Below are 60948 nucleotides of genomic sequence, written 5' to 3'. Positions count from 1 at the left end.
TTAAAAGCCCTGATACTCATTTCCATTTTAAGGAATTAAGCTTACTTCAGTCCATTAATATGATAATATCAGCCACCCCGACTGCTGTTCCAATGATTCTCATGCATGGAAAGTAATTGTCCATTTATTCAGAATCCTTTCCCTAAGTAATATATTCAAATTGATTGAATCCTGCTGTAGGCAGCCTGAAAACTAATATGTTGACGTTCCTCAGGGTTTTGACGCATTCACTGTCAATTATTTAATAAAGAAAACTAATCAAAGGGTGTCACAAAATGTAGCCATTTACCCAAACAATAGAGAGATATTTCACGCAGAGATGAAATACTGTGAATATTCCCTCAAGTCGTTACTAAAATCATAATTCAATCAAGCAGCCGGTTATTTCAGCTGCAGGAGGTTTTGAAGGAGGAGAGAGCTGAAAATGATGCTAAAAGACGACTCCGTGTTGAGAAAGAACAAACTCAACAAAGTTATGATTTTTGCCATAATTGAGCAGCCCTAATTTCATGTGTGGAAATGTTCCTTTGTTTTTGATGAGCTACCACAGCAATGATTTTATCAAATAAAACCGAAAATGCACAGGCAATTTAGTGATATCCCCGAGGTTGTGATCTTGACCGGCCTTCAAATAAAATCCAAGTCCATTTTGTCTGAGACCGAGACCAGACCGAGTAAAAATGCGGTTTATTCTGAGGCCGAGACCTTCAAAAAGCCTCGCCTAGAAGTAATAAAACCACCTTTCATGACACTTCATCTGAAAGATGCCAAAGCAGAGCATCATTAGCTGACGAGAGGAAATGAAGCTCATCTTAGATATCAGTTTCACTCCAAAATATGACATCCGCCATTAAAACTGATTTCTAATAATGAGAAAAGGAATCATAATTATCATGTAAAGTTAAAATTAGTGAGTCACCTTTCCTTTCAAAGTTCTCATGTTGAAGATAGACTCACCTCTGTTCCTTAACTCTTTTTTGACTGGACTGCAGAGGGCCAGCCCTACAAATGCAAAAGTTTGTTACTGAGTGATGAAGTTACCGGATTGGGTTTCCTCATTGGCCGTTCAAACCTTAACAAACATCGCGGCTCGTTTGGAAACTTTCTACTCTTATATCACGAAAATAGTTCACCGAAATGTGTTTCTGCAGTTGCTAAATCTGTCTTTATTTTGGTTTGACAAAAGTTAGTTTAAAAGTTTCTAGGGAGTTTCAAGAGGCGGCGAGTAAATAACCGGGAGGTGACTGGAGAAGGGTGTGTGTGTGTGGCAGTCACCACGGTGTGTCCATTGTGCCCTGCAGTCATGTACACTTTAGCGATTTTACAGAAACTACATGAAAACTAAAATCATACTTGATGATATATGCACAGTATTAGAAAATATTATTGAAAACTACTGACGCACTGCTCTGCAATTCTTTAATGCTATTCGATGTTATCTTTGATTTCTACAACTGATGATGATAATTTCATCAGCTGCGGAGCGCTCTGAGCAAAGCACAGCCGCTTCCCCAGACTTTGTTTCATCCAGAGACGAGTGACAAATGGGATAGTGTGTCTGTCAGACTGTCTGAAGGGTATATCAGCAGATCGATAGTGTCATGCATGGAATGAACTATAGCCTGTGGCAGGTAGGTTTTTCCGTCAAATATTATGACTTTACTCTCAATAAATTGAGACTTTACTCTGGTAGTTTTACAACTTTTCCTTCAAAATATTACAACTTTATCCTCGACTTCTCAGAGAACACATGCAGATCTGGGATTTGTTTTCAGTGTGGAGAAAGTTTTGAACATGAGCAGCAATCTTTCTGAAACACGTGCAATGAGCTATTAAAGTCTGTGGGGTTATAAATTAATTAAAATGTATTAATGTATGCTCCTATTGACTGTGAATATGGTGCCACAAGCACATTTAAAGAGGTTGCTTCCCCAAACAAAAGACACAGAAGAGGAGGGAAGAGTAAATCATGCCTACATGTGTGTTGACTCAGCAGAGATAACATTTAATGAGAAAAGTTGATCTACAGGAGAAAACATTTTTGAAACCAATACAGAATATCTGAGAGCCTAGCTGAATTATATTCCATTATATTTTTATATTTTGAATGGTCACCTGCTATCTGAATTGTGTTTTCTTTTACATAAATAAGGACATTTCCATCATTAATTTGTGCATAAAAAAATCACCATAATGCAGGAAATGAAGTGGTTGGTGCTCAAAATCCCCCACACATATTGTGTTAGCAACCTCCACTTGAAACACGTTACCATGGCTATGGCGCCACAAACCCCTGATTTGCATAAAGTGGCCTAGACCTCAACTTTATGCAAATGAGGAGTGGCCAATGTGACACGCTGTCTCTCGAATCGCACAGCCACATTACCAGAATGCTTTGCACGGCTGCTTACATGCAGTAGACAATGAATGGGAAGCGTGGAATGGACGAATCCTGTGGACACGTACCATTATTGGAATTAACATTATAGACATGACCATTAATTATTTGTGTAACAATTTAGCCACAAATTCACAGACATAAACTTGGTTTTAACCGTGTCTTGTTTGGATATGTAACCTGTTGGAATGAATCCCTTTAAAGCGACGCATGACACCTGATGTTTTTCGACGTCTGCCACCTATAGTGTGAAGTGACACCGGTGGTGAGGGAAAATAGAAGGGTGGGACTGCGCCGTGGCATCAGCGTTTCATCTGTACTGTACGAATAAGGGGCTAGTGAGACTTAACCCCAGGCGCTGTGGACCTTGGCTTGTCGCTACCCATGAGGCCGCAGTGGCTGGCTGCCACGGCGACCTCCTGAACTCTGGATGTCAGAGCCGGCAGCAATATTAGCCTCCAGACTGCACTGTGAGATGTCACATATCTGTCTCTGCACGAGTAGAGAAAAGGGGGGGGAACAAAAAAAGTGAGAGCACAGGGGAGAAACAGGAGTGAAGAGCAGAGAGTGATAGATGGCACACTGTGATGTCTCTGGAGGGTTGAGAGAAAGTGAGAAAAAGAGGGAGAGCAGGAGGAGAGGAAGGGAGTTTCAATGTCAGCAGCAGGATCAAAGGAGGGAAAGGGGAGGCAGACTTTGGCAATGAAGGCACCTGAAATCCATTCAAATTAAAACATACGCTGACACAAAAGTCGGCACATGAATACAAAGAGCGACTTTGTTTGAGCCTGGAGAAAGAAAATCTCTTTGTAGGGCACGTTGTATACATGTGAGTGTTTGTCTGGCTGCTTGCCTGCCTGCCCGTGTGGAAATCATCATACACAACTGTGTGTGAGAGCATGTGTGTGGACATTTACTTTTGTGTGTATGTCTGGAGGTAGGCGAGCGTCTGGGAGCTGGGGAGTTTTGGGAAAGGTCGAGAGGCACAGTGGCTTGGCATGGTGGCATATTTCATTTATAAGCTCACTGGGGCATAGCTGTGCTGCAGGGAAGATTAAGCTGTAACTCCTCAGTTTGTACAGAAAATGCAGGGCATGTACCATTAGTGAGGAAAAATAAACCCTCCTTAGACCTGCGAGTAAATTAGTGATGTTGCTGCGGTTGATTTCATCAGCACAATGCATTTTTTAGAGGTTTTAATTATTTGCTTATTTTATTCATTTATTTCCTGTTGGATTTGCGATGATCCAAATAGAAACACAGGCATGGCAAAAGGGCATTTATGTCGTGTTTAAACTTGTATTTTTTTATATTAACATTGCAGACAATGACTCAGCCTAATGGGAACTGCTCGCCGTTAGTGCCGAAACCACTGAGAATGAACCAACTCTGCAGCTTTTAGTTGCTTTTAGCTGTTTTCTGTTTGCCATAGAGACTCGTTTCCAGCAAACGCGCTCAGACAAGTGTACACTACCCTCCCATTACCAAACACCAGAGAGCCCCAGTAAACGACCACATCTAGCAAACTAGGTATTTGATTAAGAGCTGGTAGAAACCAGACCAACAGTAAAAGAGCAGCGTTGATGAACTTGCATAAGTCCATCCAGTCCAGTTTGAAATGCTTAGCGTTGTAACGTTCCCTTATTACAAACCGTGAACTCTACGCGACTCAAATAGTTAATAGTGCAGTTTAAATTAATGAAAACAACTAACCCGAAATCTCAAGTACCGCACTAATTTGCCCCCTGCTGTTTTCTGTTCAGATCACAGTAACTACGGTTGGTAAAGTCTTAAAGCTCCGTGTATCCACCGAAAGTCACCACAATGACAAAAACGCTAATGACGTTGATTGTTTTCCGCTCCAAGGCGCACAAAGTGGATAAACGCGAGACGTTCAGCAACGCAAAAGCGGCGCACAAAACGCTTCAATCTCATTGAAAACAATTACAAAAACTAAATGCACTCTGTCTGATCGGGACCTTAGATGACAAGAAACATCAATAAGAAGTTCCTGTTCCTCTATGTCTCCTGTGTGATATCTAAGCAATCGTTTGCAAACAGGTTAGCCATAACACTTGTGCCTGTGTATCACTTGTGAGTTCCTCCCTAGTGGTCAAACATTGCTTAATAAAGCTTTAAATAACAAACATATATTTTATTATATTAAGTGTATCAGTGTGGATGTATTTCTCTGTCCTGTGGCTCAGAATGCTCAGTCGAGGAAAATCATCTTTACAACCAGATTTTGAGTTTAAATATTGAGTGTGTGTGATCCAGCCTGCACAGTACAGACATTATTACTAGTATCTTATTTTGAAGTGATTATTGTTTGTTGATTTCGTGTTGAGATGAAGAAATAGGAGTCATTCGGCTCTTCAGAAACACTTGAGAATATAAACATTCGTACTGTGAGGTACGAAGGGGCAACAAAGTCTGCGGAGGTTACACGTTTTTTAATGTTGACAGAAAGCTGATGGTGTTAGTTTAAAGATCCAGGATTCAGCTGGGAAACATTGTCAAGGCAGTTAGCAAAATTATAGGTGAGCAGCAGCCCTCTGGGAGACATTTTTTAGCAGACGAGTCACACGAAAAGCTAAATCCATCACAGATCATCCTCTCTTCAAGGAATTTGACAGAGATTTCTGAAAATAAGGTGCAACGGGTTAAAGTTTTTATTTATTCTACATGCAATAAGAGCTCTCAATTCTAATGCACCATAAACTGTCTCTTGGTTCCTCGCACAGCTTAGCTTTTATCTGATCCCTATTCTTACCGCTGCTGTTTTTCTCACTTTTATCACATTAACCTAGTCTATACTGTTTGTATAGTACCTTAAAGTCTTCAATTGTCTTTTTAATGTTTTTATGCTGCCCTGCTGCAAAAATAATTTCTTCTTATGGGACAATGAAATGATCTGAACTAAGCCAAACAGAGTAAACATACACAATGTATTTTACTGCTTGTTAACCAGCCATGAGATGCACTAAATATCTCAACAGTAATTCACCAGAGTGTGTTCCATTGGTTCCCATACATCACCGGAAAAAAATCTCATCCCACTCAAGCTCAGCTGGGGCGACAGGAGAATAAGACGGTGCTGCTCCATAGTTTATCATTTAACATATTTCACGTTTCTTTCACCTTTAGCGCTGCTCAATACCGTCTGACGGCTGACCTTTTAGTGGGAGAATGAGAACGGCCTGTAACTGTAAGCACCCACTCACACACAAGCGAGGAGGAATAGCCGAGCGCACGCACTTCTTCTAAGGTCATAGCCCGAGGTGGTCAATGAGAGTGGGGAGCTTTTGTGTTTGCCAATACTTTCCAGCAAACAGTTTGACTCGGCTATATCCTAAAGATAAGCATGAGGAAGAACTTCTCCAATACATTGATGGAAATTAGGGCTGTCGATCGAGTCAAATATTTAATCGCGATTAATCGCATGATTGTCCATAGTTAATCGCAATTAATCACACATTTTTTATCTGTACCTTAACTGGAGATTTGCCAAGTATTTAATACTCTTATCAGGGTTAAATAACGCTCCAAACTTACACTACATTTTGGCAAGGAAAAACTGGCATGGCCATTTTCAAAGGGGTCCCTTGACCTCCGACCTCAAGATATGTGAATGAAAATGGGTTCTCTGGGTACCCACGAGTCTCCCCTTTACAGACATGCCCACTTTATGATAATCACATGCAGTTTGAGGCAAGTCATAGTCAAGTCAGCTCACTGACGGCTGTTGTTGCCTGTTGGGCTTGATTTTGCCATGTTATGATTTGAGCATATTTTTTATGCTAAATGCAGTACCTGTGAGGGTTTCTGGACAATATCTGTCATTGTTTTGTTTTCTTAATTGATTTCCAATAATAAATATATAAATACATTTGAATAAAGCAGCATATTTGCCCACTCCCATGTTGATAGGAGTATTAAATATTTGACAAATTTCCCTTTAAGGTACATTTTAAACAGATTAAAAAAGGTGCGATTAATTTGCAATGAATCATGATTAAATATATTAATCGATCGACAGCCCTAATATATTTACTACTGGGAATCAATTACCAACACAAAACAATAACAAATGTTGTCCAGAAACCCTCACAGGTACTGCATTTAGCATAAAAAATATGCTCAAATCATAACATGGCAAACTGCAGCCCAACAGGCAACAACAGCTGTCAGTGTCAGTGTGCTGACTTGACTATGACTTGCCCCAAACTGCATGTGATTATCATAAAGTGGGCATGTCTGTAAAGGGGAGACTCGTGGGTAACATAGAACCCATTTTCATTCACATATCTTGAGGTCAGAGGTCAAGGGACCCCTTTTAAAATGACCATGACAGTTTTTCCTTGCCAAAATTTAGTGCAAGTTTGGAGCATTATTTAGCCTCCTTCATGACAAGCTAATATGACATGGTTGTTACTAATGGATTCCTTAGGGTTTCTAGTTTCATCTCTTCATATCCTCCTGGAAAGATCGAATAGCGGCTGAGGGTCAATTAAAAACCGCGAGTTGCGTTAATTCGTTAATGATATTAGTGGCATTAAAACAAATTTGCGTTAGCGCGTTATTATTGCGTTAACTTTGACAGCCCTAAAATGCATACACGCAGCCTAATACACACAAATTGTTGGATCAGTTTTGATGTTAAAATGAAAATATGACACTTCCTAACCTCACCACAACCTCTGCTTTATACATTTATGCTAACCCGATTTAACGGGGCCTTTGACACACAACCATTGTTGCAGCACTTAAACATCCAGACACACAAGCAGGCAGGTAAACAAAGGGAGAAACATTCACATCAGCTGCACACACAAACACAGTCACACACACACACACTCACGACGAGCACAGAAAACACACTCAGAGCTGTGTGCACGCTGCTCCAAAATCCTGCAGAGAGGAACATTAAGTCATACAAACACCTTGAGTGTCAGCCTTGGCTGTGAAAGGGGGAAGATGGATGGTCTTTAGGCCCGGCTGCTCAGGCAGTGATGAATGACCAGATAATTTCCAGGCCACACACACATAAAGCGGCGCACACGAGGGCTCACACACACCAACACACATCTGTACGAACACTTGCAAAAATACACTAAAAAGCACATCTATTTAAACATTCAGAACAACACACACACAACTGCCTTTGTACCTTACATATCTGCACAGGACAGACGCACACAATACACACAATGCATACCGTCTCCTGCAGTCCATGTAGTCGGCTATAAGTTTCCATTCTCTGCCCACTGATGACTGACTGCTCACAGTAAAGAGATCCCACAAGAGTCCATTGCTGTTCCACTGACTCAAAATAGACAGATGGAGGCTGAGGATATTGGTTCGATATAATAATAAAAAAAAAGATGGACAATTACATAGAGGTGTTTTATGGTCTCTCAGGAGATGCTGGGATGAGGAAGGATGGAGGGAAAAAAGTAGTGCCCTAGACTGAGGAGGCATTTTCACTTTATTTTATTAGACTGCAGCAAAATTAGTATAAGGTTGAAACAACAAAAAGGGCCAGGATGATAATCATAGCCATCAATATTTTATGTTTTTTATTCTCTTTTTCTTTTTTTTTCATCAGTAAAGCACCACTGTACAGTACCATGTCTGACAATAGTACAATTACTGTGAACCAACAAGACCATCATTAACAGGGCAGCCAATTATGTCCTGCTGTGTAGGATTAAATAGGAATGGCACAAATGAGGAAGGCGGTGCTGTTCTTTCACAGTGATGGAGGAAGTATTCAGATCCTTTACTTAAGTATAGGTAACAATACCACACTACACTACACTATACAAATACTCCTTTACAAGTAAGATAAATCTTATACAGAATTATTTTCAGCTAAATATACTTAATGTATCAAAAGTGAAACAATCAATGTAGAAAAATGGCCCCTTTGAGTGTTGCAGTTAAGCAATAGCTCATGACAGGCCGTGGTATGTTGTGACCCGACGTGAAGCAGAGGCACGACAACCCCCTTAGCTGTCATATAATCACAACATATCACGGTCTGAAGAGTGCTATTACTTTTTAAAATGGTCATCAAGTATAGCTAAAAACGAAGTTATCCAATTTAAATAGTTTTTATTAATAAACAATAATGTTCTTTCTGCTTTGGAACGTACAACACAGGCTAATGTTATATTGATTTCACAATTTGGCTCTTTATTTACATTATTGTATTTTGCCATTTATTGTGCAACCTCTGAAAAAACTGTCTAGCGTCAGTACAGGATGACTTTGATATAACTGCTTGTACTGGGCTCACGTTTTTGTGTTAGGTGGAGGTTTGTTGCTTGGCGTGGCGAGGATGTTTCTCCACTCTTCGCCGATCCCAGAGTCTTGGTTGCCAATCCATTTACGACCATAATCTCTCTCGTGTCAAGACCTGCGTCAGATAGTTTCTAAATGGTGGTGCTGCGTAGACAGTGATAAGTGTATTTCAGCTGGCCAACCTTGTAGAACCTTCTCTTTACGTTGTTTAGCAGGTGGATTTTTTTCTGGAGATGGGCATTGCTCAATCCGCTACTCCATAGAAGTTAATGCTTCCATTTGTGTGTTGGGTTTTGGCTGCTAACTTTGTTGTTAATTTGTATCTATAACCTGTTCCCTTATGGCGGAAGTGATTCCCCGTGATTGCTAAGCAACCATTAGTCTAACATTTCTTTCTCAGACGTGGTATGTGGGTATTTGTATCACAGCGATGAACCAATGAGATTGCTCGATTTGAGCTACCTGTTTGATAATATAAATATATCATTTGATCATTATAATTGATGCATTAATGTGTAAGTAATATTAAATGATTGTAGTTGGTTGAGGTTATACATGTAGGCCTATGTATCGTGTTTTACATATACATTATGTATCTTGTATGTAAAATCATAATCTGAAAAGTAATTATAACTAAGAAATACATTTTGTGTAGTGCAGTACAATAGTATAGTACAATAGGGGCTGCACGGTGGTGCAGTGGTTGCCTCACAGCAAGAGGGTTGCAGGGTCGAATCCGGCTCGGGGTCCTTCTGTGTGGAGTTTGTATGTTAGCGTGGCTTTTCTCCGGGTCCTCCGGCTTCCTCCCACGCAGGTTAGGTTAGGTTAATTGTTGTGGGTAGGTGTAGGTGTGAATGTCAGCGTGAAAGGTTGTCCGTCTCTCGGTGTCAGCCCTGTTATAGTTTGGCGACCTGTCCAGGGTGTACCCCGCCTTCGCACAATGTCAGCTGGGATCGGCTCCAGCCCTCCCGCGACCCTGATTATGATAAGCGGTTACAGATAATGGATGGATGGAATAGTGCAATATTTACCTCTGGATTGTAGTGGAGTAAAGCAGCATGAAATGGACATACTTAAAGGTACTCAAAGAGTCCCTTTTAGAAAAATTCTCATTTCACTGCAGCAGGGTCTGACAGTCCTGGTTCTGGTTCTGCCGTGTCTCCCTTCCCTCCACCGGGCCCAGCAATAAGGCCTGGGAACCAACAGCGTGGTGTTGGCGGAGCAGTGAGGTGAGGCTCTGCTCCTGGCCAGAGGAGGAGCCACTGCTGTCGGGCGCGGATCTCTCCACCTCCCACCGAAGCTCCGACTGCAGGTCGAAGGCGTCTTTGAAGCCGGGTCTAGATCTGTCCGTGGTGGGCTAATTGCTGCTGGAGTTTCTTGTGAACCTGCGTGATTTCGTCTGATTTTGCACGGAATCTGACCCGGTGGCACCGATTGACAAGCATACCCAATCTTCTCGATGATGGTCTCCTTTACTTATGGAGGTCATATAGGCATCAGTATTAAATTGAGACTGTTTCATAACCAGTTAAAAGCTCCTCACAGTAACTTTAAAGTACAAGTACCTCAAATTTGTACTTGAGTAAATGTGCTTAGACACATTCCACCACTGTTCTTCCAGCACAAATAGAGCTAATGTTTTATATTTCCTGCACAGCCCATGACTTACATTATTGTACGAATCTGCATCTAAAGATTCACATCCAGTGCCGTTGTTCAGCTCCAGTGCAGGAAGTAGAGTGCCCTTTATGAAGTGAAGTGGAAAGTCGGGGTGTGGAGGTCTGGCTTGTTGATGTGCATGTAGCACTTTAAACTGTCATTCAAGAGACTGGAGTTTGTTTCCTCTCACTGTCACGCTCCACCAGTTAATGTTGGCTTTGTACAACCATGACCTCTGTCTTTCCTGAACCTTGTGTTTCAATCTCTCAAACCCAACCATACCTTGACCATAGATTTAACTGCCATAACTATGACCTTTCCCTGACCTTAACCATACTGTAATTTGGTTTTGCAGATTCGTCCAATATCACTGTTCTATTTTGGCAATATGGTTATCTTGCATATTAAATTACTTTATTACAACTTTGCTGTTTACAATTACAGTAATCCACTGTTTTAAAAGTACAGGAACCCACTTCAATTCAAAATATAAACTTGATCCTACTCAGTAGTCAGTAATTTATTGTATTAATAAATACATTCTTTTAAATACTAATACTAAACATTAAAGTGTCAATCCGTAAGATTTCAATCCTGGTTGATTTGGCGACACCCTGCTTACTGTTGGTAACAGCAAATCTGGTTTAATACTACAGGTCCCAGAATACTGGGGGCAGCTAAACACTATAAACTATTGTTTTAATAAATAAGTCAGGAAATAATTGGCCCTTTTCCATCCGTCTTTGGACAACCGTGATCTAATTTTAAGCTGCTCATGGCATGAGTCTGCGAACAGCGAAAGTGAAAGTAGTTGGTTACCTCGCTCTCCATCTAACTGCTCACTGTGGCTGATCCTTCTTTTTCCATTACTCTTTGCATTAGTTAAAACTGATCCGCTGTCAAAAATGACGATAACGGTCAGAGTTAAACTCACTGACAAAGAAATTGCATTTCCTGTTACTACTTCATAATAAAAGTCAACTTGTGTTTTGCCAGTTGAATGCTTTTAATGTAAAAGCTGCAGCTGTAGGAAATGTTCGGTTGGCATCAGCAGCAGCGGGAACACGCTACAGACACCCAGTTCTAATACTGCAAATATATAAATATTGCAATGCTTGCTTTCATCAGTGGGCCAAAGTCTCAATCACCATTGTGATACCACATTCGGCAATTGATATATGTATTTAAATAAAACTATTCAAGATTATTGCTTTAAAGACACAGTGTGTAATATTGTGGTGTGTCTATTAACAGAAATGGAATATAATATTCATAACTATGTTTTCTTTAGTGTATAATCACCTGAAAATAAGAATACTGTAGTTGTTTTTTCGTTGGCTTAGAATGAGCCCTTCATATCTATATAGGGAGCAGGTCCTCTTCACAGAGTCCGCCATGTTGCTCTGCCATATTCTTGTATTAAATGCATGAAGTGCATACCTATATATGGTGGGGAGACACATAAAGTGGCCTACTTGAAAATACTTTACAGAGTTCTCATAAATCTTTTAAAACATTTTTGTGATGTTGTTTATCCCCCTGTCACTGGTGAGAGAAAATGTGAAAACAAACTCTTTCTTCTGGAATTTTGGGCAATTTATGCTGAATATTTGACACATAAAAAACACAATTTAAACCTCTTGGCTCAGAAGTTAGATCGAGGACAGATTGAAGTTATACAATGGCTGCACTGCTGAAGGGTTTAGTTACTGCTCTACATTTGTTCTGAATGTAGATAGAAAAAAAGAAAAGCGGTGAGAAAAAAATAATAATTGGGTGCCTTGCGACTCACTTGAGGGGGAGGTATTGATTATGGTTGTTACTGCTATGCTTTTAACAAAATAGTTGTTATTTCTGATTGATATGACACAGTGGTTCATGGAAACTTTAGCTTTTCTTACTGTTCTTAACTCAGTGTGTGTTTTTTTTATTTCCTGGGAGAAAGGTTTGTTTGGAATAAGTAGACAAAGCGCTGCTGTTGGTAGTTAACATGAGCAGTGACAGCCACCATGACTGAGGAGACAAAGAAAAGAGCACCGCCTACAGAAACCCAAACTTCATCAACACAAACTGTGATTGACAGATGATCTCTGGGAAGTGCAGTGCAGGAACACCCCAGTAATGAGCACTTAGCACCTCAGATGGAGCCCAAAAAACAAAAAGGATTTCATGGATTACCACTTTAAAGACAGCTCATGCTCGCTGAGGCTCCAGTCAGGAAATGTAAAGGAGATGGAATCGGTGAAGTGAGAGGAGTGCTGGGACGGTTGTTGAGAGTATTCACATGGTTGGGCTTGTCACTTTCCTGTCTGGCCTCCCAGCCTCTCTGACCCTCCCCCCTGTGTTTCCTCCTCTGCCTGGGATGATGGGAGATGGCGACTAAAAGGGTGATCACTCACACTGTGTGTGTGTGTGTGTGCTTGTGTGTGTTTGATTACGTGTATGCATATGTTTTTCAGTGAGTCTGTTTAGTTTAGTTTATTAGGATCCCAATTAGCTGATGCCATGCCATCTAGGGCTGGGACGATACACCTATCTCCTGATTGGATACTATCACGATACTTGGGTGCCGATTTGATATGTATCGTGATTTTTAAGTATTGCGATTCAATATTACGATTTATTGCGATTTTTGTTAACTTTTTTAACACTAGACCATGGGAAAAAAATCATCATGCACTTCTAGGGGCTTTTACTTTGGAAGATATCTAAATTAATACAGTGAAAATGCTTGATTTTCAGCAAGTATGTAGTCAGAAATGTCATGAAGTCAAATATATCCGTCATTGTCAGGAATTATTTATTGAATAGTGGTAGTCTTAATTTATAAGGGACATGTAATGTTTTATACTTCTGGTGAATATAATCCAATCAATCTTATTTCCATATATGTATTTTGTATACAGTTCCTTTTTGTTAACACCTGCGTGCGTGCGTGCGTGCGTGCGTGCGTGCGTGCGTGCGCGCGGGCGGTTGTTTATCTCTGGCCTGTCTCAGGGTGCTGGAGACACCCGATCTGTAACAGGTGGATACACTCCAGCACACACACACACACACACACACACACACACACACACACCCTGCAGAATGTAAAACAGCTTGGCTTGTATCCATCAGTCTATTGCGCCGATCCCAGCACCGTTATCTATGTGTGTGTTTGTGTGAGCATATGTGCATGATTGCATGTGCATCTGACGTGGGCATGTTTCGATCCTAATGAGTAACCATGTACTATTTGTCTTTCATTGTGTGTGTGTGTGTAGGGGGGGGGGGGATTAAGCATGAAATAAATCATAACTGCGCTGTTTGTGAATTCAGCAGGGGTTTTGTCTCCATGTCAAGGTGCAAAGATCTGCACGCACTCATACAGATGCTCTCTCTGTCTATCTCTCTCACACACACACACACACACACACACACACACACACAGCCAGGCTATGCCTAGTTAGCGTAATGACACATCGGAGGGCCATCAACTGTCCAGGAAGATAAACAGTAGTGACTGGAGGGCCCATTACTCCCAGTCATGCCTGAAGGAACACATTTTAGATGCTCCATCATTACCGACCGTATTAAGCTACAGTAAAAACCAGGAACAGTGAAGCAATAGGCTGTTTTCTGTCTCTGAGGAATACACTAAAGTTTTGAAGGATAAACTGCTTAATTTGCTTGTACTTTCTACAGTCATCTGCAGTGCTTATTTGCTTTCTGTTGGTATATAGTGAGTGGTACTGGATGCCAAATAAGATTTAAGATGTAGAAACTACTGTGTCTCATTGTTTGAGGTAGAGCTGCAACGATTAATTGATTAGCTGCCTGTCAACTATTACATTAATCACCAACTGTTTTCGATTAATCGGTTTGAATATTTTTTTTTAAGAAAAAAGGTCAAAATTCTCTGATTCAAGCTTCTTAAATGTGAATGTTTTCTGGTTTCTTTACTCCTCCATGACAGTAAACTGAATATCTTTGGACAAAACAAGACATTTGAGGACGTCATCTTGGGCTTTGGGAAACACTGATCGACATTTTTCACCATTTTCTGACATTTTATAGACCAATCAACTAATCCATTAATCAAGGAAATAATGACAATGAAAATAATAGTTAGTGGCAGCCCTAGTTTGAGGTAAACATCGGGCAGTGCCAAAGTTAGTAGCAAGAGTGCTAGTTGTTAGGTTGGTAGTGTTTTGTTGAAATGCTCATTGCATTCCGGCAGCAATCAATAAATCAAATGCTCTGACACAAAAAGAAAAAGATCCCGTAGGTCCTATCTGTGGCTGTCGCAGGACTACAAGCCCGTCCAATCATTTCATTTGGCCCAAATGAAATGATTGGACGGACTGCCTGCCTGCCTTGCAGCTGTGAGTACTAACAATAGCCCTGTCCGTTGTTTACATTCATTATGATATGTTTACGTTCATAATGATCATTTTTGGGGGCGTGGCTTTGGAGGGAGGCCTGAAGGGACGGACTGTCAGTGTTTCCGACTTTCTCTCTAGATTTAGCGACTTTTGGAGCTCGTGCTGCTATGTGCTTTCATTGGAAAAGAGTTGGCAACACTGGGCTCGGTTTTTCAGTTCGATCATTTTAAGAATGTAGCGCACTCTTGCTTTAAAGTCATAGTTCAACATTTCAACAGTAAATGTAAGGCTACAGTCAGCAGCCATTTAGCTTAGCTCAGGATAAAGACTGTAAATAGAGGTAAACAGCAAGTTCTGTCCAAAGGGAGGTCAATAAATAAATAAATCTAACAAACAAGATATACCACATTCATTTAAAGGTGCTAAATGCGAGATTGGGAGCATTTGTATTGCCTCCGCACAGCTCTCAATATGACGACAACTGAGCCGTCGGCTCGTATCTAACAGTGCTAACAGTGAAAACAAAGGCAGCACTACCGACAGAGCTAACAGTGTTAACCAGAGGGGGAAAATTAGGGTGGGTGCTACGCTTCCAAGACGGCGCCATCGGTTGAGTTGGCGTTATTAGCTGTAATAATTGTTTAAACTCTATTACTCATAACCTAGATATTCCCCAGGACATTAAGATGTTAATCCACAATTGCTGTAATTAACACCATGCAAGTTAAAGTCAGATTTTTAAAAATATGTTTTTTATATATTTCCAGAGAGACGGAGGACAAGCGAAAGAAACTGATCCAGGAGCAAACCTGATGGAGAGACTTTAACAAATTCAGAGAAGGTAGGTTTACCCTCCCTTTATTTGACCACAACAGCAACAACATCTAGCATTTTCACTGGATGGCATTTAAAGGTATTTTTATTTATTTAACTCCATCAGTCAGGTTATTTCTGCCTCCAGAGCAGCTCTGAGACATATTGGTGTAAATAAATAAATCAGCATTTTTCAGTGTTGAAAAACAGAGGTGATTTTAGTGGTTAAAAAAAAAACACCACCAGTGTCAAAAGAAGAATATAAAACCACTGATGTGTTTGTCACAGTCAAGCTGCTGCTGTCTCTTCTACTGCAGCTTTGTCTCTGAAATCACAGGCTCACACTGTTTCCAGCCGTCTATTGAAAACCGCTTGCAGCAGATACAGTCGCCTTGACTAAAGTAATATATCATGTTGAATAGCACACGTTCGCATACAAAATAAAATAATTGTATCATATAATTAATATATTATCCTCTCTTGGCCCATCCTAGCCTTGCCTTTTGTGTGAGTGTGTGTGTGAGTGTGTGTGTGTACAGGTGTAATTTTTTGATGGTGTTGTCTGTAATGTTTAGAGGGGTTGCTTTTATTGATGGAACAGCAGCTGCAGTCTCAGCAGTTCTGCTGCCTCTAAAACCTGGCAGGACAGCTCTTATCCAGGCTGGAGGACACTGGTGCTACTCAGCTACTGTGTCTGCACAGATTCTTGTCCCGATAGCTCAATGTTTTTTTCCCCCAGCAGAGAAACCAGTGCTTGGGGAATTTATTGGAAAATTAAGTAAGGGTGGTGTATTGTTTGTTTTTTGGCAAGAACAGGAGACATACTATACTAGCATGCGGCAGAGTGCACTGAGTCTGCAGCTACAGTAAAAGTGTGTGAGTGTGAACGCTGTCTGCAGTTGTGTTATCCGGTAGAGGGTATTTAGGAACGTCTTTGAACACACCTCTGGTATCAGACGCTGCTGTCGGCTGCTAAAACAAACAGATTGAGGCTCAACTTTGTAAGAGGATTTGAGGAAGAGTCACGGAGCATTTAGATTCGTCACCAAACTTTTCTCCCTTGTTTGGGTAAACCTCTCCGCTATCTGACAGCCTGTGAATAATTATCTCCCTGAGAAAACTGAGAAGAAAACATGAAGCTCTGTCTCTCAAAACAGGTTCAGATCCAAATAAACCTAATCTACATTTGAGTTTACTATAGATTGTAATTACAGATATCTTTTATCTTTTAGTGTAGCAGCTAGAGTCGACCAGTTAATGGTTCAAAACCATAATTACTGATCCCACGGCAACACATTCTCACTCTTAACTTGTCAATACCGCCGTTTGATCAGTGCCCCTCGGCATCGGAGATTGATGCACGGGGTACCTCTCTTACGTTACTTTTGGACGAACCAGAGATAGTGTGTCAATATACGCTCGTTACATAAAACACCACTTCTGTTTTCACAGGACGTTAGGTTTAAGCAACACAACCACTTAGTCAGAGTCAAGGCCTATAGAAATATGATGCGTTGACGACGAGTGACCCAGCCTCCTTCAATAGGCCTTGGTTAGGGTTAGGAAACGGTCGTGGTTAACTTCACCAACTAGCAACTCACGTGACTCACGGGACTGACGATACCAATGAGTGACAGGACTAATAACTGACGTGACCAAAAATAAGTCAATGTTACTTTTAGTTTCACAAACAGCGGTCTCCTGGTTGAAAGTCTTGTGTTTGTCTACCCCATCCACCACCACTCCCGCCCGCCCTTAGCAGATTCTCCCGCTACTAATACTACATAACTTGCTCCGACTGTGAATAATACCACGGGTGGAATTAGTTGAAAAGCCCGGTTGGTCACATACTGTCACATGGGAGTGGGCAAATCTGCTTGATTTTAATTTAGCCTATAGAGCCAATGGATTCCTTAGGTTTTCTAGTTTCATATGATGTTAGTATCTTCACTCTAGCTTTAAATCTGAGCCCACTACAACCTCCGAAAGATTGATTAATGCGAAATTCGTGTTAAAACGGATATTTGCTCACGCGTTATCTTGTTGCATCTTGTAGATTGATGCTGGTCAATTTCTTTATGCACCTGACTAAAGAAAGACAATATACTATCATGTAGTCATTTCGAGCAAGGCTCCAACGGAGCTTCATATCACCCTTATTTTCAGTGATCTGGAACATCGACACAATCAAAGGGCTTCAGTCTACACTAATTATTTCCCAACAGTAAACGTGGCAGGTTTTGGAAAAGTGATTACAACAAAATGGTAAATTGCATCACAAAATGAACATCACAGACTGATGATACTGAACAGTGTAAGAGCGACGGTTGTGTTTTCCTTTAAAATGCAGAGTTGGGCGTCTCATATCAGAGGAGCCTTCAGCCTCGTCACTTTCTTTATTTATTCCTCTGATTTCCTCTCGCCTTGTTTGGTTTTCAGTGCATGTTTGGATATTTTGATCACATCTGTGCTGTCTGAAGCGCTAAATGATGATCAAGCTGTGAAAAAGAACAAGAGCTGAAGGCACAGTGGACAGTTTAATTATATCAACTTAATTATAAGGGAGTATAATTAGTGTGAAATATTACAGTAGCCGTCTGCCTCACACCGTTATCATTTTGATTCTCAGGATATTAATGTGTACATCTGTGGAAACTGGGTCAGTTTAGGCTATATTTCCAAGGTAACAGAGGTCACAATTACTTACTTCATCAATATCCTTTTTGGCGGGTCTCCCAGAATATATCAGCTTGTGTACGTCAGGTTTTATGGACCAAAATGTTTTCGTCTTTCTCACCAAAGACATCATATTATCCATCAAGCGTATGAGGCACAGCGGAGCAATTAAGAGCTGGAGGCTTCATTTAAAGTGCGCCACATGTGCAGATTCTCCGTCCATTAAGTCTGCTTCCTGATAAAAATGGACTGATAGACTATCATATAAGTCAGATTTCAATCATGAGGTATTTGAGCTGCATAGCTCTGGATAAGAATAGATGAATCTGTTTACCATCTCCTAAACAATTTATAGCTGTGCAGCGTCGGCAAAGTGGATGTTTAACAGCACAAATCAGGATATATCTCAGCTCTGACCGTTCTTTATCTCCGTGCAAAGAGGCCGCAATAAACTTTAAAACACATAAACATTAACGTTAATTTATCTACGGAGCACATTTGAAAACAAGAAAGCGCTTTTACAAAGAACGTTTTTGAAGATGATTTTAAAATATAGTCTGATAAATACAAGAAAATAAAGTAATAGGCAAGGAGAATCATTGATTAATAAAAATATGACCAATCAAGTAGTCATAACATTAGTCAACTAGAATTAGCGCCTTGCGGTTGTATGCCTTCACCAACCAGTCAAGTTGCAGTTTATATCCATGTCTGTAAATGTCATCACTTCATCATTTTATCCTGTTTGACATTTGTGTGAAATTGTCATAATTAGGATATGAATTCTTGAGTTATGGCCAAAAACACGTTTTGTGAGGTTACAGTGACCTTGATCTTTGATCTTCAAAATCTAATTAGTTCATCTTTGAAATCCAAATTTGAAGAAATTTGCTCTTGGCATTCCTCAGATAACAAGAGAATGGTACAGACATAAGGTCACAGGGACCTTAACATTCGACCACCAAATTCTGATCATTTCATCCTTCAGTCCAAGTGAACATTTGTGCCAAATTTGAAGAAATTCCCTCCAGGCGTTCCTGAGATATCACGTTCACGAGAATGGACCGGCCACGGCTGTCGGCGGCGCGGACAGATAAAAAGCTGAAGGACAAAAAGGATGAGACGTCCCATTGTTAACAAATACCACAACACCTGCAGCTACCCCCGAACCCATTTGTACTTCATACTGAAAACATAAATCTTTATAAACAGGTCACACATATATATATATAGTTTCATTTTTCAAAAAGACTACGTAGTTTTCTAAAACAGCTGGGCACTATAGTTGTTTTTTTTAGCAAATGTGACTCAAACAGGAGGAAATGTGGTGTATTTTTCAGGGACTATTTTCAACCAAGGACTATTACGTGCTAGTGAGTATTCATGGCAGCAGGACAGTGTACATAATGTATACGTGGGAGTGACTCAAAATAGACTACAGTGTTCATGGTAATGAAGGAACACGTCACCCAGTGTAACAACGATGGAGCTCTGTGGCTCAGAGGAATGAGATATATCAGGAGGCACACACGATGCTTGTTATAAGAATTAGGGCTGTCAATCGATTAAAATATTTAATCACGATTAATCCCATGATTGTCCATAGTTAATCGCGATTAATCGCAAATTAATTGCACATTTTTTATCTGTTTTAAAATGTACCTAAAGTAAAGGGAGATTTGTCAAATATTTAATTCTCTTATCAACATGGGAGAGGGAAATTCTGCTTGCTTTATGCAAATGTATGTATATATTTATTATTGTAAATCAATTAACAACACAAAACAATGACAAATGTTGTCCAGAAACCCTCACAGGTACTGCATTTAGCATAAGAAATATGCTCAAATCATAACATGGCAAACTGCAGCCCAACAGGCAACAACAGCTGTCAGTGTGTCAGTGTGCTGACTTGACTATGAATTGCCCCAAAACTGCATGTGATTATCATGAAGTGGGCATGTCTGTAAAGGGGAGAGTCGTGGGTACCCATAGAACCCATTTACATTCATATATCTTGAGGTCAGAGGTCAAGGGACCCCTTTGAAAATGACCATGCCAGTCTTTCCTTGCCAAATTGTGGAGCGTTGTTATTATCATGTTAACTTCGACAGCCCTAATATATATATATATATATGTAATATTATTCTATTCCAAGCCCATTTTTATGTGATTAAACAAGTAAACTCAGCAGCTCTATTTTGGATCACATGTATGCGCCGAAGCAGCTTGATGAATCGATGAATTTGCATCAGATCCAAATAACATTAACTTTATTTCACCCGAGAAACTCCAATCTCACCTCTGTCTGACCTGTAATTTAACAAGTCATTCTGCTCCTGCTTTCTCGCTTTCTCTCCCCCTTTCTTTCGCTCTTTCTCGCTCTTTCATCCACACAAACACTCCACCCTCTCTCTCTCTCTCTCTCTCTCTCTCTCTTTCTCTCTCTCTCTCTCTCTCTCTCCCCTTTTTCTCTAAATGGCTGTCTTGAGTCATGCAGTACATTTAAATGTTAAATACTAAGGTGGAGGTCATGAGCCATTTCCCAACACATTACCGGCTAATGGTTCATATCTTAATAACCTTACCAGTCTGGTCATATTCTCCTGGGTGGATATTAAGACCACAGAGTTTGAATGGAAAGCACTGGAGCTGTGTGACTCCGGCTTTCACCGCCGAGATTGATCATCAAAAGTGAAAGTTGTTTGTTGCGGGAGACAGATTAGCTCTGCTGAGATGAGGAAATGCTCTTTGGAAGGAAAGAAAATATTCTGACACCGTATAATAGAAGGAACAACAGTCTGGGAGAAGTTTTACTCGGCTGTACACACACATGCACCACCTGGGGAGATGATGATCTGTGTCCCTGCAGGAATTGTCTTGGGACGTTAGACAGCTTAGTTAAAAACAGATCAGTGTCTATTAAGCTGTAACCGTAAACAACATGACAATCTGAAGTCAAGGGGGAACATAAAAGAATTACAGGTTTAACAAACATACACTTTTTTTTTTTTTAATTATAGTATGTGTATATGTGTGTGTGTGCTCATGTTTTTGTGTGTATTAATCGGTGTGTGCACATACTGTATAGTCTACACAGACATCTGTGTGTGAGTGTGTGTGTGTGTGTGAGTGTGTGTGTGTTCCGACACATTATTGGAAATGCAGCATTGCCTGTCTCAGACTCGCCCACACTGCCTTTAGCGAGCCATCAATTTGCCGGCTTGTACTATGCAAGCCAGAGTGTGACAGCCCGGCTGTTACAGACTGCTCCAGTGCTTACTTAGGCTATTAGAGATCAATCAATAGATACATAAAAACCTCACCAAGTGATTGATTAAATTCACAGTTCAGGATTTTCATCATTATCTCTATATAACACATACTGACAAAGAATGTATATTGATAAGACGTGAAAGCCAATTGATCGTTCCATTCTGGACTGAAAGCGACTACCAAAACGCCAGTAAAACATCTGCCTACAAAGTGCCGTGCAAAATTAAAACTAAATTATTTCTAGTCTATAGTCATATTTAATGTATCTACTTAAATGGCCTGTGTTGAACAATAAAAATATTATAAATATGTACGTATACTGTTATAACTATTTATTTACTGAACATTTTTTGCCTGACAGCTTCTCAGTGGAGCATAAAGTGAGCGATGGACATACAGTAAATGGAAGTTAGAAAATCCAGCACACAGATTTTGTAAGCAATCTCAAACTTTGTCATGTAAAGGGCCTCCAAAATTGATGTACAATAGACCACAGACCATGGATGTATAAGAGGTTGTACCCTGTGCGTTTGCCCTGCGTGTTAGTAAATAGCCTACAACTACATTAAATTCTGTCTATGTCTTGCTACTAGCACTACTAGCTACTGGCCGATAGCCGGTTGTTTGGGAACAGAGACGTTAATACATCCACTGTGGTACAGGCTTACAGCATACAGCCCATGGGTGTATTATAAGATCCTAAAAGTGATGAATAACAGCCAATATATCCATTAATACAGCCGCATACAGCCAGCAGGAAATGTCTCTGGCTGACCTTCCAGTTAGTGATACTATATCTTATGTATTTCTAGGCGTTACATGTGGCCAGAGGACATAATTAAGAAAAATAAGTATTGTGTGTCCTCATGGTTCTGATATCTTCAGGCACAGGCTACTAAGTAACTACACACACATGATGGTACATTATATCCCAATTTGTGATCGCTCATCTTTGCACTTAAGTGCAACACATATCAATGTAGACAATGTGTAGTGTGTTAGAGAAGTGTCTTTGTTTTAAGCCTGCTGCCAGAAGGCAGCCTACTGATCCTCACAGAACTGAAAGCGACTAACAGGACAGCACTTTCTCTGTGTGAACAGTGTGTGTGTGATACTATAAGATCATTGTGTATATGTGTGTGTGAGTTTCCCAGCATGCCTTGACAGCCCAGCTCTAATGGATGGCGTCTTCAGATGTGTAAAGGTGAACAGAAATCCGACTGGAGTTTCACTCTGCAGTTTGTCACTACAAATTGCTTGGTGTGTGCATGAATGTACAGTATGTTTGCTTCTCTGTGTGCGCGTGTTTGTGTGCTCAACACAGCACAGCTTTGCTCAGCTTTCCAGGCTGCTGTGTTTCTGTATGTACATGTACGTATGATTTTCCCTCTGTTTTCTGCGTCTGTGCTGAAAGAGGAGCAGCCAGCTTGATTTCAGCTTCTAGTTGGGCTCATAGCCTTTGAAGAAATGAAGTGTCTACTTGCTTCTTACTCACGCTGTGCCTTTGATCTCCCCAAAAATACACACACACACACACACACACACAAACAAAAAGCCACACAGCTCCAAAAAATTATTTTAAAAGGGATGTTCAAAATAGCCAAATGCCCAGATAATCGTTGTGTTCTTATGAACTCATATTTTCAGGGGATAAACTTCTTAAATTAGCAACTTGCTGAAAGTCTCGAAGGTACCAGTGCTGAATGTCTCCACTTCATACTGAAAACTCTTTGTGCAGCTCCCTCTGGGTGTGCTTGAGAAATGTCAGGGAACTGAATCCTCTTATTGTCATTGCAGTGTAGATACTGTACAAGATTTTTACACTCTCAAAAACTAGGGCTGTCAATCGATTCAAATATTTAATCGCAAATTAATTGCACATTGTTTATCAGTTCAAAATGTACCCTAAAGAGAGATTTGTCATGTATTTAATACTCGTATCAACATGGGAGTGGGCAAATATGCATGCTTTATGCAAATGTATGTATATATTTATTATTGGAAATCAATTAACAACACAAAACAATGACAGATATTGTCCAGAAACCCTCACAGGTACTGCATTTAGCATAAAAATATGCTCAAATCATAACATGGCAAACTCAAGCCCAACAGGCAGCAACAGCTGTCAGTGTGTCAGTGGGCTGACTTGACTATGACTTGCCCCAAACTGCATGTGATTATCATAAAGTGGGCATGTATGTAAAGGGGAGACTCGTGGGTACCCATAGAACCCATTTTCATTCACATATCTGGAGGTCAGAGGTCAAGGGACCCCTTTGAAAATGGCCATGTCAGTTTTTCCTCGCCAAAATTTAACATCATTTTGGATCGTTTTTTAACCTCCTTCGACTAGTTTGTATGACATAGTTGGTACCAATAGACCAGCCCTATCAAAAACACTTTCACACCAATTACAAAACAACTCAATGATATATTATTTATGCCTATTATCACTAAAATATATGAATTGTATGTCCCCATGTTTCCAAAAGTTATGATGCCTGCTGGGGTAAGACTATGTTCACCATACCACGGCCCAGAAACGTTTCTCAGTAATAGAAAATTAAGTGAGAAATTAAGAGAAATTAGGTGTTGATTATGTCTTAGACGCACTTAAAGTAATTAACATACCAAATTACTTACTGTATAGACTCTGAATGTCTATGAGTGTTTGCACTGCTAAACTGCTTTAATAATTACATTATTTTATCTTCAATATTCTAGATAAACACAATTAAATCTGTGCCCTGTGCATTTGTTTTTTTGGCCAAATCTTATAGTAAAGTCTATTAATATCAATGTCCAGTTCACCCTCTTCTCACTTGCATAAATAAATAAATAAATCACAGTGTTGATGTTAATGCATTCCATTCAAAACATACCAGACAACGCCTGAATAATAATTGATGACGTCAGTAGTCATTGTTTTAGCACATGCAGTACAAAACATTTTTTTTTGTGGATTCATATATTTATTATAAATATTTAGCCTGTTTGCAACATTTATTGTTGTAAATATGTTAGTTCCACTCCAATGTATTAGATTATGTTAATAGGTCTACCATGGGAAGACAGCTTATGCAAATGCAGATGTTCTATATTTTATTGTGTTTGAAATGCAGCACACTTTGGATACAATACATAACTTGGGTCTGTTGTTAGCACTGCTGCTGCTGCTGTTGCTGGCGTCTTTCTGTCTGCAGTTTGCATGTTCCACTCTGTGTGGGTTTCCTCCTCCCACAGTCCAAAGACACGCAGGTCAGGTAAATTGTGCAGAAGCTAAATTAAAGAAGATGATCACATTAATTAAATAAAGAGATCTAACCACGGCCCCACATTGAGGGCCATCACATTTGCTCCTACAGTAATCTGTGAAACTTAATAACACTGCCCCTCATTTCCTCTTCCTCAACCCACCAATCCTCTGTCATCTCATTCGCTTGGTCACAAAATAATGATAAAGTCATTACAAAGTAGGTAAGCCTGGAATGATTCAGTCCTCTAACAAAATGAAGACAATTGTATTAGCAACTGAATAAAACTATAGTGAGGCAATTCATGTTAAATCAGCGACGACACAGTGTTTTGTGTTGTATTTAGGATGATTTAAAACTGCAGTAATCAGTATTGTTATTTTAATAATGGAATTAATGACTGTGTGCAAAATGAAAGAGGCTGCTCATAGTTACAAACACACAGAGAATAATCACCCTACTCTGCCGTTCAGCTCTAAGTGGTGTTTTAGCATCTTTCAGTTCATTGTTTTGGTTTTACAGCCTGCAACTTTAATGTTTTAGTTCAGTCTCACGACTCTCATCAACCTTGTTTTATGACATCTAACAATGTTAGCAACTAGCTTGTGAGCATAGTGGATATTTAGCAAGCTTAAAGGGTAACTTTGGTATTTTTCAACCTGGAGACTATTTTCCCATGTTTTTGTGTCCAAGTGCTTAATGGGGACAACAATTTCTGAAATTGGTCCAGTATTGAGAAAAAACGCTGTTACCGGCAGCCGTGGAACAAGCTTGACGTCAATGTTCACTATAAGTGCTTGTTTTTGCCATTGACAGGCTCAGATTATTATTATAAGTGTCTCATAACATTATGGAAAGGACCTCACAGACAAATAAATCATTTTTCCTACCTTTCGCTTTATTCGGTCTGTCTGTTATTGCGTCCAAGTCCCGCTCAAGGAGAAGTCTCGTTGGGAAATCTGAATATCTGGCTCAGATAAATACAATACACTCAGCTACTCTGGCTAAAAATAAATACAGGCGGTCATCGAATTCAAAGACCTCATCCACTTTGTCGAAATCAGCTTAATATTCAGCCATTACATTGAAAATCTTTTCAATAACACTAAGCTACGCTTTCTGTACTCCAACACAACAAACTCTGCCCGGCTGGCACTCGCGTTTCCACCATGAATGTATTCCACTCATATTCCACCGTTGTTTTTCGGCAACACGCAAGATTTCAGAAGGAGACTTCTCCTTGAGCGAGACTCTTTCCATAATGTCAGACACTTGTAATAATCAGAGCCTGTCATGGCAAAAACAAGCACTTTTAGTGGACGTAAATGACAGTGCCAGCTTGACCCAATAGAACCTGCACAATGTGTTGTCTACATTTCAGTTTCATCTGGTCCTTAATCTACTCTCAGGTTAAAGGAATCACCATTACCTGCAATAAACAGGAACTGTCCTTTAATTCCCCGAACCTCTAGTCAGTAGGAGTAGTCACGTCCTTCCTCATTCCACATGATGGATGTACTTGAACTTTCTCACTGGTGGTGGTGTCGTCTGTGCGTCTGGCCTCCACTCCTCTGCATTCAGAAGAAACCTGCTGCGCTGCAAAGCAGATGGATGGACTCAGTACACAGTCGTGGCTTCAGGTGTGAGCTGCCAACAAATCAGCAGCATTTGACCCATTTAGCAGCAGCACTTAAGACACTTTTTCTCTCCATCTTCTAACAGGGCTAAACTTTTTGCACAGCTGTTGTTGTGCTTATACTTTATAGGTGTTTAGTTTAAGTCAGAAATTGTCATTTAAACATACAATATGCAGGCTTTTAATCTGGTTTGAATAATGCTGACCCTGTGATTTGACTTTTATTTCACAGATTAGCATTAAAGAGGACCTATTATGCTTATTTTCAGGTGCATACTTGTATTTTGGGTTTCTACTAGAACATGTTTACATGCTTTAATGTTCAAAAAATGCTTTACTTTTCTCATACCGGCTGTGCTGCAGCGCCTCTTTTCTCTCCCGAGAAGCCCAGTCTGCTCTGATTGATCAATCAAACTCTTCACGCTCTGCTCCAGCTCCGCTCTAACTAGCTTTGTTTGAGGGCGTGCCAAACTATCCATTATGCAAATGTGTTACTTGGTGTCATCACCACATTATGGAAGAAAATCATTTTTGGCATACTGCATTTGACATACTATGTATTGGGACATACTAAATCTTTTTTCTGGCCTACTAAATAGTATGGTAGTATGGGTATTGGAACACACAGACAGTGTGTCAGCTTACTACTCAGTTTGCTGTAAAGTAACAAGCCAGAGAGCAGATTTAACTTTACTGGCAGCAAAAATTGTGGATTTGCTTAAAAATGTATTTTTTTGCAATTTGAACATGAAATGAGATGAGTCAAATAACAAATAAATAACTTTTCCAGCGATATTCAATTAGGAATTATTGGACGAAATCCGTAAGAGTAGGGAAAACGTTTTTCCAAAATCTTGCATATATGCCTAACAGTGATGTTGTGCTTTACATGTGGTCCATAGTTTTTCAGATGTCCTGCTTACTAACAGTACTGAAAACACAACCTCTTTGGCGGAAATACTGTAATTACCAAACCTAACCCCAGTCAGAAGGCAGCAAAACAGCATGAATCTGGGTAACAGAAGTGTAACTGACGCCTACAGTAGTGTTGAGTTGTAAAGATTAAACGCTCTAGTCTCATACATGATTGCTTTATTGGAACAAAGACTTCCCACCCACTGGATTTTCTGAGAATCCAAACTCCACCACCACCTTCAACTACCGTCTTTGTCAGCTGCTCGCTGCCATTAGAGTGACTGACGCCACAACACATCTTTGCTATAAAGGGTTGTTTGCCTCATTCTCAAGACTAAGTAAGTGCTATTCTTAATATATTTAGAATATCCAGTACTCTATTGAACCTCTGTGCTCTAATGAGCTAGCTTACTGATGTGTTCATTTGTCAGTTGTCGTTTACAGGCCACTATATCTCAGAGCAGGGCGTAGGAGGCTATCAGGGTCTGTGTCAAAGGCTTGTGTAGGAGGACATAAGTGATGTTGCTGCCATGCTGGTCACGGATAGAGCCCTAACTGTATCTGTCCTCTTTGTGTTTGTTTCTTACAGACGACATATATGCCAACAACTCCCAGTAACAAGCGGTCTCCCACCACAATGCTGTATGGTATGAACAGCTGAAGCATTGAGGCATCACTCAAGAGAATATAGGAGCTGTCAGGTATGTTTGGAGAAATCTGTTGGACCACACTTTCCCTTTTTTTGCTATCACTTTCTGGTACTGTGACAGGTGGAGACTCCAGGAAGTCAATGTTCCTGACCAAATAATAGTCTACAACTCTGTAAAACCACAACTTGGTACTTTTCGTTTTTTTGTACGACTTAAATAAACTAGTGTAGTGCCCATTTGGAGCATGTGCCTGTCCGGAATTGCCGATTGCTTGGCCCCCAGAAGTGCTGCTTGCAGAGTTGTTGCAGCCGCCAAGTGTGAAATTGATTGGATGAACGGTTTTCGAGATATGCGAAGGGCAGTCATACATAGCGTACATACACAGATGGAGATTCCTTGATTTATAGTTAGATTATGCTGCTACAGTGCCACCTATTGGCCAAATGGTATCATGGTATAATTTGTCAGGGTTACTCAAACAGCATATCTACACATGTCCACCAAATGTGGTCGCAATAGGACAAAGTATTCAGGAGATGTGACATTTTTTGTAATCTAAGCCCTGCCCACAGCATTTGAGTACTTTGAGAGCCGGCTATAGCAAACTGTATGGAACATCACAACTTTGTCCGGCTTGGTCCAGAGATATTCTGTACAAAATGTTGTGATGATTGCTCAAAATGTGTAGGAGTAGCAAAAAAATCAGATTTGGACAAAATCAAATTGGACGCTAATGGGCGTGGCTTATAGGGATAGATTCGTCTGTAACCACATAATCCAGAAAAATATAATTTTGTTTCTGAGACTTATGGTTAATAAGTTACAAGCCAAGACATAAAGTTCATTGATATGGCAACACCATCTGGCCAAATTGCACCACTTTCGACATTGCACTCCTTTGGGTCCTGGGCAATACACCTGCCAAGTGTCAAGTTGATTGGGTAAAAGGTTTTTCAGATATGCGAAGGACAGTCAGACAGATATGTGCTGGTATGTAGATTTTTGGCTGAGGCCGCAGAGGGCCAGCCCTACAAACGCAAAAGTCTGTCACCAAGTGAGTGACTGAGTGATGAAGTTACATGATTGGTTGACAGAGTGTTGGAGTTTCCTCATTGGCCGTTGCTCTTTCAAAACGAAAAGGCGGGGAACAGTCCTTTATGCAAATGAGCCCATCCAGCGCAACTGTCTGGCTCACGAGACTTGGACCAAGCTGTCAAAGTAGTTCTAAAATTAAACGAGATTCAGCAGTGGCAAAGCCTTTTTGTCAACGAGAGGGTACGTCACCGCTTGAACGGCCAGTTGAGGGGAGCAGCACGTCTCCTAGTGTCCTCGCCGGACCTGGTGGACATGTACCACTGGATTTAACGTTATAGACATGACCACTGACTATTTGTGTAACAATCTAGCCACAAATTCACAGACTGACCAAACACGGTCCAGCCATATACTCAGTTTTGACTGAGTCTTGTTTCTTTACCCTTGGACAGACCCAGGCTGCTCCTGTTTCCAGTCTTAATGCTAAGCTAAGCTAGCCGGCTGCTAGCGTTAGCTTCATAATCTTGACATAAGAGTCGTATCAATCTTCTCATCTAACACTCGGCAAGAAAGCAAATGTTGAACTATTGTTTAACCGGTTATGAAATAATCTGATGTCCTACAAAATAATGCATTATCCCGAATGCTGGTCTACAATACAGTCACACATAAAGACTTTCAGTTTTATTAAAAAACACACTAAGATGACACACAGGACACATGAAATGGTAGGCCTATACAGTATATACTCTAGTTAGTTGCACAGCAATGAGCTGGAGGGGGTTGATTGTCTTTTCAAGGGCACACAGCAGTAGTGTAGCACCCACAGCAGTGACATCTGCGGCCCGATCACAGTCTGCTACTTAGTGGTCTGGAAAACTCTACAGGGTGCAGCGCAAAGCAGGTTGTAGGTCCACTGCATGGACTTCACACCCTTTTCAATTTGCTGTTTTTGTCAGCCATCCAAATGCCAGTACATAGCTACTCTCCCTGAGCTGCCACTCCAAGAAATCAAACCTGTGACCTTCCCATAACCGGTCTGTAAGTTTGAGAGTGAGTCTGCATGCACTTTTGCACAATCGTTATTCAAACATAGTACACAGCTTAGCGTCAGCAGAGAGAAACATTTGGAGCGTGAATGCTTAAGAATAGGCATATCCTGGAAAGATCTTGTGTCTGGTATTTGGCATTCAGCGCGTGCACTTTAATATCCCCATGTCATTCAGGTTTAGCTATATCTGCTATTTGAGGATTAACACCTCCTGACAACGGCAAACATTGTGTTTCCTCATCTTTAGCAGATCACACAGGGAATAGCAATACGCTTTGTTCCAGCATCTAGAGAATGGATTCTGTGTGGAGATGCGATGTCCCACTGGCTTACACACCCGTGTCTCGTTACACTTGTCCCCGTCACCTCTCAGAGTTTCTGAAATGATGAAGAGTTGCAAAAGAAAACCAATTTTCATCATTTTCAGCTGAGGAACTTAGATGACATGCCATAGACGGTTAAAAATACTATTTAATATGCTTTTCTACCCCAGATATGATGAAAGACCAGTTTTATATCACTAGTTAAAGGGTTTGTGTGCCGAGAGCGATATCTGCCATGAGTCAGTAGCTCGAGGGTGTTGAGAAATGTCTTTTGTTAAAGCTGCGTAATTGTAATTCAAGTGGTCTGAGAGAAAACTAGACTTCTGCACCTGCTTTTGGCTCTTCTTTCAGGCTTTAGAAAATCTAACCCATGATGGCAGACTTTGGTCGATCAGAGGTCATTTCAGAGAAAGGGCGTTCCTATTGGCTGTTATACACAGACGTGTGTGCACGTCAGTGTTGCCAGATTGGGCTGGTTTTCGTCCAATTGGGGTACTTTTTATTAAGTTGTCTGGGAAATATAGTGTTGTGCTGGTAGATGAAATTTGGTCCACTTTTGTCAACATTTGGCGGAAAATATTGTGAAAACAATATTACCAAACAAGCTGTCATTTTATGGTCAAAAACACAGATACAAAATTCAGTAAATGTTGTTGTCTCCACTCACTCGCATTATTAACTCATTTTATTTGAGACATATTTGATTGACATCAGTTGTAGTCAATTGTGGTTAGGGATAACGGAGGACCAACTTCCCTTGACATCATCATCGTTGACATTGACTTGGCAATTTGTGACTGCACTCATTGTAGGTTGCAATATCCTATTCATCTAACATTTTATCTTTGGCTATTTAATGTAGATGGGAAGCTTTGTATTCTTATAATGTGTTTTCTATTGGGCATGTAATGGTTTTATAGTTATACACAGGTTTTCTGGCAAGGTTATGATTTGGGCTGGTATTTATTGAATTGGGCAGGTTTTAAGGTGTGATTTGGATGGGAACTTTCAATCTGATATGGCATCACTGGTGCTGCAGGAAAAGTTGCTATTCTAGCATTGGCAACAACTGCCTACACTGCAAAGCAACCCAAAACAGGAAGACAGACTTATCAAAAAGAGACTGTGACAATATCAGCGAAGCGTTTCAGAGATGGAGAAAATGAGAGGCCAAAATGTTAGCAACATTTTCTCTCCATCTCTGAAATGCTTCGCTGATATAGTAGTTCGCTAGAGCCCCAAAACACAGTAAGCCTATGTCATCTCAAAGGGAACAAGTTTGCAAAGAATATTTTCATAGTTCTCATAGAATTGCAGCTGTATAACGGCATCAGGATCACAGTCGGGATGATGTTTGAAATGAATGACTAATATTTGTACAGGTTACTGCATGAAGGCTGTATTTTCAAATTCTGGCCTTTTTTGCCTTCTCCAGAAACTGCCTCGCCTGGGGTACCACTTGAATTACAAATATGCTGAAAGGTTATTATAGAATTCTTTTCCCAATGACGACAAAATCATACCGCCTACACCAGCTTTAATAGCAGTGAATGTTGCTTTTGTGCTGCCTCTGTGCCTCAAAAGGACAGATCGCTTTGTTGGCCTGTGGACGGGTTTGTTAGACAGAATAAAGTCGTGCTTTCTCTCTGTCTGTCTCTGCAGCACTTAATATTGGCGTTTGTCAGGGAATACAAGAGTGGCTGAACACACAGGGTCATAGCTGACAGAGACGGTGCCCCTGTTTTCTTCCCTCAGTTCTGGTTGCCAAAAGAGGCTCTTGACAATGTGTCTGTATAAACTGTCTGCTCCATTCTGTTCACAGGCGAGAGCCAAAGGGTCAGAGAAAATCACCTTAGAATCTGAAGTAGTCTGACTGTGCTTGCGTGTGATCTTTTTTTTCCATCCTTAAAGAGAAAAACATGTTGTCTTGCTGCTGGTCCTCGTTTTTATAAGGGACTCATTGGCAATAAGCATTTCGGTTTTAGGGTCAAACTTTAGATTAAAAGAAGGCCAGTCTTACCAAAAGTAACACAGAGAAATTCTGCACTTTGCAGATTTAGACCCACTTGTTTCTATTACCTTTCAGCTGGGTCAAATAAATCTATTAAGTTAAAAACGAATGCTTGGTCTCCCCTCTTTGTCCCACATTGAGCCTAGCTGTGACAGCTCTAGTGTTAACATTTGAACATTACTGCCAGGCCAGTGGCATCATAAATTTCTGACAAGTTCAGACTGTGCAGTCATGCATTTTTTAAATGAAATCTTGTAAGTTCAGATTTCTTTTTTTTAATGAATTCAGGTGACATTGCTTCACCAGCAAACAAATATTGCTTCATGTTTCATAAGACAAGAGACCTTAGGAAAAGCACTCCCCTGATGTGTTACTTTTATATCACACTGTATATTATGCTGATTAATTATTTCGCATTAGAGCTGCTGCAGTTTTTTTGTTTTATATCTCTGCAGTCACTGAGCATAGATTATAAATATCACCACAATCTGCTGGGGTCACATGGATCATTTTACTTTTAAAGGTGCAGTGTGTAGGATTTGGCAGCATCTAGCGGGGAGGTTTCAGATTGCAACAAACTGAAACTTCTCTCCTGTGTCAAGCGTGTAGGACGAACTACGATGACTGATGTCAAAACACGAATGACCCTATCTAGAACCAGTGTGTGGATTGTCCATGCAGGCTACTGTAGAACATGGCGGCCGGCTCTATGAAGAGGACCCGCTCCCTATGTAGATATAGACGGCTCATTCTAAGGTAACGAAAACACAACGATTCTTAATTTCAGGTGATTATACACTAATGAAAACATTAATATTATATCCAGTGGGCAACCTCTGGGTCTGAGAAGTGAAGCCAATGCTGAAGTGCCTTACACTTGCATTCTTTCTAATAGCCAGGAGGGGGCGACTCCTCTGATTGTAAAAAGAAGTCTGATTATATAGAAGTCTATGAGAAAATGACCCTACTTCTCACTTGATTTATTACCTCAGTAAACATTGTAAACATGAGTTTATGGTCTCAATCTCTAGTTTCAAGTCTTCTTCAATACAGCATGGTGTTCATTTAGTAAATTATGGTCCCATTTAGAGTCAAATAGACCATAATGCAGGATATGCTTTAGGGCGCGGCTACCTTGTGATTGACAGGTTGCTACCACGGTGTTGTCCGTGTTTTCGTCGTTGAACTTTAACCCTTTCACAGTGTGTTTTCAGTTCAGGAAAGTTAATTATAACCTTTTTGGTCACCTAAAAATGTCTCTGGTTGTACTTCGCTCCACCCTCATCTCTCACTTCTGATTGCAAAAAACAACATGGCGATGGCCAAAATGCCGAACTCGAGGCTTCAAAACGGCAGTCCACAAACCAGTTGGTGATGTCATGGTGACTACGTCCACTTCTTGCATACAGTCTATTGTTATATTCCATTTCTGCCAATAGATCCCCCTAAATGCTACACACTGTTCCTTTAAGAAGACCACAATTGTGAATGGATGGCTCGGTGGGTTCTTGTTTACCAAAACTTGGCGATGCAGGACAAACACTGGGACGAAGAAGCACCGTCTGAGTGATAAGTTGCTTGTCCTTGAACCGGAGCCGCATCTTAATTCTTATTCAACTGTTCAAGTCAGCATATGATTCCGGCTCACTCGGTGAAACTTTGTTGGAAAGGTCAGGACCAGTTTGAAATTGCGGTCCATGACTACGAACTGCATCCAGTATGCGGTTTGACACATAACAAACAACTCCAGTGGTGCCCTTGATGGTGCACAACCCAAGGAATCAATGAATAGACCGTGGCTCCATTCATTCTACCGCGGCTTTTGGCACTCAGCCCACAGTATCTGGTTACTCTCCAACTCCCAGTGCTTTAATGTTTTTTCTCTAGCTGGACTTTATCTGAGTTTCATGCCTCAGAGTTCACTTTTTTTCTTTTTTTTTTTCATATCAGCCTCCGTGTGACTCAAAGACAGCGTTCAAAAGCATCAAAATGTTAAACGCTGGTATTTTCTCAGCTTTTCTCTTAAGGATAGGAGGTGCAATATTGGGAAATAAAGGCAAAAGATGAAACACTTGACACCTATTCACTATCTGCCTGAATAGAGGAGTTCATCAAAAGGCACAAACAACATTATGAAAAGTTTTTTCTTTTTTAATGTTCTCTGTGTGGGTGAGAGATGAATTCGCTGTGTGAGAGGGCGTTAGGGTTTTATTTTGTGAGGAGGAAAAACACAGTGTTGGCCGGTTCATTTGCTCGGTGAGCTGCAATACTGAGGAGAGCTCTCCAACTTAACCATAGGGCTTCCTAATGCTGTGAGATTACCCCCTATTATCCCCTCTCAGAGGGAAAAAAAACCACTGCTACACACTGAGTACACTGTAAAAAAACAAAAAACGGTAAAAGCACTGGCAGTTTAATTTGATACCGTCAAATTACGGTAAATAACCATACCAAAAAATTACATGTAATAAACTGTATAAAAAACAGAGCAGGTTTGAGGATAAAATTAATTAAATCACAGTATATTACTGTTGATAAACGTGTATTAAACTGTGGGAAAACAGACTGTTCAAATACATTAAATACCTTCCAGGTTGATCTCTGTAAATTTAAGGCATTTGTTATTTACTTTTTTAAACAATTCAGTCCATCTACAGTAATTTTCTGTTAAAATAATATTTTTTCATATAAAATAACTAAGAAATAATGTATAAAAATGCAATAAGCACATAAAACCAAAGACAAATGTTTGCGTATTTACGGTATAAATCTGTCAATTTAAAGAATTACAAGATTTAAAAATTTGAATTGGACACTGGAAAAACATACAGTAGTACATCAAAAATAGCTACATTTAAAGGAACAGTTTGTAAGATCTGGCGGTATCTAGCGGTGAGGTTGCAGATCGCAACCAACTGAAGCTTCTTCTGCGTGCCAAGCGTGTAGAAGAAACTACGATGGCAGACACAAAAACGCAAATGACCCTCTCTAGAGCCAGTTGTTGTAAGAGTAGTGTAGGTCAATTGGAGCGAAGCCAGTGCATAGAGTGTATGTGGAAAATGAATGGTGAAGCCAGAGAGAGAGAGTGGGGGCGACGACAAGAGCAAGTAATGTTATCGACTGTTTGGTTTTTCTGTTCTGGGCTACTGTAGAAACGGGGTGGAAGGTGGTGCAATATGGCGGACTCGATGAAGAGGACCCGCTCCCTATGTAGATATAAACGGCTCCTTCTAAGCTAACGAAAACACAATGATTCTTATTTTCAGGTGATTATACACTAAAGGAATCATACTTATTAATATTATATTATATTTCTGCCAATAGATCCCCCTAAATGTTACACACTGCTCCTTTAAGGCCAATCACTGTAAGTTAAGGCCATCTAGTAGTTACTTTATGGAACTGCCCCATCTGTAGTAGTAGTAGTAGACCACGTAATGAGAACGTACACACACTCGCACAAACACTTTGCAATTGCTAGAGCTGCGTCTCTATGTATGGGAGACAATAATGAAACATGGCTGTATAGGAAGGCATCAAAGGAGATGATCACTAACGCACACGAATGTGACGTGACATGCATTTTTGATCAAAACACGCGTGCTGCATGTGCGCGCACATGCGGTAGGAATGCACAGACGCGCGGGAACCCACACACACGAGTCGTCCACAGCTGCTAATGAGAAGCCAAAGGGGGCTCTCGCTCAGCAGCCAATTATCCCGTCCCTTCGGAGGAATAGTCTACAGTATGTGTGTGTGTGTGTGTGTGTGTGCAGATGTTTCGAGCCACAGCCTGTTTTTCTCTGTGCCAATACGACAACAGTCTTATTTACATAATCTTTCAGCTCTAATTATGTCTATACATACCGCTTATGAAATGTTTCCCGTTTTTGTGCGGTTGTGTTGAACCTCGCTCCCCGGAGCGTATCAGTGCTTTGTTATGAGCAAAGTAAAAATGAAATCTAAAAAGCCTCTTAGCATTGAAGATGCTTCTTTATTTCAGGCCTGGTCCCTTACTTTGCATCAGCGCTGTCATTGTGTTATTCTCTCTGTCTGTTTAATGACCACAACTGGGTTGATCATAAATTATGGACAGAAGTTTGGCGCATAAATACGCAAAATAATTCAAAAGAGAGCCTGTCAGCGCTACAAAATTCTCAGTATTTCAGTCATGAACTTGCATTTTGCATCAGATGTTTGTCACATACTGTATGTGTTGACTTGATACAGTACTAGTGGATATTCTCGTTTTCAGATGTGCGGTGTTTGGTGACTGCGTGCCATTTCCCCACAATTCTTCAAACCTCTTTATACAATAATCACGCTACAAAAGGATCATTCTTTCTTCCCCTCTGTTGCGTTTCTCATCCACTTAAGCTCATTTAGCCAAAGTGTTCCATGGTGAGAGCCGTCAATTTGACAGGTCTGAATGGGAATCTGTGCGAATGTGGCTGTCAGACAGTGTGTGTGTGTGTGAGTTTTGGTGTAAAGGCTGTGCGATAAGTGTAATTGTGTCACTCTGAGCATGGCTGCCTGGTTAGGGGGTGAGGTACTTCACATTAATGCTCCCCTCCTCTTTAAATTGCTTCCAGCTGAATCATTAGCATATTCAAAGGCCAATTTAGGCCCTGCATAGAGACTCCACTTCAACAATGTAACGATACAGTAGTGTTTCCACTGTGTGTGAGAGCAAACATGTACTTCTCATGTAAATATATATATATATATATATATATATATACGTCTTTTGTCTGCGTGCGTTTCATGTGTGCGCCCTCTCGGCTCCGTGAGCTTGTCAATAAGAGTTAAGAGGACTCCAGAGGAACACATGATTCTCCAGGGTGCACAATGACCCTTTGAGCTGAAATGCAAAGTGTGTTAGAGAGAGCCTTCACATGCTATCAGTCAACATGTGTGTGTCCGTGTTTGTGCATTGCAAACATGCGCTCTGGCCGAAAAATGCGTGCGTGCGAGTGTGCGGCCGTGTCATTTTTAAACGCGAGAGGCACGCATGTGTGGGTAAAAGTGTGTGTTGAGCCATTGGTATTCCATCGCCCTGAGCAATGCGTGGCCAAACAGATCCCATCATGTTTGTGTTAGGAGACCAGATAGGCTTCATTCCCTCCAGGCTCGCTGCATGCTGATGCTCCTTTCAGCCAGCTTGGATGGATTACAGCATCCACTTCGTGCTCTGGACCTGCGCTGGCGTGCGTGGCTCGTGTTGTTTTTGGAGGTTTGTTTAGATGCAGCAGCCCGGAATTGCTTCAGTGTCGGCTATGTGTACGTGCTCGCTGTGCAGCTGGCTTCATTGGCCTGAGAGCTGGATGCCATGCAGCATGTCAGACAGGACTGAAATTATTTGTTTCCTCTGGAAAGAAACAACAGCCCTTTAATTCTGGTGCTAAGTGTATCAAGTGAATAATGTATGTCATAATTCAAGTAGGCTACACAAGTAAACAAAAAAGAGCAGTGCTGAGCGGACCGACACTAATCACCAGTTTCTACACAGCTTTTTTACAAAACGCACGTGTTCAGAATACACATGCAGCAGATCTTTGCATTGCTTTGCAGCATGAAACATGGAAAAGCTTAAAATGTATTACAACTTCTTAGGGTTTCCTCCGACAGTACGAAACAGTTGAATACTTTATTTGTCTCTAAAATGTAAATTAACTTATCAATCAGAACTCATCAGTTCATCTGATAAATTCGTCACGTTTCACAAAGCAGAACTCTGATTTAATGAAATCACATTATGAAAACTGTGTGGACGTGCTGACTGGCGGTGTTTCGTGATGTCAAACAGTAACGTCACACATCTTACTTTAGTTTATTTAACTCACAGTTCACAGAAGAGCTGCTAACGTTAAATATCAGCCAAAATGACAAGCCTTTTTTTTAGGAGTCATTCTAAGTCATACGTTATGATTTAAGAGTAACATCTGTGTAACTGGGAACCAAGATTTTTTTAAATTGAGCAATATGTCAAAAGAGCCTAGCAGTCACTGGACTCAAATAACATATAATATGCGAGTGATTGACAGCTGCTCAGAGACATCAGGCTCCAGCTCAGCTCTTACTGCTTGTTTTCCTCCGGTCTGTGAAATCTCGCAGACGCCATTAGGAGCACCGGAGGACACAGAGGCACATGATTTTCTTCAGATTATCTGTCTCATGCACTACTGTCAGGATATAGTGACCGTTTTATAAAAATAACTTTTTTTTAAATCACATTTGCTCCATTTCTACCCACTGCTGCTTTAAGCCCTGTAATGTGAACGTAGCCTTTAGTGACAGTAATGCACCAACGAATGCAGTGAAGAAGACGACTGCTGGCAAATAAACGTGGCGAGATTTAAAATATTTAAAGATCAACTTTGCAATGTATTTTGGTAAGAAAAAATGAATGCCAACTTTTCTTTATTTACATGAAAACTCCAAAGAGCACCTTTTAATTAAGAGAAACGCTGAGTAGGAGACAGAAGTAGATGCCACCAGTCACTTTAGTCTTCTAACGTCTTCTAACGTCATTCTACAAAAATTAAGTTGACAATAAACAGTCAAGTGAACCTACACTGACTTTTTAGCGAGATTAACATGTATTTTGCTATTCTAAGAGTCGTCTGGTAATAAAATAGAATACAATAGTAGCTAGAGTGGATGTCTGCTTCTCAAAGGTATTTTTAACCCTGTTCAGAAATGCAGAGGCCACATGCACCAAATTCTGTGAACTTACGGGTGCCCTTGAAAATGAAAAGACTGCTAACCAAGTTCTTGCACTTTTCGATAGAAAAGTAAAATGTATTTATTCTGGCATATTAATAGTTAAACATTTTGCCTTAGAACTAATTCTGAAGCAGTGCAGCTTCTTGTGTTATTTCTGAAATAAAGTCATCAATAAATAATATGAGAGCATAGTGCATTTTTGGGGGGTTGAGCAGCAAGAAAATGTTCACTTATGACTTTCCCTCCTGATGTATTGAATTCTCTCTTACTGATGAGACAGCTTACTCTTTCTGCAGACACTGGCAGAACCCTGACGGAGATTATGACCTTTAGACTGTACTTTTTTGGGTAACAGCTATAAGCGAAAACTACCCTAATATCCCTGTTGCCACGAGATCTATAACCAGTAATAATACAGTATTTGACTGTGCTTTTCACCCAGATGAGGTTTATTTTATAACCATGCTATAAAGTGCTAAAGCAGTGCGGCGTCTGCAACAAGAAAAGCAGGTCATATTCCTGGTTAAATATTCAGGCTTCTAGTGATGTATTCACACTCTCTTGTGTCAGAATGGAAAGAAGAAGCTGTCAAACTGATCGCCTAAAACAATCTTCCTTTGGCCACTGTCATGTCTCATTGCATACTGAAATGTTGCAGTGTGTGTGTGTGTGTCAGTGTACTGTTTGCAAAAATAGATGTGAGGTCGAGCATCCCTCAAATGCTTTGTTGACCTTGTTAAGCTTTTTCCTCTGACTCTGTCTCCGTCCTTTTGTCTCTCTTTGTTCCACCACGCCCGATGCAAAGTGGAAATGACATGCTTCCACTGGGCGTTCTCCTCTAATGGACGTTGTTCTCCGAGTGTCCGTCCCCTCCCCCAGATGGTCTACAGATTTGCGCAAGCCTTCTGCTCTGCAATCCCCGTTTCATTTTTGTCTCCCGCTTTAATCTGAGTATCTGCCTCTTTCATCTGGCCCTTGACTCCTGCCCGGGAGTTTCTTACAAAGTGCAGCTCCTTTTGTTTAGTTTGCTTTGCACACAGCTAGAGAGGTTGGGATTTCTGTTTAACAAGTGTTTATTTGTGCTCACCGAGGAGTCCAGCTAAGAAAACAGAAGGCAGTGCGTGGTTCCCCCTGGGAGAAGCCGAGCTTGCCAGATACAAGAATCACAAATCAGTGATGGAGGGGGTGAAAGTGTTGATGCTATAGATCTTTTCAGACCGTTGCTCCGGGCCAACGGAGGTCTGGAGTATGCCTCCTCCCAAGGAATGTGCTTTTAAACTTTCACTGTGAAAATAAGGTAATGTGTTGGCAGAGATACTGATAACAGTTTTTTTTTTTCTCTCTCAGCTCAACAAACTAGTAAAGCAGAATAGAAAATAGAAACTTTTCCCTGAGCATACTGAATTAAGACACAAATTGTTATTATTATGTGGTTTTAGTTTTGGATCTCAATGGGGCTTTGATATTAGAAAATAATTGTTGGTTTTATTTTCTAAAGGGAGACTTGTTAGGTTATATCGACGAATTGATTGTATGCATTTTTTTATATAAATCTATGGGTGAGTCAGAACTTTTTACAGTTGAATCAAGAAGTTATTGGTCATCTTGCACACGTCAAAAATCTTGGCGTCGTCATTGACCATTGACCAAATTGCCCCTTTGGTCATTAAAGAAATACTACCCGAGTCAAACCATTTAGAGGATACTACATGCTTTTATCTCTAAAAGGCTTGATTAGATATTGATCAGTCACAGATGCATTTTAAGATACTTTTATTGGTTTATTGGCAATACATTATTTGTTTTTTAAATCATTGAATGAATGTGACCATCTTACCTATTGGACATATGTGCCTGCTATAGGTTCAAGGGGTGTAAATTGAAGTTTCATCACGATACTACATGTCTTTCTTTGGACAATGATATTTCCTGATATCACAAAGTCTGTCACAATATGATTTTGATTCAATTCATGCATAACAAATCGTGATCTGGTCCAGTGTACTCCATTGCAACACTATTTGGTTGTGCGGATTATGGGTGGTCATGAATAGAGATTAATTCCAAAATATATAGATATTTGGATCTTCAAAAATTACAATTATAAAAAAGGAAATAAGCCGTCATATAATATAGCAGCTTAGTGTACCTCCGCCATGCTCTGACATATTCTGACATTATTGGATGCTGGAGGAACGAGTGTGGCTCAGATAAGTTTCACTGTCATGTGGAAGCCTTTGGCAGCGTGCGTCACTGCCGCTCTGTCAGTGGACAGCCAAAATGAATTCCTTATATACACAGTGGACATTACAGATTACTTTGTGTGATGTGCCGTCAGTGTCAGACGGGATTAGTATTAGAGTCGCCCTATGAGGAAATTAAACACAATGAATAACTTGACTTCCAGGAGCAGCGCTGCTAGACTGAGCCACCGGGAGCCAACTGGTAGTATCAGTGTTCCAGTTTCCCAACAGTGCCAGCAGAAAGTGAGTCACTGTGTTGCAGAGAGTTTCACTGTGGACTGTTTTTTTGTTGGACTGTGTTACTGATGCCGACATGGAGGGAGTGCAGATGCGTGCGACTCGACGGGGCTCCAAACTTTTCTCAAAGAGAAGGAAAATATTTCCAACTGTGAAAAGATAGCACTATGTTTATATACATACATTATGTAACCATACATATTTTGCTGTGGGTGAGCATGCTGAATAGCATAGCTGGTATAATGGCAACTGCATAAAAAAGAGACATTGTTTTGCTGTTTTGACGTGATACGCTAATAACCAGGTAACCATGTCCACCCAATTCATACTGCTACATGTAGACACTGTGGGACGAGAATACCAGTTTCTCTTTCAATAGAAATGGAAAGGACGTCTCTTATTTAATTTATTGGACCACCAGAAAAGCTGAATGTCCTCATAATTGACCCTTCGCTAAGTTCCGCCCCTCGAACGCAGACTAGCCAATCATAGCGTAGCATTGTCCAGCTCCGACCAGGGTCTGACAACTGGGAGGTTGGAAGAAGATATACGTTTCTAAAACGTTATGTTTAAATAAAACTGTGGAGCTAACATTAGCAGAGTAACGTTGCATTAGAACACCATTAACTAGCATTGGCATTTCTATGCTACGCTATTTACTGAAGGTATACTGAATGTATACACGTGCTGCTTTTGCTTTTTAATAATTGTAATGGTGAATAAAGACCTACCCGGCTCGCAGGAACAGTGTTACTCCTTAATTTTTATTGTCGGTCTTGATCGCCAGGTGATGATGGTTCACTTTTAGGCTGGCTATACGCGGTGAAACTTTCACACACCTAAAAGCATGATAGTTTATTTTTATATAAGATAATGAAAGCTATACAGAGTCACAACTAAATGTTAACGAAGCTTAAAATCAAAATATATATAGACTTACCCTACTGTGCAAGAACATTGATGTTCCTGTAAAGGTTATGTCCTTCACGTGAGTTGTCAAGACGTGGGGTGTCTGACGCTTGCATAGGGACCGGAGAGATTTTCCCCCGATTTAATGGCCACTTTATTCACAATACTCCGCTAACAAATTATATTCTGAATGTAGCTCTCAAATATATATATTATATTCCTTTCTGTATACTTCTTTCAGAACGATTATTCCAGAAATTTGCTATCATTTCCTTTGGTATATCGCACTGATATCTTTGAAAACACTATATTGACATGCCGGATGCGAAAGCTTGACAGGCATAGCAACAGTAACCAAGGGTGGAGGGGCATAGCAAAGGGTCAAGTAAAGTAGCTCCACAGACACTACAGTTGCTGGATTGCAGACACACACACATCACAAAAACATCTAAATTATTGTGACACAAACTCCGCTGTTGTTTCATGAACCAGCAGGGGAAGTCAGACAACCTTCTGTAGCCTCAGTTACCTTAATCGGAGGTCGGTTTATACAGCCTTCCACAGAGAAGTGTTGAGTGAGCTTTCTCATAATATAATCAACTACATGCTGTTCAGAAAGAGGAAATGATGATATTGACTTTCCAGATAGGAAAAGACCACCAGTGGAGCGTCGTAACTAATGAGTCTATGAGTCACAGAACCCTCCAATGTGGTTCAGTGTACATTGGAACAATAAGCTGCATCAAATCCCACATATTTGTCACGACTAGGGGTGTACGTGTATTCCCAAATCATTTGGTGCAGGACGTTCAGCTTGGTATACAAGTTTCTGTGGTTTTGTACACCCTATGAACAACTACAACAGTGAGTATGATGGTGATTTCTTTTTAATGCCTCCACACTGGCGACAGCTGTGGCCGGAGGCATTATGTTTTCGGGTCGTCCGTCTGTCCGCCTGTACGATCGTCCATACCGTTCTCGTGAACACGATATCTCAGGAACACCTGGAGGGAATTTCTTCGAATTTTGCACAAACGACTTGGACTCAAGGATGAACTGATTACATTTTTGGTGGTCAAAGGTCAAGGTCACTGTGACTTCACAAAACATGTTTTTAACTCCAGAATTCTTGTGCTAATTATGACAATTTCACACAGATGTCTAACAGGATAAAATTATGAAGTGATGACATTTTGAACCGACATGGTTGTAAACTGCAACTTGACTGGCTGGCGGAGGCATCACAATGACTATAAATATCACAGCTTCCTTACTCTACTCCTTTTTCTGTTGTACTATTAGACATTGCATTATTCAATCTGTTCTGTATTTGGGGTAGTTTCCGCGACAAAACCCCACCCGCACCCTCCATCCCACACACTTCTGTCTTCCTGTCGTGCAAACTTTGTCGCGAGATGAACACGAACGCCGCTGCTAATGAAACTTTTCGTATTTTTTTCCCTGCTCTGTAGCAGTGAGAGACTTCTGGTACGTCGGCCTGCTCTTTGTTCCCCCCACACTGACTGTCACATATTATATCTACCTGCCTCTCTGGCTTTCTCGCTCTTTGATAGCAACAGTTTTCTACCTCTTCCTTCTTCATTCGAACAGACGCACACAGACGAGTGAGTGCATGCGTGCACACACCTCTGGTCATGTGCACACACACATGCACATGCACAGCTCTTTTCCTGGCACTCCGTTGATGCAAGGTGTAAAACAAGAGATAATGGCAGCATTTCATAAATAATGCAGAAGAAGAGTCGGGTGCCTCTGTGTGCGTGTGTGCGTGTAGTGTGTGTGTGTAGTGTGTGTGTCCATATCATGAGAGTGAGATTGCCCTGTCAGCACTAACACCCCTCCTCCCCAGCACCTCCCTGACATCGAAAAAAGACCCCAAGATACAGGTTTAATCCCCTCTCCCCCTCACTCCCTCCTTTCTTTCTTTCTTCCACACAAACATATACACAACACACACTCACCTCCACACACACATTGCGTTGCTCAGACACCCTCCATCAGGTTTTAATCTCGGCAGCAGTGCTCTTGCAGCGTGCTCCTCCTTCCTCACTGGCTGAGAGAGAGAAAAAAATATAGAGGAGACAAATGACTCATTTTATGGTGCAGGAAAATTACCGCCTAAGAGATATTACAAGGTGTATGTAAACATATATTGTAGGAGGAGATGAGATTTAGAGCACATTTGTGTGAGAGAATAACAAATAATAGGAGGGGGGGAGAGAGTGCATGTGTGGCTGTTTTGCAAATGAGAGAGTCTCGGCTGAATAACAGTTGTTTCGTGTCCTGTGCAGATGGCTTGACATACAGAGTATACTAGTGTACTAACTGTATACGGTCTCTCATGCCTCCAGGACACGTTCTCGCTCCAATCGATCGAGAACAGAGGAGGAGGATGAGGAAGCAACAGCGAAAATCTATTGCGGCGTGCACGATATCTGCTCCGTCTATGAGAAAAATGCACTATAGCAGCTTCTTGGTTCATTGGCTTGGCCCAGGAGGGGAGACATTACGGGTGTGATGCAGGACCTTTTTTCGATCAAATCTGTTCTCAATGTGCTCGCTTGGGCCAACCCAGAAGGACGCACAGATGCTCTGCAGAAGCAAAACAGAAATGAAAAATAATGATGCGATGATTTAGTTTGCTTTTGTTTACTTGTATAAGTCTTTTTTTTAAATGCCGATACATGATTTATACAATGAAGAAAGTGTGCTCTGGCTGGTTGGTGGGTTACAAACGTTCTCATTTTACAGCTAAACAGCACACCACAAGATGTTTCTGAAAACATTTGAGGTGAGAAATAGGCATTACAATCACAGAATATTGATTAATATTTGATCAGCGCTGCCTAGTTCAACCGTTTGATCGGAGTTCGCGAGTGATTGACAGCTGCTCAGAGACGGCAAGGCTCCAGCTCAGCTCTGATTGGTTGTTTTCCTCCGGTCTGTGAATTCTTGCAGATGCCATTAGGAGCACCAGAGGACACAGAGGAACATGATTTTTTTCAGATACCTGTCTCATGCACTACTGCCAGGATATAGTGACCGTTTTATAAAAAATCACTTTTTTTAAACACATTTGCTCAAATTCGACCTACTGCTGCTTTAACTATCCACACAAACCCCTTCCCAGATGATTTCTACTTTTGCTTCTGAGAGGAAGGACAGTCATGATTCACACGACCAGTAGCTTGTTTGTCAGAGGAACATAAACCTTGATCACTTTACGCATTTTAATAACAACAAATGCTGCTATTTTTTGTGGTGAGGGCAGCCTCTGTTTTTGAATGCAATCTTTGTCTTTCATCACGTTTGTGGGAGTCTGTGCAAATATTTACTCCATATATGGAAGTCCTTCGTTCAATTTTGACCTTCATTATTTGAGTGGTGTGCCATTATTTTTACAATTTTATATAATACCAAGCTACAAACTGCAACGTCACTCTCGTCACTGTTTACAGTCTATTAACGATCAGTTCAATAATTATTTAGTAGCTATATTAGACATGTGACATTACATCCCTTTTTGTCGCAGTGAGTGGGCTGAATTCTTTGAACCGAGGGTAAATGCGACGATGCCTTTGATTTGCTGTCAAATTTACATTCTCTCTATGAGCCAAATCAAATGTAATCATTTTGTTGACACTGTATTAAACAGGCTTCTGATATGCTTCTGATTGATTTCACACAGCAGTTATATTTAAACCACCTTTAGCGGTTTCCATTACATTTGCGTAAGACACTGTTGATCATATTGATTTACTCAAAGGACAATATCTGACATGCATGCATAAAGGCTCATTGTTACTGCAGCAGTGGGGGCTGTCACTGGATACTGTGTTGCTACCTCAATAGTTTTTATGTACGACTCCATAATCCACATCAGTTCTTGTTGTGCGAGCATAAAAAAAACCCTCCTCTAAATGCCATATTTTGCTCTGCGGTTTCCTGATGATTAATTTGGCTCAGAAACCACACTATCCTGCCTCAGCAGAAACAGAAAGGAGCTAAAATGAACAGGTCCCGACCTCCTAATCTCCCAGTCGTGGAAAAAGAATGCGCTACAAGGTTCCTTTTGAATTTCATTTATCTCCATGACTCTTTCTGAGTTTTCTTTCGCAGAACTAAATGGGAAAAAAAAGAAGAGGAAACATTTCTCTGAGCGAAGAAAAGCCTTTTGAAAAGTTTATTTCCAGAGTGAAGCGGTAGTGGTTTCACGCTTGTCTGTTCTTAGTTTTTCAACAGACATACTGGACCGTGCTTGTACAAACAACGGCGTGGTTTGAACTGCTCGCTAGACGTGGTCTGTACATCTGAATGACAGGAAGGCAGCTTATCAAGTTCCTCATCGTCAGGCTACTGACATCTGTCACCTTCAGTCTTTCATCTTCCCCCCCCCCCCCACAACACACACCTATACACACTCGCACACATACACGCACTGTTCTGCTGGCGCCGAGTCCCCACTTCCAAAGCATCTCTGCCACTTATCTCTCTCATCACTCAAACTGTTCGCAGTAGCACTCCTCCTTCCTCTGCGGCGCGAGGGAACAAACAGAACGAGGCGGGCGAAAAGGGAAAGGGAAGACAGAGGGGACGGTTCGTTCATTCGGGAGGGCTCATATGTTCTGAAAGGTGCTGCTTTGGCAGCAAAAACTTTCCTCTGACACGTGTCCAATTGATACTTTGAAACGGGTGCCCACTCAGCAGAAGTGATGGGACAATTCCCCTCGTCTGCAGATTGGGAGATGAGAGCGTGATGTTAAGGAAGAGAGAGCGGCGGAAGTGCCGCCGCCGGCTGAAAACTCAAGATATCACCTGCAGCCGTTGTCAGGGTTGTTTCATCGATTTTCATCCACTTCCCCCTCATCATCATCAATGTCGCCCACGCTGTCAGCCCCACCGCCGTCATCATCATCATTATTTACACCAGTGCCTCTCATCATCATTAACTTCTCCATCATCTTCATTGCTCATCGGCATTCGCAGCGATTTAATGTCCAAATACTGTAATTGTAATCGTGACGCAGGTCAGGTGCAGAATCGAGTGATTGCTAGAAATTGTGAAATCGAGACCTCGTGTGGCGTTACTGTACGTTTCAGTCCTGATGTTAAACATTCTTTGGCAAGAAAAACCCTGATGAATACAGATGCTTAAAGGCAGGATTCAAGGGCTCGCTGAACAGTTTGACAAGTATAAAAATCTTGTGAATCATATGTCACTGTATTGCCTTCACAGTCACCAGATCTCAACCGAATCGAACACCTCTGTTTCGAGAGCTTGTGGAGCGACATGTTAAACAGAATGCTATTCATTCCTCCAGAGGAGTTTCACAGAATCAATGCCGAGGAGCACTGAAGCTGTTTGGGGGGCTCGTGGTGAAACATCACCTTCAGGCCGTATTTCCCTGAAAGTGGGCATGTGGATGTTACCAACAACTTTTTGCAATGTTGGCTACCACCGCTGACAGCGCAAACAGCTCGTCACAATGTTGAAGAGCTTATGGGATTCTCTTTGAAAGCATCAGACGGATGAAGAGGACAGGGAGCTACAGAGGTCTCCAAGAAAACCTGTACACCTGGCATTCAATTGCGTTTTGGGTGACCACATGGAAGTACAGGTGTAAATGCATCCAAAACTCGTTAAGGATGAACTGTGTAAGGATGGAAGTGTAAATCAGAGATTGTATAGAAGAAGTGGACGTAGTCACCATGACGTCACGCATTGGCTTGTGGACTGCCCGTTTTGAAGCCTTGAGTTCGGGATTTTGGCAGTCGCCAGCTTGTTTTTTGGCCGTCGCTATCCTGGTCTTTTGCAACCAGAAGTGACAAAAGAGGATAGAGCTAAGTACAACCGAACGCTGAATAACACATTTTTAGGTCGACCAAAAAGTTTATTATTAACTTTCATGAACTGAAAACACACTGTGAAAGGGTTAAAGTTGTAAGATGAAAACGCAGACAACTCCCAGACCGGACAATGCCGTGAACTCCCAAAAGTTCGCTTCCAAATATTGAAATTCCAAAAGACACGATTACACACCACTCCAAATATGCAGTCGGTGGTAGATGATATCCTTTCTTTAGTTGATTTTGTGTTTCAGGAATCAATGAAATTCCTGTCCCTGCGTAATACTTGCAACAAAACAATTACAGGAAGTACTAAAATGTGTTCCCATTATTACAATCTGCCTTAGTCTGTTATTACTTAAGCCGTTAGAGAGGGTGCATGCTGTTAGTTATATGGAAATGCTCCCATAACAACAAGACCACTGCTGCAAATATCATGGAATAGAAATGGAAAATTTTCTGTAAGAATCCTTTTGACATGACAGAAAAATATATATTTTGAACCTTCAAAAATGATTTCACAAGTTGCCTGGCACAGTTTCTTTACTATGCAGTTTGAAGTCCTAGAAAAGGTGATAAAATATTACAACAAAAGGAATGAACAATATGGACGCTTTCCAGCTTGCAAACACGCAGTGTGTGTGCACTGTATGCCCCTTACAACAGTGTTACACACACCCAAAACGGCACTATGAACTTAATCTATGTATATCTAATATGGGCTACATTGTCTCAACTCATCACTTGCTGCTATAAATATAGTTTTAGCTCTACTGTTGTCACTTCCCTTGCTTTTACCGGCAATCTCAGCAATAGAATCAGTGTAATGCAGCATGAATGCGTGCCTGAAGCACTGATATCTGCAAATACTTTTTATTATTTTAAACTTTAGTTTCCTCTTTTTTCCAATTCCCAACTCATTTTTGGAGGTCATACTATTGCTGCTGACATTTTTAACAGGGTGACCTTAAGCCAGGAGGAATGTACTTATGTAATAGCAGAATATATACAGTATTTTAAAATTAATAATTGGATAGACATTTTTCATATGAGCTTAATTATGCATAATTAGGGTTACAGACTTGAATATCATTTTTTAACCCTGCTGAGTAGAAGAGTCTACATTCATGCCAGTGGCTCTGTGAGGCTGCATGCAGGCACAGCAGTGCTTTGAGCTAAACAGCAGCGTGCTCACATGCTCACAATGATAACATGCTGATGTTAAGCAGGTTTACCCATCCCCTTCTCATTTCCAGGGCGTCAAATACCGACGCTTTGGCACGCCCCTTTGGTGTCTGATACCGACGCACAAGGCACCCTCTGTATGAGGCTTTCAAGCAACTACAATGTAAACCCATCTGCGTCAATATTAAATGATTAAATGCTCAAAGAAAGTGCTCTGGGAGTGTGTTGATGTAGTATAAAGAGCCACAAGGCTTTCATCCAGGAGGCCGCTGTTTGTGTCCCGTGCGTTAAGTTTCACTTTCACTTTACAATCAGCTATTCGTTCGTGCCCCGTGTTCACAACGTTCAGTTTCACTTCACAAACGTAGTAATTTTAAGCCCAACCATGATGTTTTTTTTTTCTAAATCTAACCAAGTGGTTTTGTTGCCTAAACCTAAGCAAGTTTTCTTGTTTGAATTCAAACGCTAACAACGTGTTTATTACCGTAAAGTGACACTAAGGGGTCCTGACAAAGCGTCAGTATGTGACAAGTGGTAATGAGAATGTGTTGGTTTACCAAGTTCACCATTTTAGTTTAGCGTTTAAGCATGCCAACATTTGTTAATTAGCACTTAACGCAAAGTACAGCTGGGACTGATGATGATGTCATTAGTTTCATAAGTATTCACTCCTAAATCAAAGTGATGGACAAACTGACTTTGACTGATTGGCAGGGGTCACCAAAGTTATTACAATTCATTCTGAGGGGAAAATTAATGTGTGTACCAAATTTCATAGAAATCCACTTAATAGTTGTCGAGATATTTCAGTCAAAACCATAAACGTCAACCTCATGGTGGCTCTAGAGGGGAAGTTAAGGGATCACCAAAAGTCATGATTTTTGGTGGTTATCCCAGGCTGGTCTCATACGCTGTTCGTAGCTATACCTATGAAAAATAATGCACTGTTATTCGTATATATCCCACAAAATCAATTTGTATGTAATCCAGTGAAACCAGAAGTCAACGTTGATTTAATTGTCACGTAACTTCCGTACTTAAGTTACAACACTTTCTGTGTTATTTTAACAAAAACCACAAACTTTTCCTAAACTTAACTAAGTAGTTTTGTTGCCTAAACCTAACAAAGTTGTTTCCTGTGAAGACGGAAGTTTGTTTTGAAAAGACTGCATGCATGTAACAAGCGGAATTTGACACGTGTTGCTGGACATTCGTAGGAAAACGCACAAAAAATGAGGAATAACTTTTCGTAAGATATCATATGAACTGTGCTATGAGGATACGTTGAGTTATTTGAAGAGCCACGCCGCTAGAATGGCTAAAAATAGGAGTTATTAGAACAAACGTCCAGCAACAGCTCTGCAACAAACTGTGTGGTCTAGAGGCACAACTAGAGCAAAGTGGAAGCCTTCCATCCGCTGTGACAGTGAGTTTGCAACTCACTAAGCGTAAAATAAAAACAATAAGAACACCTAGACAGGTACAAGGAGAGGATCATCGGGGCGTTTGAAAGCATGATTGTCCCTGCGTAGAATACTGCGAGTCAATAAGCTCACACCTCCTCTTTAGATAAAATCAGTCACACTTTCATGCCCTGGACTGTAGCAGCAGCACTTCTCTCGGGAGAGTGAAATGTGCTGACTTTCATTTACTCGCACACAAACACAAACACAGTGAACTCAATAAGAAGATTACGATGGCTCATCTTCCGTCTCAACTCAAGGGGAAGATTACTAGATTCCCATAGCAAATTAGCTCAAATGAATGGTTCATTATCAGTGTGAAACATGGCGGAAGTGGGATGTGATCATTATGGCCGCTCTTGGTTGGCTTGATTAATCGTGTAATCACCGAGACAAACTCAGATTGCACTACATACCGCGGCGGCGTGGAGTGCAGTCTGTGATCCGAGTGTAGTTTTGCTAACCTTCTTCCAGCCAGGAAATACATTTTTAATGATTTGTTTGTTTCTAACTGTAAATATCAGGAAAACAAACGGGATGCTTTAGCTAAAAAAAAACCAAAAAAAAAAAACCCGCAGATATGTTTCTCCATCCCTGCATGCCTGTCAGCCGTCTTCACCCGCTTCTCTCCCTGTCTCCCTTCCTTCTCCGTCTCGTCTCTCCCAGGTGTTTATTTACAACACAAAGACGGCGCTTTAATGATGCCTCAGGTTGTCAATATAATCAGAGAGCGATCCTCTCCGTCTACACAAGCTGTCAGAAAACAAAGGCCTACAAGTAATACTTACAGCGCCTGCAACGTGAACTGGCACCCACGTCGAAAGCTCTCTTTCCACCGCGGTGCCGGGACAAAGACACGAACAAAAGCTCTGTCAACACAGTCTGACATTCTTTGGTTAGATCCCTCTGTGTGTAGTGTGTTTACATCTGCTAACAGCCGTCTCTTTTTCGGAAAGCCTCTCCGAAGCGGCCCTAATGATCGCTGCTGATGACAGATTTCGGTGCATTGTGGGAAAAGGCTCGGAAAGATCAGCCGACTTTGGAGTAAAAATAGACACTCTATCCTTGATGCTATTTTCGTTTTTTTGTTGTGAATAATTAAAGCTTAGATTTTGATGGTGTGTGTGAGCACATTCATGTGTGTACATCTCTGTGTGTGTGTGTGTGTAATTACTGGCATTTGCGTAGTGGAGCATCTCTCATTACAGTCGAGAGGCTTGCAGAGAGGACAAGGTCAAGGCTCAATTTATCATCGTTTGCTACTCAGGGCACAGCGTGTTAGCAGGCGCTGTAGCGGAAGTGTAGACACTCGGGAGGTAAAAACAAGATGGGGGCCGCTTCATGAGAGACTAACGGAGAGATTTATTTATTCACTTTGAATTAAAGTCAAACTGAATTTTTAATATCTCCTCACTTTTTTGTGTAAGGAAATATGAACTATGTCAGTGACAATTTCAAAGCCGGTGTTGCTAGGAGACGCGCTGTCAATTTCCATGGTGCGCTACCAATCGGACCGTGTCATAGCCCGAGGCTACGAACATTATTCAGCAAGCACATAGCGTCGGTTTGGTACCGTTAGCAATTTAAGCTGTCTGTACCCTTTTAGGGTGACCCCCGAATAGTTCAACTATTCAACGATTCGATCTACGGAGCCTGATTCGACTGCCTCGCAGTGGCGGAAAATGCGGTTATGAAACTAAGGATCCTTCTATTCTGGCTATTTTTGGAGGTGCTGAATTGGTTTCTCCCAATAAAAATAACTCATGTGCTTTCAGTCAATTCTCCTTAATGTACGTGAATCAATCACCATGTAGAATAAGCTGCATGGTCCACATTTGCAGGACTGTCGGAGTATCATCTTGGTGATAGCCTCAGAAAGGCTAAATGTCAACAACATACTGTAAGGCTATTGTTTCAAAGAATACATTTATTAACATAAGAACGTAGCACTATTGGAGCGCTAGATGTTTTTTAGATTTATGAACGATTCTCTAAAATCAGAGGGAGATGCGTAGAAACAGCTGTTGGTGGCTTGCGTCTCTCTCTCTCTCTCTCTCTCACTCTCTCTCTCACTCACTTGTTTCCCTTCTGTCTGTGCATCACTACAATGGGGGGAAATGAAATTAGGGCAGAAAGTTCCTATTGCAACCATGAAAAGAAAGCAGGCTAAGAAACCGTGTCTGTCGCTCCGCTTCAGTACTCTGGACAGCGCCGCATCTACACACACACACACACACACACATACACTCTACACACAACAAACAGCATGCTCCATTATTGTGAAACAACAGCTAAGTGATAGTCACATGTATCTCGGCCAATAATTTAGTTGTTTTTACTATTTTTCTATAGATAAGTAAAGCCTAAACAGATCAATGAGCAAAAAAAAAAAAAAATTGATTTGACGATAGGTAAGACCAATCAGATTAGACTTCGTAAATTCTTAGTCGGGGACATTTGTGAGGACTAGGGTTGGGCGATAATGCTAAAATCTTCAAACCGGCCATCGTCAGCCCAACAACCAACGATCGCTGATATATTTTTTCCGGGGATGAGACTGAGCGGGCGGGCGGGTGGGTGTCAGCTCTGTGCAGACGCATCACTGACGGTATGATGATGCACTTTCAATGCTTAGTCTGATAGTCTGTAGATATATAGCCTCTCTCTCTGGCCGCTGAGCAGTGGCCGAGCGGCTCTCGTTTTTCGGATGCAGACCATTCAACCAGCAAAATAAAATGACAAACATTGCCCAAAAACAAAAAAACAAGCGCCGATGTACTCAGCCAATCGCCGACAGCAGATATATTCGTCCAATCGTCCAACCCTAGTGAGGACCAACTGTGCTCCTAAGTTTATGTTTAAGTCGAAGCTATCAATCTAAGCTAACTAGTTGTGGAAGTGGAAGCTAGTTAGCCTAGCTTGCTTATGTTAGCACAGATTCCCACTTGATATTACTTTTTGATATATCAACATCTGCTGAGTCATCAGCAGCTCCCACACACTCAGCGCAGTGTTTGTCCCACATTGTTGAAAAGAGGGAGTCTAGCTAGCGGGAGGAATCGTGACAGAAAAAATTTTTGGATCTTTTATACTGCGGCTTTCTCCTCGCAAACAGACATTCTCAAATCTCCACAAAGATCTCCAATTCCTCTGAACATTTGCGTCCGTGTAGTTAGAAAAATGTGAATGTGCGTGGATGGGCGAAAACCTGCCGCACAGAATCCCCAAAAAAGGCTGTGTCTGACGGTGTGACGTCACTTCGGCCATGCGGACACTCACGACCTTTGCGGATGCGGTAAGCATGAATCACGCTTTAATCCTATGTCTTCAGCACTCTGTACATTACTCCGTTAATCCACCGTTGGACCTGAGTGATAGCATAGGCTCTTTTAGTGCCCAGCTACACAGATATTGGACCAATCAAGTGACAGAACAAAATTGCACAATAGGGGGGCGCTTTAATGGTCGAAAAACTAAAATGTCTTATTTTTAGTAATTGCAATTTTGACCAAATAAGTACACGAATCAAAACAAATTTCAGTTCGACTTCAAAGGCAAGTCTGTTATTTGGAATAATCAAAAAGGACGCAGCTTGAAAAAATACACATGGATCAACTGTCATCTCTTTTTGCAACAACAAAAAAAGATCTCACCCACCTCTCTCTGAAAGTTTTCTCCCTCCAGTGCCCACATCTTCATTAATGACCAGACACCTGCTGATGAATCCAGCAGTGCTCTTCTGGGCGATCTCAAGTCTCCAACACGTTTCAGACCTCGCCGCTCCGCCTGACTATCACGCTGCTTCTATCAAATCAAAACCTGCAAGTTAAGACAAATATGTGACAGTATGCGATAATTGGAACTAATTGGACAACATTATACATTCAAATTTGCTGTTTATTTTCCACGTCTCGATACATCAACAACTTGTCATCTGGGGCGCTCTGCGCCGTCTGATATCGGTGCAAATGAGCTCATTTCAGCTGTGTGTGAGCGACGAAAAGCAGGAGAACAGGAGAGGAGAAGTCCAAACTGTGTTTCCGTTTTGCAACTATTCCAGAAAGTTCTCTAATTAGGCCTATCTAGGTGGTTAATAAATCAAAAGAGAGCAAAAGCAAAGGGGGCCCCGTGTTGGAAATCTCACATCTCCTATGAATAAATGATGAAATATGAGACAGACAGAGCAATTATTAGCTTTCTTAAACATCGTTTACACACCAAACAGGCTCTACATAATGCATGGGGCTGTTTCTAATGGCGCAGATCAAAGAGAATCAAAGCCCCACTGGTGCCACTGTTAAACTGACTGCAATTAAATAAATCATAAACAAAGAACAGGCATGTAGCAGTCCAGGGGCCCTCGGAGTGTGTCCCCGGTGAAAGACACTGACGTGATTGGATCACGGGGGTCCCTCTGGACGCCGACTCGAGAGTCGTAAATAATATGAAAACTCGTTTGTAATAAAGAACATGATTAGATGGTTCGATCACGTCGGCATTATTATGCTTATTGCATCCGCACATTATCTGGCCTCGAGGCGGGCCTGAATTCAATCACAGCCCGGCAGCCATTTTGTGCCAGTCAGTCAAACAAGCAAATTGCTTGTATGGCAATCAGCCCGCTCGCCCGCCAGTGAGCACTGACAGCGCTGCGATTATTCTCTCTGCTCATTCGTTTCTAATGCCTCGCCGTTTTACTGTCAGCGCTCTAACACCAATCATACGATATGCCAAAGATCAAGTGTGTGCGCGTGCGTGTCGGCCGGTGATAAATCCGAGCTTTCTAAATACAACACCTTTGACCTGTCATTCCGCAACAGAGGTGATGCTGATAACGAAACCAAACACCATCACTAAGCTGTCTTTTTCTGCATCGTGTGTGTGTGTGTGTGCGTGTGCGTGTGTGTGTGTTTGAGATGACAGTTGAGGGATTCAGGGAGCAGCGGGTGAGAGAAAGGAGCCAAGTTGTGCGCTTTCAGCTGTGCATGTGTGTCTTCACACGTGTGTGTTGGGGGTTCCGATATCAGGACAAGGATAGAGAGCTGATAGGGCTCGAGATTACAACAGAGCTTTCAATTTTCTATTTTCTAAAGCGCCCCTCTCCCCACCTCACCTCCACCACCACCGCCACCACCACTCCACACCAGCCCTGATTATTTTCCACTCTAACAACGTGAGCCCAGACTGAAACACATACAGTAACAGACAGGTCACACCCAAAGCCTCCACATCTGAGACAAAACGTCTCAGATACACCAGCGAGACGTTCTGGAGTAGCAAGCTTCCTCCTTTCTCATTTAAAGGTTGGCTTATTGTTTTGACATAATTCAAAAAAAGCGCGCGATGAGCCTTGCACCATTCTGCCTCTAAACATCATTATATTTTACAGCAGACTGTGACAAACGCTGTGTGACTGTGACGAACAAATCACGCTGGGCTTCAGGGGAAAACATGTTGAACAAATGTGGAGGACAGGGAGAAAAAAGCAGCAGTGGAATTACAGTATGACCACATGCAGAACATTTTTTAAATATTTACTGGAGACTATTACTAATATATGGTATTGATAACTGAAGCTGGGAGTACATTCTGTATATAAGATGGCATTAAACATACATATATCCTGGCTACTTGGGGATCATAGAAAGCAGACTTCCCAGATGGAGCTCCTTGTATATATATTTATATTTTATGAATGTCCAACTTGGAGTTCTAGTTTTTAAGAGATCCCTGGAGCTTGAAAGGTGTCCACTCCAACTTTTCCCTGCTGCGTGAACACATGAATTTGACTCCTCTAATTGTGTTGTTCTAAAAAATGTTCTTGTAAAAGTTAGTTACATTACATTCATTTGGCAGATCTGTATGTCCAAAGTGACTTACAATAAGTGAGGTCAACCTCTGTAGGAACAAGCAACATGTTCTCATCCTAACTCATCACATACCGCCGCTTTGTCAGACCCCTCAGCGTCACTTTATTTTGGCATCGAAACAACTATCTTTACCCTTGACGACACTTTAGGATTAGGCAACAAAACCACTACGGTTAGGTTTGGGAAGAAGCTACATGGTTGGGCTTGAAATACTACAGTTGTCGTGAAAGAGAAACTGAACGTTTTGAACACGGGACACGAACAAATAGCGGATGTGAAGTGAAAGTGAAACGTAACGCACGGGACACGAACAGCGGTCTCCTGGATGAAAGCCTTTTGCGTTTGTTAGACCCATTCACCCCCATTTTAAGCCCAACCATGTAATTCTTTCCTAAACCAACTATAGTGGTTGTGTTGCGTTGCTATGGTTGTTACATTAAGTAGTTTTTTTGCCTAAACCTAACCAATCGTTTCACAACATTAACCACGTGGCGTTGTCTGATATGAAACGTATTTATAAAACATATTTTTGGTTCAGAAACGTTGACGTTTAACGTATCCCGTGGTTTGCAGAAACGTCCGATGCCAACATTTTTTTTCCGGCGACCTGGTTGTGTAGTTATGGACAGCCTGGCGCGTCTCATACTGGTGCTAAAGGGTGCCATGTGGGCAGTATCGCACACCGCGGCCGTGACAGGAAATGAGAATGGGCTGCCACAAGAGCTCGATGTCATCCAGTATTGTCACATGCATTACTTGTGTGATTTGTATAACCCAATTGGTTTCTAAGATATCCTTCTAAGACAAATAAATAATAAAATGTACTGAAAACATGGGCAGTTTAGAGGTAGATGGTGCTGCAGGACTGCTTTGAGAGGTTTCTGATGTTTTGTCCACTGTTGCTAAATTCAAACTTCAATCTACCAACTTGTTAACGCTGTTAAACAGTAATTCTAGTTTGACAGGTAATTGAATTGAAATACATTTCTTAAGGTCGACCTCCCAACCTTATACACATTTGGAAATAAAATACTATTCCACCCTGATATAGTTCATGTGGATTCAGGTGAGCAACCGGGGAAAGAATTCAGAATTTATTCATGCCTATTATTCCTTAACACTGACAGATTTAATCACACCTTTTAAAAATACTGACCGTTTAGCTTTAGAGCTGCTACCATTAGTCTGTCATTTCCTCCGTACTGAGATAATGCTATTACTCAACATAGTGTTGAGCAGAAGGTGATTTTAATGTCTATAGTTACAGTGAACAACAGACAGACCAGAAACTACTTATTGGATTAACCCCCGACCCTTGTGCAGTTGGAGACAAACTAAATGTTCTGACTTTGGTGGGTTTTCATCACCTTTCCATTCTTGTGAGGACACTTAAGAGCTAATAAGGAAGAGAAAAAAAAGGATGTACACACACACACACACACACACACACACACACACACACACACACACACACACACACACACACACACACCTACTGTAGCCTGCAGCTCTAACAGAAAGAGCAATCAGGGGTGATACATTGGCAAATGTCAAACAAGGATTAATGGATTAATAACATTGTTAAGTATCCTCCTAGTACTGCCTCTGTGGAAGTTTCCGATTTTTTTTTTTTCCAGCCCTCCCTCCGTCCTCTCTCTTCTTCACCGCACTAATAGGGAGTGTGAAGGGAGCTGGGGACGTTAAGAACCAATCTCACAGACAAAAAACTCTCGGCAGAATTTAATCTCTCCGTCCTCTTTCTGTCTCTATCTGACAGCACCGCTCTCCAGCTTCCCAATGTGTGTGCGTGTGTGTGTGTGTGTGTGTGTATATATGTGTGTGTGTGTGCGTGTGTGTGTGTGTGTGTGTGTGTGTGTGTGATGGTGGTGGTGTGTTCTCCAGCCTGGGTTATTGGGGCTTCCATTAAACCACACTCAGTGTAATCAGCAGAGAATTATGGGTGCCTGGGGCAAAAAATACTCTCTTAGTCTTTTCTAGGTCTCTGTAAGTATATTAATGTGGGTGTGCGTGCGTGTGGATATTTTTTGTTTGCATGCATTCAGGTTTACAGAGAATCTCTGTGGCGGTGTATTGAGCTTAAAGAAGAATATTTTCTCCAAATTAAGAATTAATTTTGACACAGAGTGGACCTAGAGCGGGTAGCCTCCCTCGGACACACTTTGCCCTGGCCAATTAAAAAACCCAAGGGCTAATAGGGCTACTGCAGCCTGTCAAATGATTATCTAGAAAGTGTCTCACTTCCAATGAAATGCATGGGTGGCAATTCAGCCAATGCCAAAGTGGCAGTCGCTTGTTAAAGTCTCTCCAGCACCATATATTTTTTTTCTTTTTTTTTTTTTTTTTAAATGCACGTCTTCAGTTTCCCAATTGTAGAGCTATTCCTGCACACCTCCAGGTGCCATTTTTCTTACTTACAGTGAAGAAATTTTATCAACTCACAGAGAGAAAACTCTGAGAGGACCTTTCGCAACCTCACGTCTTGCCTTAAATCAGCTGTAATATTGCTGACGGGACATTCTGCGAGCGAATATGTGAGTGAGTTATTCCTCCCCTGAATTCTATTAGCAGCTCTCTACTTAGAAAGGTCAGCCTTAATTTCCACAGGGAGTGATAATTACACGGGATTCCAGCTTCTCCTGTGGCCACAAACATCCGGCTCTTTAGGGGTTAGCTTCAAGGTATGCTTTTGACTTCATGCTAATTAGATCAGTTTTAAAGGTGCTCTATACAATATTCAGAACATTAATATAGAAACATCAAAGAACTATTTTCTATGTAAAGATATAGAGGAGTAATGTCTACCTGAGCAGAGGATAAGGTCATTCTCCCTCTCTGTGTGTTGTAATTTGTGCTTTTCTGTGCTTTGTTGACATCGCCGGGCCGGTCACGTAGGCTTTTAGTGCATGTTAGTGCATTTGAGCGTGCCCCACTGGCTAGCTCACGGCTGCCACTTACTGCTCTCATACGACGGTTAAAGCTGATAACGCCGTCCCGACCGATGGCGCTGTTGCGGAAGCGTAGCGCTCAGCCTCAGGTTCCCCTACCAGGTTAACACTGTTAGCTCCTTCAGCACTGTTGCCATTGTTTTCATTGTTAGCTCTGTTAGCACCGTTAGCTGTGAGCTGCTGGCTCAGCTGTTACCATGTTGAGAGCCATGTGGAGGCAATGTAAATACTCCCTATCTTGCATTTAGCACCTTTAAGGGGGTTTTCACAAGCCATAGTCTGTTTGGCTGATCTGAATCAGCGTGAAAGGTAACACTTTATAATAACCATTATTTATACATGGTAATTTGATAGTTAATTAAACTTAGTTAATAGTTATTTCAATGTTAACAAAGGATGAAATGATACTTAACAATGTTGGCTAATTATTAGTAATGCAACAGTGTGTTGCACGCATTATAACATTATATATATATATTTATATATATATAAACATTATTTAGATTGATAGTTAATACTTTGTCAATGTTTAATAATTAATTTCTGGTCCATCTATCTATGTATTGTTTATAGATGTTTTACAAACTATTTCTTAAAGGTTTACAAAACCTTTGGTAATCATAAACTACTACTTAATATAGTAAAAATAAATGTGTGCAACTATAAACTATTAATAAATACTTTACTAATCTAATCAGAATGTATTTGTTATTATCTTTTATCAGCCATGATACAGTATAGAATTTATAACCTAATTATTTTATGTTATACAAATAAAACTAATAATAATTAGTAAAAAATATTAATTCTTATTTAATTGTTTGTTAATAGTAAAACAACTATCTAATAAGTTTAATTAACTATCAATTTACCATTTATAATGATGGTTATTATGAAGTGTTACTGAGTGGAATAAATACTTTTGGTTTGTTTTCTATTTAGTCTGGTTCGGTTTCACAGTGCACAAATTAAAGCGGACCAAATAAAAATAATAATTTGCTTACGGACGTGTACGTAGTGAATTTATCATTTTCATCTCAAGAGCTGACACCTCTATGCAGGGAATCACAGACTTTGAAATATTGCTGTCAAAGTTTTTTCACTTTGACTC

General features: G+C 41.0%; 1 long non-coding RNA gene across 1 annotated transcript; it reads right to left on the bottom strand.

Moving 5' to 3' along the window:
- Positions 1 to 24086: 24086 nt before the first annotated feature.
- Positions 24087 to 55085, bottom strand: LOC141754575 (uncharacterized). Its single transcript, XR_012590677.1, has 4 exons — positions 54659 to 55085; positions 44468 to 44559; positions 26179 to 26345; positions 24087 to 24774 (listed from the first exon to the last, which is right to left on the bottom strand). It is a non-coding gene; the product is annotated as an uncharacterized LOC141754575 (long non-coding RNA).
- Positions 55086 to 60948: the final 5863 nt, after the last annotated feature.

This window comes from Sebastes fasciatus, chromosome 17 (genome assembly GCF_043250625.1).
Source record: "Sebastes fasciatus isolate fSebFas1 chromosome 17, fSebFas1.pri, whole genome shotgun sequence".
Lineage (NCBI taxonomy): Eukaryota > Metazoa > Chordata > Actinopteri > Perciformes > Sebastidae > Sebastes > Sebastes fasciatus.
Note: the sequence above shows the minus strand (reverse complement) of the source record. Positions and strands in the feature narration are given on the sequence as shown.